General features: G+C 35.0%; 1 pseudogene; it reads left to right on the top strand.

Annotated features, from left to right (window-relative positions):
* Window positions 1-25,451: 25,451 nt before the first annotated feature.
* LOC130458126 (RWD domain-containing protein 4-like) lies at window positions 25,452-40,901 on the top strand (annotated as a pseudogene).
* The last annotated feature ends 31,188 nt before the right edge of the window (window positions 40,902-72,089 follow it).

The raw sequence follows: 72,089 nt of genomic DNA, 5'->3' as shown, positions 1-72,089 counted from the left end.
CACTCTGCATCACTTCCTGGAGGTCATTCCAGTTCACATGGAATTCCTCCAGTTTATTATTTCTTTGAGCACAACAGTATTCCATCACCAACAGATATCACAATTTGTTCAGTCATTCCCCAAATGAACAGCATCCCCTCATTTTCCAATTTTCTTGTCACCACAAAGAGCGCAGCTATGAATATTTTGGAACAGTTTTTTTTTTTCCTTATGGTCTCTTTAAGGTACAAACACAGTAGTGCTATGGCTGGATCAAAGGACAGGCAAAAACTAATTTATTATATATATATTTATTATATATTAATTTATTATAATTTATTAACTAATTTATTCTTGATGACTATAATGACATTGTTTCCTTTTTAATGCTCAGAGTAACTATTTGATTGTGGCAATGTAGATATTTTCTTGAAAGGAAATAAATTATAGTGTAAGTAGAGTGTAGTTCTCTCTGGAAACTGCTTGCCTATCAAGAATGGGATTTTAATACTTCACTACCTTTAATTAGGATCATTTTTGTAGAATTTCTCACTTATTTCATAAGAAGGAAGACAGAGCCATGGTGTTATTTGAAGGTTCATTTAATATTAAGTTTTTTTTTTCTATTCTTACACATTCTGGCTCTTAGTGTAAGTACATAATTGGAAAAAAGAAAAAGAAGCAGAAAAGAAAACCATGGCACATACTAAATCCCTATATTATATAAATTGTAGTGTTTTAGGCTTTGATTAATATAAAGTGTTACAAGATTTTATTATAATTAAATGGAAATGTTCATTTTCCCTCTGGTGTTTTACAAATACTGTTTGCTCATATCTTTTTTTTTTGTTGTTGTCAGGCAATTTCATTATTTGCACTTCTCCCCTTTAATTCGATTTGTGAAGATTAAAAATTTGATCTGATTTACAATTTGAAGGTAATCACAAATGGAGAAAAGAATATAAAACCTGATAGGATGAATTTGGAAATGTAATTTAAACATTTTCCTTAACTCCTTAATTAATAGTTGAAATCAATAAAGTCTTTAGAGAAATGATTCTTTAAAAAAATGTTTTAAGCATCAAGAACATATAGAGACAATATTTTAAATGATTCCGAGGTCCACCCATTAGAAACACATAACATGCTTTTTTGTTAAATTACTTTTTTTTAGGCAAATTCATTACTTTTTCATCATCCTTATAATCTATTACCACATATTGGCAGTCTCTGGGCCTTTGGTTCTTTCACAGAAACTTTCTGCTCAATACATTATTAATGATAATTTGAATATTTGAATTTTAAATATTCAAATATTTGAATAACAGGAACAACTAAAAACCTATGCTCACAATCAGCTGTTGTTCAGTCATTGTCATGTCCAGATCTTTGTAACCCAGTGGACAATAGCACTCCAGACCTTTCTATCTTCCACTGTCTCCTAAATCTATCCAGGCTTATATATTTGTTGCTTTCATGATACTATCTTATCCTCTGAGTTCCCCTTCTCCTTTTGCCTTCAATCTTTCCCAACACCAGAGTCTCTACCAATGACAGCTTCCTTTGTTCTGAATATATAGCCAAAATATTTAAGCCATAGCTTTAGTATTTGATCTTCCAGTGAATGGTCTGAGTTAATTTCTTTAAGTATTGATTGACTGGATCTCTTCATTGTCCTAGGTACTCTCGAAAGTCTTCTCCAGAACCACAATTCAAAAGTTATGATTCTGTGGCACTCAGCTTTCCTTATAGTCCATTCTATAGTCCAATTCTTTCAACTATACATTGGTACTGTAGAAAAAGGTATTGCTTTAACTATATAGAACTCTGTTGTCAAGGTTATGTCCAGATTTGCCAGTGCTTTCCTTCTAAGGAGTATCTTTTAATTTAATGTCCACAATCACTGTCTACAATGATATTTGAACATAAGAATATAAAATTTGACATAACTTCCATTTCTTCTTCCTATATTGGCCAGAAAGTGATGAAAGAAGTAGCCAAGATTTTAGGTTTTTTTATGGTAAGCTCCAAGACATCCTATAGAATGTCTTCTTTCACCCCGACATTAGAGGTTTCCTAATTGTTCTTCACTTTCTGTCATTAAAATGGTATTATCTGTATATCTTAGATTGTTCATATTTCCTCCAGAATCCTTAATACAGGTTTCTGATCCATGAAGCCTGTTATTTAAATGGCATATTGTGCAAATAACTTAAATATATGTGATAATATTCAGTCTTGTCATACTTCTTTTCCAATCTTAAACCAATGAATTGTTCCATGTTTAGTTCTCATCATTTCTTTTTGTCTCACATACAAGTTCTTCAGGAGACAAGTAATATAGTGGGAGCAACTACTGCAAATATGAGTAATATGGAAATAGGTTTTGAACAATCATACATGTAAAACCCAGTGGATTTGCTTGTCAGCTCTGAGAGGGGGGAGGGAGGAGCGATGGTAAAATCATGAATCATGTAACCATGGGAAAATGTTCTAAATTAATACATTTTTAAGTATATAGTGGTGGGGGCAGCTGGATGACTCAGTGGATTGAGAGCCAGGCCTATAGATGGGAGGTCCTGGGTTCAAATCTGGCCTCAGACGCTTCCCAGCCCAGACTTCCCTGAACATGTCACTTGACCCCCATTGCTTAGCCTTTACCACTGTTCTGCTTTGGAACCAATAAATAGTATTGATTCTAATATGCCTTCCATATTAATATATTCCATATTATATTCCATATTAATAAAATTCCATAATAAACCATAAGGGTTTATTAAAAAAATATGTAGTGGCAACAACACACTAAAATTTGAAGCAGGGTCTCTTTCCAAGAGTGATAGACTCAAACTCTCCATGAAATCCAGTAGTAAGTAAAAAAAAAAGTAAAAAAAAAATAATTTTATTTGAAGAAGATGTTTTCAAGATAATATAAGAGTTGTCAACCTTGAAAAACAGAACCACCAAAGTAGTTATAAAGAACAAATCTTTCATCAGAACAAGGGAGACAGAGTTCTTAGGGCCACCACATAGTCATAGTACATTTATACAACACACACAGACAAACTCTGGGGCTCTGGGAATACTATTTGGGAAAATGCACCTCAAAAAAGGATTTTCCAATGAGCTGAAGACCTTGTGGATCTATACACCTTCTAGGAATAAAGGACATCCCTTATGGGAACGGGGTGAGGCATGACACCTGGCCTCTAAAAGGTTCACCAGAAGTAGTCTTTGTTAGACCTTAGGGGCTGATGTTATTTGTGATATGCTTGAATGGCCTAATGCCTCTTGATTACTCTGGATCATTTCTTTTGATATTTACATTCTTGTTAATTAATACTTTTAGTTTTATAAGCATTCTTCATCTTATAAAGAATGTATTTTCAAATAAAAATGAGTGGCATTAAATTGATATTTATATAGTTGTTACTTCTATATGAGCCCAATATGACATTTAGGTTTCAGAGTCTATTTTTTGAAGAATATTTTTCCATTTTAAAAAGAGAAAATTTTTATAATTGGAAGAACATTATTTCATGTTTTTTTTTTGCTTTTTAGCAAATACATGATTAATTTTTTCCTTAAGGTGAGAAGTACTTATACTGAATTGTTTCTGTTTATATTTTAGGCAATTTGAATGGATATTTTCTGTGGGAAATAGTAAAATATAGAAGAACATAATACTATAATTTTATGTAAATTGCTCAAAGAAATTTAACTGAAACAATATTTATTTGAATGTAACTTAATTGGTCAAAATTAACACACTGATTCATAAGGTACTTTATTGTAGAACAAACTAATTATTTTACTTAAATAAATTTCATGAGATTGATTCATGTTTCTAACATTTTGATATATTTTCTGGGAAATTAAAAAAAATTGACTGTATCCAATCCCCAGGAGTGTGGCAAATATATATATCAAAATAATTAATGGATCAACAAATATGTAGTATAAACAACAAATGTAATAGAGATTTAGGAAAAGGTTGGGTTGGTGGGCACATAGATTAGATTGTGACAAATTGAAAGAAAAGGGAGCATTTTCCAGATAAGGTGAACAGTCTAAATAAAGGAATAAATATGAAAATAAGAAGGGAGTTGATATTCATGGGATGGTGAAGAGATTGATTTGGACAGTTGAGATTGCTTTTGGGAATGTTGAGACTTCAAAAGGTAAAAGTAAAGCATCTATTTCAAGGCCTGACTCTTTTTGTTGCTTTGGAACTCTATCAGAAAGTTTTGAATTTTATGCAGTACAGAATTGGAAGTAATTTTAGATTTTTAAGTAATCAGTGGTGCAATCTAAAAAAAATAATATTTCTATGCTCACTCACAAATGGTAAAATTTTTGAAAGATTTTTTGAAGTCCCATTAACTGAAATTTGCCCAATACCCCCTAAAGCTTTTACTCTGCTGTCTCTGAGAAGCATTATGTCTTGAGTTACAAACAAGGAACAGTGGATAGAGCACTAAACATTTCTGTGACTGTACCATAGGAACTAAATCATGTGAATTAAAATGTCTATCCAGATGTTTTGTCTCTGGAGACAAAACATCTGAATGAGTTATGTTTTTCTTCTCTTCTTGATTTTTTTTTTTGGCACCACTCAAACAAAGTTTAATAGGAATTTTCTATAGGCTAGATTTATAAAGGTGACATTCTCTTGCATGATAAAAAAGACTTGAGCTACTCTATCTCAGGCACTTAGAAATTTGAATGTAGTCCCTTTTAACATTATCTTATTGCTCCTAACATCTGCTAAAAAGAGATCTTGATGATTACATCACAGCTTATTTTCATTTAAAAACATGGTACAGAATGGTTATCAATTTAGACTGGAATAGAACTTTGTTAAAAAAAAAAAGAGTCAATTTTTCCCCCCAAATTCAAGAACTGTTTGCCACTACATGAAAGCACAAAATTAACCATGCAGAAATGTGCTTGTATAGAAATATTTCCTCTTCCATAGTCTGTCAGCTACATTCAATACCATTAGTCAGAGTGATTAATTTGTTACAAAGGATGTCTAAGTCTGTTTGAAGGATTCTAATTATTAAACATCCTTTAGGCTTATACTAATCTCAAAGAACATAGCCTTTGAAATACTTTTCTAGTTAAACTGTGGTGTAACTTAAATAATTATGTTTTAACATGGCAGAAATTTAATAATGACAACACACTATCCCAATAGCATTATTTATTTTCATACAGCATAGGAGCACTTTCATATTTTTCCTAAAAGCAATCAACATGCTGTGATCTCCAGAACCTCATAAACGCTTTTTTTCTGTCACTTATTTGATAATTTTTGACCCATTGTAGCAGTCCAGCCCATAGGTATTGTGGAGAGACAAGGATTGTGAGTGAGCACATGGCCATTCTGCACATGGCAAATAACTCGGCTGAAGTTAGGATGGGAAACCTTGCTTCCCTTTGTCTCACTCACCTGAGGATAATAACCCCACCTTCACCTTGTCATAATTTGCAATTATCCAATGGCAATACACTATGTAACTCATCTATATGTATTGAGGCATCATGTAACTTATCAATATGTATTGAGTTCATTTGCGTATCAAAGAGAATAAAAGGAAGGAACACAGCCAGCTCCGCCCACTTCCAGGACATCAACAGGTTTGCCCTACAGACAAACTTCTCCCCTTTATCTCTCCTCTTTTTCTTTCCTGAGGCCTGGCCCTTTGGTCAGGTCTCTCTCTCTGTCTCTCTCTCTTTTCCTATGCTAATACCTAGCATTTTCTAATCCTTTCAGTCTCTAATCTCTCTCCCTACTGAGCTAGTATTATCCTCTGACCAGTGCAGTGTTAAATTGGGATCACTGGATGGGAATAGCCTTAAAAGTAACGTCCAGTGGTTGGATCCTGGTTGTGGCTCCCAAATATTAATAATAATTGATTACTGACTCATTATTCATATCTCAAAGGTCGGCTCTTTCACGCCCTTCGCGGGATTCGAAAACTTCTATCCTGTTTCTATTTTCCTACCATAAAGCTTCTCGCTGGCCGGGAGGCTTTACCCATAAATATGTTATAGCTTTTAACATGCATCCCATCAATTTATACATGGGGGTTTAATGCATGTTATTTCAAGAAGAAGAATAGTAGTAGGTTAATGCTAAACTTCTAGGATTCCAAGAGTTGTCTGTGCCCAAATGGGTTGTTTTTCCATTGCCTGTTTAAGACAACAGCTATGGAGATGTTTTCTATGTATATCGAATATAGAAAAACTAATTGTAAAGCTTAGATTACACTGATAATAATGTTTATATTTGTATAATACTTGACTATCTACAAAACACTTTGTATATACCATATTTTTATCCATACAATAATCCTATGTGGTAGGAAGCATAAGTATTTACCTTCTCTTTTTACAGAAGAGGAAATTATATCTCAGTGAGATAAAATGATTTGTCAAAAGTGACAAATCTTATCAGTAGAAAAGCAAGGGCTTATATAGTAATATTGTATCTCCTCTAGTCAAATTTTATTCAAGACAAATAAACAAATGAAATATTTGATTCAAGAGTTTTTCATTTAAAGTTCCATTGAATATCCATATTGAAAAGAGAAAATTCAGCTAATGGTACTATAGAGGAAAAATAAACTTTACACTTGAAATTTAAAAATCTGAGTGAGTTCTAGTTTTAATACACATCAGCTTTATTTACATAGGCAAATTGTTTCACCTCTCTCAGTCTCAATTTCCTTTCTTTTAAATAAGAAATACTATTTATAATGACTACAAAGCATGTGTAGAAAATTAATATGTAGACAATAAATCTCATAGAAATATTGTCTTTTTCTTTTTTAATAGATTTTAGGGGTAAATTTGACCCTATGACACTACAATTTTTTTTTTCTTCAGTTGAGTTCATTGGTACTGTCTGCTTCTCATTCATCTTATGCTTTGGTTTAATCCTTTGTTTTCAGTTACTGAGAGGGGGCATAAATGATGCTTGTCAAAAGAGTCAGAAAATCTTCTCATATGGTAGAATCATTGAATATTAGAACAATAATTAAATAAACTTGGAAATTATTGAATCTAACATTCTTATTTTACAGAGGAGGTACCTGTGGTCCAGAGAAAAGAAGCAACTTACTCAAGTTTATGCAGCTAAATCAATGGCAAAGGAAGTATCATACAACAATAAATGTAGAATTGGAAGGGGCCTTAAAGTCCACAGTGTGTAAACTCCTCACATTCCAGTTAAAGAGGTTAAGATATAGATAAGACAAATTACTTGTGCAGGATCACACAGTTCATAAATATCTGAGGTGGTTTTCAGCCCAGGTCTTCTTAACTCTAAGTGAAGCACATTGTGTCAACAAGGATTGGGATTCACTTCTTGTCTTTCCTTATTTAGGAAGATTTCATTTGTACTATGCTTCAGAATATATTTTCTGTCTCTTCTAATGTTTTAGTGAGGAACTTTGCTTTTTACAATGGGTATTTAGTAAGTATTTATTGGACATGTTGAAGATTAACAGGAAAATATATGATATTGTTTTTTATTTACTAGTTACATCACTGCACTTTGCAAAATGGGAGAGAAGGTCCTAAGAATGTTTTCCCATGAATAACAAAAAAGTTTGTTTCTAGTTCAATAAAAAAGAAGGGAAAGAAATTTCACTGGAGAAGGAAAAACCAGAGGCAATGACACATCAGCATATGAAGAAATCTATACTAAGGACAAATCAATTATTATAAAATTGAGGGACTAATGTACAGGACATCTAAAGTTTAATAATATGACCTAAAAGAAGCTTCAGAATATTACCACAAAAAAAGTTGACAAAGAAAATATAAAAAAAAACATTGACATATGCCTAAAACTTCAATTTATACAAAATCTTTTTGAGGGTCATCTAAAGTTGAAAAATAAAGTACATCCTTAATGAAAATTTCAGTAAGGAATGAACAAGCTTTAAAAAGTAATAATAACAGAACATAGTTTTGACATTTCACAATTTGCTGAATAACATAGAGAGCATAGTATTCCATTGTGTTTCTTGTTTGTTTATCAATGAAAAGATTTTGTTTAATTAGAACAAATCTGAGAGGATGATTGAAAACAATACATCCCCAATGGATACATTAAGATCTTTTGAGTTACTTTGGTAGTTATATCAATAGAAAAAAATCTGTTCAATGATCATCTAGTGATTGAATAGGCATGGCATATAATATGTAGATGTATTCTCAGCAAAATTATTCACTAGTATGAACAAGAAGACCCAGTGTAGATTCCAAATTGAAGAGAGATTCTTTGTGGATGGTAACATTTCCATATGCTCCTCTTTATGGATGATATGATAATGATTTTATCAAGCAACAGAAAATTTCAAAATCTTCTCTTAAAAAAATTTGTCATCTCCATATGAAAGTGAAAAACTAGGTGGATGAAGAATATTTTTGGTCAAATTTCATCATGTACTTAGATGAAAATTATAGAGTTTGATCAATAATATTTATGCCTGAGATAGATGATGCAGCTGGACAATGAACTAGATTGTGTTGAAAAGGATGGGGACAGTGTGATGGATTGTATTTAGAAAATTCCAGAGCACTTTTATTGCCTCCAAGGTTTCCATAGAAACAAGGGCTTAACTTTTTTTTTTTTAATATATTTTATTTGATCATTTCCAAGCATTATTCGTTAAAGACATAGATCATTTTCTTTTCCTCCCCCCCACCCCCCATAGCTGACGCGTAAGTCCACTGGGCATTAGATGTTTTCTTGATTTGAACCCATTGCTTTGTTGATAGTATTTGCATTAGAGTGTTCATTTAGAGCCTCTCCTCTGTCATGTCCCCTCAACCTCTGTATTCAGGCAGTTGCTTTTTCTCGGTGTTTCCACTCCCATAGTTTATCCTTTGCTTATGAATGGTGCTTTTTTCTCCTGGATCCCTGCAAGTTGTTCAGGGACATTACACCGCCACCAATGGAGAAGTCCATTACGTTCGATTATACCACAGTGTATCAGTCTCTGTGTACAATGTTCTCCTGGTTCTGCTCCTCTCGCTCTGCATCACTTCCTGGAGGTTGTTCCAGTCTCCATGGAACTTCTCCACTTTATTATTCCTTTGAGCACAATAGTATTCCATCACCAACATATACCACAGTTTGTTCAGCCATTCCCCAATTGATGGGCATCCCCTCGTTTTCCAGTTTTGGGCCACCACAAAGAGCACAGCTATGAATATTTTTGTACAAGTCCTTGTGTCCATTATCTCTTTGGGGTACAGACCCAGCAGTGCTATGGCTGGGTCAAAGGGTAGATATTCTTTTGTCGCCCTTTGGGCATAGTTCCAAATTGCCCTCCAGAATGGTTGGATCAGTTCACAACTCCACCAGCAATGAATTAATGTCCCTACTTTGCCACATCCCCTCCAGCATTCATTACTTTCCTTTGCTGTTATGTTAGCCAATCTGCTAGGTGTGAGGTGATACCTCAGAGTTGTTTTGATTTGCATCTCTCTGATTATAAGAGATGTAGAACACTTCTTCATGTGCTTGTTAATAGTTTTGATTTCTTTATCTGAGAACTGCCTATCCATTTCCCTTGCCCATTTATCAATTGGAGAATGGCTTGATTTTTTGTACAATTGATTTAGCTCATTATAAATATGAGTAATTAAACCTTTGTCAGAGGATTCTATGAAGATTTTTTCCCAATTTGTTGTTTCCCTTCTGATTTTAGTTATATTGGTTTTGTTTGTACAAAAGCTTTTTAGTTTGATGTAGTCAAAATTATTTATTTTACATTTTGTGATTCTTTCTATATCTTGCTTGGTTTTAAAGCCTTTCCCCTCCCAAAGGTCTGACATGTATACTATTCTGTGTTTACCCAATTTACTTATGGTTTCCTTCTTTATGTTTAAGTCACTCACCCATTTTGAATTTATCTTGGTGTAGGGTGTGAGGTGTTGATCTATTCCTAGTCTCTCCCACACTGTCTTCCAATTTTCCCAGCAGTTTTTATCGAATAGTGGATTTTTGTCCCAAAAGCTGGGATCTTTGGGTTTATCGTATACTGTCTTGCTGAGGTCGTTTTCCCCCAGTCTATTCCACTGATCTTCCTTTCTGTTTCTTAGCCAGTACCAAATTGTTTTGATGACTGCTGCTTTGTAATATAGTTTGAGGTCTGGGACTGCAAGGCCCCCATCATATGTGTTTTTTTTCATTATTTCCCTGGATATCCTTGATCTTTTGTTCTTCCAAATGAACTTTGTTATGGTTTTTTCTAAATCAGTGAAGAAGTATTTTGGTAGTTCAATGGGTATGGCACTAAATAGATAAATAAGTTTGGGTAGGATGGTCATTTTTATTATATTGGCTCGTCCTATCCATGAGCAGTTAATGTTTTTCCAATTGTTCAAGTCTAGTTTTAGTTGTGTGGCGAGTGTTTTGTAGTTGTGTTCATATAGTTCCTGTGTTTGTCTTGGGAGATAGATTCCTAGGTATTTTATTTTGTCTAAGGTGATTTTGAATGGGATTTCTCTTTCTAGTTCTTGCTGCTGAGCTGTGTTGGAGATATATAGAAAAGCTGATGATTTATGTGGGTTTATTTTGTATCCTGCAACTTTGCTAAAGTTGTTGATTATTTCAATTAGCTTTTTGGTTGAATCTCTAGGATTCTTTAAGTAGACCATCATGTCATCCGCAAAGAGTGATAACTTGGTCTCCTCCTTGCCTATTCTGATGCCTTCAATTTCTTTATCTTCTCTAATTGCTACTGCTAGTGTTTCTAGTACAATGTCAAATAGTAGAGGTGATAATGGGCATCCTTGTTTCACTCCTGATCTTATTGGGAATGCATCTAGTTTATCCCCATTGCAGATGATATTAGCTGTTGGTTTTAGATATATACTGTTTTTTATTTTTAGGAATGACCCTTCTATTCCTATGCTTTCTAGTGTTTTTAATAGGAATGGGTGTTGTATTTTATCAAAGGCTTTTTCTGCATCTATTGAAATAATCATGTGGTTCTTGCTAGTTTGCTTGTTGATGTGGTCAATTATGTGGATGGTTTTCCTAATGTTGAACCAGCCCTGCATCCCTGGTATGAATCCTACTTGATCATGGTGAATGATCCTTCTGATCACTTGCTGGAGTCTTTTTGCTAGTATCCTATTTAAAATTTTTGCATCTATATTCATTAGGGAGATTGGTCTATAGTTTTCTTTCTCTGTTTTTGACCTGCCTGGTTTTGGAATCAGTACCATGTTTGTGTCGTAAAAGGAGTTTGGTAGAACTCCCTCTTTGCTTATTATGTCAAATAGTTTGTATAGTATTGGGGTTAACTGTTCTCTGAATGTTTGATAGAATTCACAGGTGAATCCATCAGGCCCTGGGGATTTTTTCTTAGGAAGTTCTTTGATGGCTTGATGGATTTCAATTTCTGATATGGGATTATTTAAGAATTCTATTTCCTCTTCTGTTAGTCTAGGCAGTTTGTATTTTTGTATATATTCATCCATTTCTCCTAAATTGGTGTATTTATTGCCATATAATTGGGCAAAGTAATTTCTAATGATTGCCTTAATTTCCTCCTCATTGGAGGTGCTGTCCCCCTTTTCATCTTTAATGCTGTGAATTTGCTTTTCTTCCTTCCTTTTTTTAATTAGATTGACCAGTAATTTGTCTATTTTGTTTGTTTTTTCAAAGTACCAGCTTCTTGTCTTATTTATTAAATCAATAGTTCTATCACTTTCGATTTTATTAATTTCTCCCTTAATTTTTAGGATTTCTAATTTGGTTTTCTGCTGGGGGTTTTTAATTTGATCGCTTTCGAGTTTTTTCAATTGCATTTCCAATTGATTGATCTCTGCTCTCCCTTGTTTGTTAATATGAGCTTTCAGGGATATGAATTTGCCTCTGATTACCGCTTTGGCTGCATCCCAAAAGGTTTGAAAGGATGTTTCGCCATTGTCATTTTCCTTGATGAAATTATTAATTGTTTCTATGATTTCTTCTTTAGCTAAACGGTTTTGGAGTATCATATTGTTTAATTTCCAATTGGTTTTAGATTTGGTTTTCCATGTACCATTACTAATCATTATTTTTATTGCCTTGTGATCTGAGAAGGCTGCATTCATTATTTCTGCTTTTTTGCATTTGTGTGCTATGTTTCTGTGACCTAATGTATGGTCAATTTTTGTGAATGTGCCATGTGGTGCTGAGAAGAAGGTGTATTCCTTTTTATCCCTATTTATTTTTCTCCATATGTCTATTAATTCTAATTTTTCTAAGATTTCATTCACTTCTTTTACCTCTTATTTATTTTTTGATTTGATTTATCTAAATTTGATAATGGTTGGTTTAAGTCTCCCACTAGTATGGTTTTATTGTCTATTTCTTCCTTCAATTCTCCTAGTTTCTCCATTAGAAATTTGGGTGCTATATTATTTGGTGCATACATGTTGATTAATGATATTTCCTCATTGTCTAGAGTCCCTTTTAACAAAATATAATTACCTTCCCTATCCCTTTTGATCAGGTCTATTTTTGCATTGGCTTTATCAGATATCATGATTACCATTCCTGCCTTCTTTCTATCAGTTGAGGCCCAGAAGGTCTTACTCCATCCTTTAATTCTGACCTTGTGGGTGTCAACCCGCCTCATGTGTGTTTCTTGAAGGCAACATATGGTAGGGTTTTGGATTCTAATCCATTCAGCTATTCGTCTACGTTTTATGGGTGAGTTCATCCCATTCACGTTCAAAGTTATGATTGTCATTTGTGGACTCCCTGGCATTTTGATTGCCTTCCCTAATTCTAACCTTTTCTTCTTCGGCTCTACCTTTTAGTCCAGTGATTTACTTTGAATCAGTCCCCCTTGTCCCCTCCCTTGATGTTTCCCTTTTTAGTCTCTCCCTTTTTGTTCCCTCCCCCTCCCCCCTCTCTTTCCCTCCCTTTTTGTTCTCCCTCTCCCCCTCCCCCCCTTGGTTTTCCCTTCTCCTTACCCTTGTTGGGTAAGATAGAATTCAAGATCCCAATGGATCTGGATGTTTTTCCCACTCAGAGTTGATTTCCCTGAGATTGAGGTTTAAGTAAACCCCCCCCTCTCTTCCTCTCCTTCTTATAGGAGTTTTCTTCCCCTCCCCTTCCCCTGTGAATCTTTGTGTGAGAACCATTATTCTATTTGGTCTTTCTTTACCCCCTATTTATACATTACATTTTCCCCACATATTAGTATACATAGGTTGATATAAATGTAGTCCTTATAGAAGAGAGTTTGAGTAAAAGAAGATAACATTTTTCCCCTTTCCTTAATATTTACCTTTTCAGGTATTCCTTGCTCTTTGATTTTCGGTATCAAACTTTCCACAGAGCTCTGGTCTTTTCTTTGCAAAAAGTTGGAAGTCTTCTATTTTGTTGAATGCCCATACTTTCCCTTGGAAGTATATAGTCAGTTTTGCTGGGTAGCTGATTCTTGGTTGAAGACCCAGCTCTCTGGCCTTTCTGAAGATCATGTTCCATGCCTTACGATCATTCAGAGTAGAACTTGCAAGGTCTTGTGTGACCCTGATTGGCATTCCTTTATATCTAAATTGTCTTTTTCTGGCTTCCTGTAGGATTTTTTCTTTTGTTTGATAGCTTTGGAATTTGGCAATTACATTCCTGGGAGTTGTCTTTTGGGGGTTTAGTGTAGAAGGTGTTCTGTGAGCTCTGTCAGTGGATGTATTGCCCCCTTGTTCTAGAATCTCTGGGCAATTTTCTTTGATTATATCTTGTATCACCATGTCCAGTTTGGTGTTTATTTCTGGCTTTTCTGGGAGTCCAATTATTCTTAAATTTTCTCTTCTCCCCCTGTTTTCCAGATCTATCACCTTGTCGGTGAGATATTTTATGTTCTCTTCTAATTTCTTGGTGTTTTGGCTTTGCTTTATTAGTTCTTGCTTTAAAGCCTGGTTTTCTTTTACAGTTTGGTCAAACTGGTTTTGTAGATGCGTGAATTTCTTTTGCATCATTTCCCACTTTTCCTCCCAGAGGGCTTCCATCTTTTTGGTCCTTTCTGATTCAAATTCTTCATGGGTTTGTGGAGAGTTTCTATTTCCTTTGGAAGATTTTGGAGAATTTTCTTGTATATCTTCTTCTATCTGCTCTGTATTTTGTATTTTGGCTCCATAGAATGTGTCCAGAGTCGCCCCTTTCTTCTTATTTTTCTTGGTATTTTGGGGCTTCTGTGCTTCTGTGGAGTTTGTCATCTCTGAACGTGGAGGATTGGCTTTTCTTGTCTTTGTCTGGTGATCAGAGGCTTTAGTCCTGGGCAGATGTTGGTTCTATGAGCGTTCCCTGGGTTAAACTGAATATGCCTCACTGGAACTGGAATGGAAGGGTCGGACCACGAGGCCACACTCTCCCCCTGGCTCGATTTCCAGGAAGTTGCCTTCAGAATCCCTGGCCGTGAGGCTGTTTCGTCGGCCTGCGGGGGGATGGGCTGCCGCTTCCCCAAGCTCCGAGAGCACAGACTTTCACTGAGACTTGTATAGCAGGATCCAGCCCATGAGGCTGTCTTGCCCGCCCTGAGGGTTGCTGTTGTTTTGACCAGCTCTCTGCAGCGGAGGCCCCAGGCAGTAACTTTCACCCGGACCGACCGGCTCTTTGACCGACCGGCTCTTTGACCGACCGGCTCTTTGCAGCGGAAGCCCCAGGCAGTAACTTTCACCCGGACTGGGACTTGGGTAGAAGACCCTGAGGGTTGTTGTTCCTCAGACCCTGCTCTCTGAGCCCGGCGGGAGCCTTGGACTCTGCGCTCCTACCCCTGAGGTCCGAGGGATCTCGGGTTCTGGCTTTTAAGGGGAGCCGTACCTTTTGAACCGGGTCCAGGTCCAGGAGGAGGGTTCCCAGGGTCTGTGCTGTTGATCGTTTTGAATTTCGGCGCCTTAGGAGCTTCTAGTTTGAGATCGGTCGGGAAGGGTTTTCCGGAGATCTGAACTTCAGCTTTCTCTAAGCCGCCATCTTAACCGGAAGTCCAAGGGCTTAACTTTTTATACCGAGCATTTTATTGGTATTGTTACATGACAATGAAACCTGAAATACCACTGCATCCAAAGGACTAAAGTTGAATATTACATAAAGTGCAGTAAACAGTCTCATCATGAATGTATGCAGGTGGCCACTGTTACAATTAAATTAGTGAAGCCATAAACTGTTATATGTAAAATATTTATGGTCATAAACTGTGGTAGATAAAATAGTGGAAGATAGATATAAGAGTGGGTGAGTAAATGTGACTGCAGAAAATATGTTTCACTACAGTGTCTTGGTTTTTAAATCAAATATAAGGTGGTCGCCAGGGAAATATTCCCAATTATGAATATACCCAAGTCAACTGGGTTTTATAGAGAATTTAATTAATAATACAATGAGTAATCAAAGAAAGAGAGAGAGAGAGAGAAAAGTATAAGTATGAAGGGTCTTAAGCCAACATGGCCTAGACCTGAGTCTTAAGAGAGAGAGAATTCACTCACCATAAGATTTGTCCAAGTAAGGGATTCAGAGGAACAAAGTCTCCCCAGAGGGAGTTCCAGCCAGAGTCAGCCTCCCTTGAGAAACCTCCTTAGAGAATTCAACCAAGAGGTCCTCTCAAGCAATCTCCAACAGAATCTCCTTCCAAAGGCCTCCAAAAGCCTCTCTCAAGAGCTTTCTCAAGCGATCCTCATAAGAGATTTCTCCAAAAGGATTCTTTCTTATATAGGGGGTTTCTCCTATGTCACCTCCCCTAAGTTCTTCCATCTACCAATCACAGTAGACTTTTTCCAAAGGACAACCCATTCTAAAAACACTGCTGGGTCAACTAATCCCTTTAGGAGAAAACCTCTGAGTAAGTCTGAACCAGAGAAAACACAGCTGAGTTGACTAATCCCCTCAAGAGAAAACCTCTGAGTAAGTTTTCACCTCTTTGCTCCTGGCTAGTTTACAAGTTGCCCGACCTTTATAGGTACCTAGTATCCCATTGTATCAATTCTAAAAACAGGCATGGCTCAAAGAACTCCTTGCTTCATTATAAGCATGGGTCCACGTACTTTCATTGTTTAGCAAGGAGTTTTCTCCCCTAAAGCAGTCTTAAGTTTGGGTGGAGTAAAGGTCCTCCCATTTCTGATCCTGGCAAGTTCTCAAAGTCCAAATGGGGAATGTTTCCAGTAGGGAATTGTTCCAATTGAGAATTCCCCAATTGGGAAATTTTTAACATTCACAAGTCTGAGAAATTTCAAGATTTACAATCCCACCGATGATCATTGGGAGACTAGTCTCCCCATTGATAATTTAACATAATCAATTTGTAATCCTAAATGCACTTCTAACTATGGATATACACAATATTCAAATTTCTAAGAGGAATTAGAATAGTTAGGGAGGAAATAGAAAAGAAAAGAAAGCAAAACCAATGTTTGCTAGGCACATTGACAGAAAGCCAAATTAGGGGCAGTCCCTTTTGGCATAAATGTGTACATTTACAATAAATGTTCAATCAAAGTTCAGTTCAATCAATCATATCCAAAGTTCATTCTTGATCTTCTTGATGAAGTGTAGGTTTTCCGGCATCTTTCTGCAACACTTCATTCTCTGGATTTAAAAGTTTCAAGCTTTTTTCTTGAAGATCTTTTCTCGAACAAAATCAAAATCTTGAATTTTTATAAAAGTACAATCTTAAACAAAAAATTAAAATTCTTGGATTTTTATAAAAATACAATCTCAAACAAAAAAATTTAAAAAATTCTTAGATTTTAAATTAAAATACAATCCCCCCTGAAGTAGGTGTTAAAAAACATCAAGTTTAGCTCAGAATGCAATGTTCAGTTATGGGGGTGTATGAGTCAATTATCAAAAGAAAAGAAAAAACAATCAAAAACATAAGGAAAAAAATTCAAGAAATAGAATTTTATTTTGATAGGAAGGTCATTCCCTTGTCTGAGTTTTTTCTTCATTCTCAGGGATATAGGGAGCCAGCATGATAGTCAAACTTTGTACTTGTATGAGTACTTCACAAAGAGTGTAGATACAAGGAAGTCCTACGACTTAACATATGTCAAGCATCGCAACCTCGAGTCTCACATTAGTATTTCCTGTGTGCTCTTTTTGGCACTATTCAGGTTAAGTCTGTGCTCCTTGTTTTTTATCCCTTTTTCTGGAATCAGATACAAAATATTAATAATAGTCCTATAATATTTTATCAATAAATGGCCGGTTCCCATAGTTTAAAGCTTTTAGGTATATATTAACATTATAACAAGAATATATATATATATATATTAAAATTGTATTACTGCAGAAAAGATATTAATATTAATTATGTGTACCTTCAGGACAAAAATGAGAAAAAATAAAATATTCTGATAAAAAATAAAGAAAAGAAATAATAAAAAATAAGGAAAAAATCAGTAATTCAATGTGTTCTCAAAAAATAGCATCCATTTGTCTATGGATTATTATCTCCAATTCATATGATAGGATACAGTCAATCAGTCTCAGCAGAAGATGCTTTCTTCACATGTGAGCAGTGAATCCAAGAGTCCTTTTCTCCAATCTTTATAGATGTTGGAGTAGTTAACAATATTTGGAATGATCTTTCCCATGAAGGCTGAGTTGCTCCAGTTCGCTTGAAATTCTTAATATAAACTTTATCTCCTGGGTTCAGGTCATGCAGAGAAAAGTCTAGTGGTCCGGCTTATACTGCAGCTCCAGATTCATGAAGTTCACGTAGTTTGTGTTGTAACTCCTGTATATAGGAAGCAATAGTAGTATCTCCCCCTAATAGTGAGGTATATGCAGGGGGAAAAGGCTTAGCCTGTATAGGCAGATGTCCAAAAAGCATCTCAAATGGTGAAATATGTAAGTCTCCTCTAGGCCTGCTTCTAAGATAAAATAGGGCCAGAGGTAGGATTTCAGGCCATTTTAAATGAGTCTCAGTGCATAATTTGCCAATCATAGTTTTAAGTTCTTTGTTCATCCTCTCTACTTGGCCTGAACTCTGGGGATGATATGGAACATGAAATTTGGGAGTTATTCCCAAGGTAGTATATATCTGATTTAGAACAGAATCAGTAAAATGACTCCCCCTATCTGAATCAATACGTGCTGGCAGGCCAAAGCGAGGAATAATTTCTTTTAAAATCACCTTAGCAACAAAAGTCACTGTGGCTCGGGCTGTAGGAAATGCTTCCAGCCATCTGGTCAGTTGGTCTACTATGACCAGAAAACATTTATATTGTCCAGCCTTTGGCATCATTATGAAATCTATCTGCAGGTGCTCAAAGGGTGTGTAAGCCAGAGGACACCCACCAAAGGCTTTTCCACAAAATGCATAATGGTTATATGCCTGGCAGGTAGAGCAGGCTAAACACACTTTAGAGGCTATGGTAGTTATACTGGGGGCTATCCATACTCTCTTGACAGAGTCCACGATGCCCTGGGTGCCAAAATGACCATTTTTATGAATAGATTGGCAAATTTGGTTATAGAAACTTCTAGAGAGCATGGGTTTTCCTTCAGATGACACCCATACTCCAATAATCTGTTTTGCTTTAAATTTTTGTTTCCATTTCCCACTTCCTTTTCATTATAGGAAAGTGGTAGATTTAAATCATTAGTGGTTGTTAATGTTAAAATTAATTCCGGTCCTTCTATGGCTGCTAGCTTTGCAGCGGCATCTGCTCGATCATTTCCTCTAGAGACAGGGTCAGTGCCACCTGTATGGGCAGAACAATGAACTACAGCTAGGGCTTCAGGAAGCTGGAGAGCAGAAAGAACTTCATTAATAATTTCTGCATTAGCTATAGATTTTCCAGCTGAGGTTAAAAATCCTCTCTGGAGCCATAACATTCCGACTGAGTGACAAATGCCAAAAGCATATCTAGAATTCGTATAAATTGTTGCCTTTTTATCCTTGGCAATTATACAAGCTTGCTTCAGAGCTATGAGTTCTGCTCCTTGAGCACTAATGTTAGAAGGTAGTGAAGCTGACCATTCAGTGGCAAATTCTGAGACTATGGCAGCTCCAGTGTAACGTGTGCCATTTCTCATAAAAGAGGAACCATCGGTAAATAAAATCAGCTCTACATTGTCTAAAGGAGTGTCCAAGAGATTATCTCAAGGTTTTTCTGCCATGGACACTAATGTTTCACAATTGTGTAATGGTTCTCCTGAAGTTGGTAAATCTGGAAGCAAGGTGGCAGGGTTAAGAGTAGTACAATGTTTTAAAGTAATGTTTTCACTATTTAATAATGTTATTTCATATCTTGTAATTCTCTGATCCGAGAATGCCTGTGTTCTATGTTTTATCAACAATGCTTCTACCTCGTGTGGGCACATTATTGTTAATGGACATCCCAATACTAAATCAACAGTATTTGTTACTAGTAAGGCTGTAGCACCTACTCCTGTAAGACATGGTGGTGCTCCTGATGCCACTGGGTCCAGTTGAGCAGAATAATAAGCAATTGGGCCCTGAAAAGGTCCCAAAGTCTGAGTTAACATGCCAGAAGCTACTCCTCTTCGCTCATGCACATACAAAGTAAATGGCTTGTTGTAATCTGGGATGCCTAGAGCAGGGGCAGACATAATAGCCTTTTTTAGATCTGATAGAGCTGACAAGTGTTCAGGCTCTAATTTGAGGGGTTCTGGAACTGAATCTTTTGTTAATGCTATAAGGGGTTGGAAGCATGAGCAGTGGGAGGAGTGGGTGGGTTTTCTGAGGCCGAGAGGGCAGGGGGAGGGGTGGGTTCATTAAGAGGATTATTGTCCAGAGCAGGGTGGGACAGAGATTCTGATAATGTTCTTAACTCTCTGTTAATAATTCTTATAAAAGTTACGATCTCTCCCTGACTTTCCTCTATAAGCTCCTGTCGAGTATTTAGTTCTTCAATTTGTTGAATATTAGAGGGAGCAATTGGTTGGTTTGACTGAGAAGTGAGTTCTTCAAGGAAATACAATATTAAAATTACAATAATCAAAAACTCAAAGGAAAGTAGTATGTCAATTAGATTTTGCCATAAGTTCCATGGGATGAGCCCTTTCAGAGAGTCAAGGAATTCTGCATTTATAAGATTGGTCATAGGGCTGATGAGCCAGCTGTTAAGTAAGCTGCAGACCAATGCTTGTACTAAGAAAAGAACAAAGTATTTACTGAAACACCAGTTGTTAACTAAGTTCTGAACTGTCTGTGACTCCATATTTCTAAAGTAAACATGTGGGGAGAAGGACAAGGCCAGAACTTTCCCCAGGTTTGTCTTAATCTTAATTTAGGCAGTTGCTCCCTAAAGGAAAGGATTTAGAAAAAGTTCTCCTAGCCAGAACATTAGGGCCCAGTTGCTAAGATCTAAAACAGCTTAAATTAAGGAGAATCAAAAAGGTTTTTTACTCACCCTTTCTTGCAGCTGTAATTTTGAAGCCTAGTTAAAACAGAAAACAAAACTGACTGATAGGCAAGTAATAAAGCAAAGAGATAAAGGAAAGAGATTTCACAGAAGTCTTTTGAGGGTTTTTTCACCAATTTCATGGTCAGCCATAAACTGTTACAAATAAATTAGTGAATCCATAAACTGTTATATGTAAAATATTTATGGTCATAAACTGTGGTAGATAAAATAGTGGAAGATAGATATAAGAGTGGGTGAGTAAATTTGACCACAGAAAATATGTTTCACTACAGTGTCTTGGTTTTTCAACCAAATATAAGGTGGTATCCAGGGAAATATTCCCAATTATGAATATACCCAAGTCAACTGAGTTTTATAGAGAATTTAATTAATAATACAATGAGTAATCAAAGAAAGAGAGAGAGAGAGAGAAAAGTATAAGTATGAAGGGCCTTAAGCTAACATGGCCTAAACCTGAGTCTTAAGAGAGAGAGAATCAGTCAGTCTTTTATCACTCACCATAAGATTTGTCCAAGTAAGGGATTCAGAGGGACAGAGTCTCCCCAGAGGGAGTTCCAGCCAGAGTCAGCCTCCCTTGAGAGACCTCCTTAGAGAATTCAACCAAGAGGTCCTCTCAAGCAATCTCCAACAGAATCTCCTTCCAAAGGCCTCCAAAAGCCTCTCTCAAGAGCTTTCTCAAGCGATCCTCATAAGAGATTTCTCCAAAAGGATTCTTTCTTATATAGGGGGTTTCTCCTATGTCACCTCCCCTAAGTTCTTCCATCTACCAATCACAGTAGACTTTTTCCAAAGGACAACCCATTCTAAAAACACAGCTGAGTTGACTAATCCCCTCAAGAGAAAACCTCTGAGTAAGTTTTCACCTCTTTGCTCCTGGCTAGTTTACAAGTTGCCCGACCTTTATAGGTACCTAGTATCCCATTGTATCAATTCTAAAAACAGGCATGGCTCAAAGAACTCCTTGCTTCATTATAAGCATGGGTCCAAGTACTTTCATTGTTTAGCAAGGAGTTTTCTCCCCTAAAGCAGTCTTAAGTATGGATGGAGTAAAGGTCCTCCCATTTCTGATCCTGGTGAGTTCTCACAGTGAAAATGGGGAATGTTTCCAGTAGGGAATTGTTTCAATTGAGAATTCCCCGATGGGGAAATTTTTAATATTCACAAGTCTGAGGAATTTCAAGATTTACACCACTGTGAGCGAGAAAAATGGGCAAAGACAGAAGAAAATAGATGAGATGCAAATAAAATGGGCTCAGGAGGAATATGATGGAACTTTCCAAACCCATCGGGAGAGGGAAGAATTTCATAGAAGGTTCAAGAGGAGCAGTCAGCCAGAACTGTGGTCTGGTCTGGTCACTTAACCACTTGACTTCTGTTCTTTCTGGCCAACCCCTATGAAGGAGGAAGGCTGAAGAAGTGCTTGGCTTTAACCTCCTTTAACTGGCTGAAGTGAAAAGAATTTTGCCCAGTGAAGATACCAGCTGATATATAACTGTTTTTTCCCTCAGGGAATGTCAACCTTATTTTCTTTGAAGAGGCTTTGAATTAAGGCCTTCAACTAGAAATAGGGGTTATAGCTAGGGAAATTCCTCTCCCTCTCTCCTTTTATTTCCTTATTCCCTTTTCCCAAAAGAAAATACATTAGATCTTCAACTATAGGAAACTGTCTTCAAACTTTGTATTAAGAGGGAGAATTTAAAATATTCAAAGAAGAGGAAGATTTGGGGAGGGGTGACTCACCATTTGTTAGGTCAGACTCCACCATTAGGGCTGTCCAGCAGAGAGAAACAAGAAGGAAGTTGTAACCTTGAACTCACTCCTTTACCTCATCTGTTTCCTGTGGCATCATCTTATCAGTCCTCCTCTCTCAGTGTATCACTCTCCATTACACCACATATAACCAATGAGAAATTCTGAAGAGTAAGAGTCAAAAATGTTGCAGTCGATAACATGCTAGGAAGAAAAAAAAGAATTAGTTATTAACCCACAAAGAGGAATGGCAGTTAGTTCAGCAGAGTGCTTCACAAGTGTCCTTATTAGAGTAAAGCAAGTAAAAAAGTTTAATCATTGGGGGACATATCCCCCTCCTACCATGATGGCCTTTTGAGTAGAATGGACAAGAGTCTCATAGGTAAGCAGACAAATATGGATTGTGATTTGATATATTGAAGGAATTGTAAATTGAGGAAAAGACAAATATATTTGAGCTTGATGGGTGTGTGATTACTAAGGTTTAGAGACCACCATTCTACATTTAAACCCTATCTAAGGATCAAATTGGAGTCCTTTTCTATATACTCTCTTTCTTGGTAACATCATCTAATCTTATTGGTTGAATTATCAACTTTACCCAAATAATTGTTAGGTCTATATTATCTCTGTGTTGTACAATGGTCACATATTTACAGATGACTATTAGGCATATCTATCTGGAGACACTGTTGTCACCTGAAATTCAATGTGCCCAGAATGAACTCATCATTTGTCCATCTAAGTTTAACTTTCTTTTAAAATTCTGTATTTCTGTTGAGCAAAACTTTTCTCTTCTATTAAATATTTTGAAAGAATTTAAACATTAACAGTTCACACCTTTTTGAACTTCATCATTTTAATTTGTTGACAAATCTGTTGATTCTCCATATCTTTTGTATTCATCTCTGCTATAATGATTCTGCCTCTAACAAGTTGGACTACCTAAAAATAGAAAATAGGATCAAGTGTGTATTCAAGAGAAATGGTAAAAAATCAGAGAAAATATGAAAGGTAATGAAAATGGACCAAAAAGAAGGAGATGGAACCATAATGAGCCAGCAAAGGAAGAATTCCATGGAATTCTAAAGAAGATTCAAAAGGTGAAAAACTGTTGGCCAGAGGGAGGTCTGGTAATTTTACTCATTTCTACTCACTTCTCTTCTGACTCTCTCACTAGAGACTGTTCAGAGCTAGGGAGAAAAGTTATGTTTTCATAAACCTTTTCCTACCTGGATTGTGCTGAAGAAGTGTTACTGCTTTATTTTGAAGATCATCTTATACCTACATTTCATTCTTGAAAAGACATTTTGATCTCCCATCAAATACAGATGTAGCAGTATGGTCTAACCAATCCCTCTGTCCTACCTTTTCCCCTTTTTTATCTCTTTGCCATAGAAATAAATTAGCCACTTAAGTATATCAAGACTGTCTCTGAAGTTTGTAATATGAGGGAAGATTTAAAAGTCAGCTAGAAGCAGAGTTTGGAGGGATTTGACTCACTCTGGGTCAGGTCCAGACTCCATTAGGCTCTGTGGAGAAAGAGGAAGTGTTACACTTTAACAAGCCCCTCCAGCAGCTGGCTTCCTGTTCCTAGTATTGGGAAGGACCCCTCTCTCAGTCCCACCATTACAAGTGTCACCTGGCAACTCTTTTGCTCATTGCAGTTCCAGGTCACAGATCCAGTACTGACTGAAGAAGAGACTAGATCCTAAGGGATAGTGGAGAGAAGCAGTAAGGTGACAGCACAAGGGATCTTGTTGTACACTGAGAAATAAGTTCAGAAACCATTAGTAGTCATATGACTCAGTTGCCAACAAAGAATAAGTATTTTTAAAGAATTTAAACATTAACATTTTATTACATGCCTTTAATGCTGTATTAGTCTACATTTTACTCTACCTTTATTGTGCCTTTCTTTTATCATCCATACATTCAAAGTATGATTAGAAAAATAAATTTCACAAGGCATACTTCTGAGTATGTCATCTCCCTATTCAAAACTTGTTACTGGTTCCCATTGTCTCTAGATTCAGATACAAACTCTTTAGCATGGAATCAATTATGTTGTAGTGCAACATAATTTTCTTACCTCATTTCACATTGCTTCTTCTTCAAACCATCTATTACATTCCAACTGTAATACTACCCATTTTCTGAACCTGCTAAGTCATCTTCTCTCTCCCTGAATCAGCACAGAACCCAGATTCTGGAAAGTTTTCTTTTCTCATTAAAACTTGCCCAATTCCTTATATATTTTTCTCAAAGCATTCCTTACATAATGCCTTATCCATTTAACCTTGAGATAAATTTGTAAAGTACTTAGCAAAATCTCTGTCATGTATTAATCACTATAAAAATGCTTATTCTCTTCCCCCTTCTTCTAATTCCCCTTTGATAAATCTCATGTGATCTTGACTGTGGTTTGTCCATACTTGAATTCAATTGATTTCATCATATTATACTACATAATATCATATTCTATGTATTTATTATGGGTATCATTTGATCAGAAACTTTATGTTTCCTTAGGCTAGGTATTTAGTCTAATCATACATAATTTTGTAACTGTCTCAGTCATATTGTGGTTGAGTCAGAATAAAAGATCCTCAAAACAAATAAGAAAACATTTAACCAAGAAATAATAGCAAGTTAAATAAAAAAGGGGAAATAAAATAGAACCATTATCAATCACTTCTATTCATAGAGCAAAATTGTCATTTCCTTCTCCCCAGCTACCTCTTTCACAACTTATTTAACATGCCAGACATCATGCTCTGCTGGAACTTTTGTCTTGAGAACTTGATTTCCTAATTCAAACTCAAATACTATACTAGAAACATTATCACCAGGTTTCACTTCATTACCTCCTCTACAACCTCTTCTATTACAGAACTATGACTCATGATCAAATAAATTCTGCTATTCTTTCTTGATTAGATACTTTGTTCTGCTCACCACAATCTCACCTTTGCTGAAACATTCTGCACTAAAGTCCCCGTCTCTGGACACTGGAGTCTCACAGGTATTTTATTTCACTTTATAATATAAACTCCTAAAGGGTAGAAATTGATTTTGCTTTTGTACTTTTATTCCCAGTGCTTAACCTACTGTGTATCTTGGAATGATTAACAAATATCTCTTCATTTGTACATTTATTTAACCTCTCACAGATTCCCATATTGGTGAGTTGAAGTGAGGTGGGCCCTCCAGATGCCATGTGGTGATCCTCACCTTGACTTTATCCTCTTCCTTTCTGCAGCCACCAGCCTTCCCATTGGAGGAAGGAAGACCTACGTGCCAGAGTGATGAATGCCAACAATGACCAGGAGATGAATCTAGAAGCACTACATTCCAGTTATGAAGGTAATGAAAGTTTTTGAAAACTAAAACCAGTTTCAATATGTAGTGAAATTGGTTTCCCCAAAGCTGCCTTTTTTTAAAAGCTTGATTGTTCCTTTATTTTTTATAATTTATTTATTTATTTAGAATATTTTTCCATGGTTACATGATTCATAATTTTTCCCATCCATCTTTCCTCCCCTGACTAAGAGCTGACAAGCAATTACACTGGGTTATACATTGTATCATTGTTCAAAACTTGTTTCCATGTTATTCATATTTGCAGTAGAGTGATCCTTTAACAACAGAATCCTAATTATATCCACATCAAACTAGGTGATTGATCATATGTTTTTCTTCTGCGTTTCTGCTCCCACAGATCTTTTTCTGAATGTGGATAGCATTCTTTCTTCTAAATTCCTCTGGATTGTCCTAATCACTGCATTGCTGCTTCTGGAAAAGTCTATTACATTCAATCTTGCCACAATGTATCAGTCTCTGTGTACAAGGTACTCCTGGTTCTGCTCTTTTTGTTTCCCATCAATTCCTAGAGGTCATTTCAGTTCACATGGAATTCCTCCAGTTCTTTATTCCTCTCAATACAATAGTATTCCATCACCATCAGGTAACACAATTTTTCCTGCATTCCCCATCATTTTCCAAATTTTTGCCAACACAAAAGGCGTGGCTATAAATATTTTTTGTTCAAGTATTTTTTCTTATTTTCCTCTTGGGGTACAGACCCAGAAGTGTTATGGCCAGATCAAATGGCAGGCAATCTTTTAAAGTCCTTTGGGCATAGTTCCAAATTGGGCTCTAGAATGGTTGGATTAATTCAGAACTCTATCAGCAGTGTATTAGTCTCCCAATTTTGCCATATCCCCTCCAAAATTTATCACTTTCCCTTGCTGCCACATTGAACAGTCAGCTGGGTATAATGTGGCATCTCAGAGTTATTTTTATTTGCATTTCTCTAATCAGTAGGGATTTAGAACACTTTTTCATATGATTATTGATAGTTTTTTGATTTCTACATCTGGAAACTGCCTATTCATATTCCTTGACCATTTTTTGATTGAGGAATGGTTTAATTTTTTGTAAATTTGACTTAGGTCCTTAAATATTTTGGAAATTAAACTTTGTCAGAGAGTTTTGTTATGAGGATTTTTCCCCCAGTTTGTTGTTTTCCTTCCAATTTTGGTTACATTGGTTTTGTTTGTACAAAAGCATTTTAATATTATATAATAAAAATCATTCATTTTATATTTTGTAATGTTCTCTCTCTTGTTTGGTCTTTAATTCCTTCCTTTCCCACATATCTGACAGGTATACAATTCTATGTTCACCTAATTTTTTATGATTTCACTCTTTATATTTAAGTCATTTACACATTTTGAATTTATCTTGGTATAGGGTGTGAGATGTTGATCTAGATCTGATTTACCCCATACTGTTTTCCAATTTTCCCAGCAGTTTTTGTCAAATAAAATTCTTGTCCCAAAAGCTGGGATCTTTGGGTTTATCAAACACTAATTTGCTGAGGTAATTTACTCATAGTCTATTCCATTGATACACCCTTCTGTCTCTTAGCCAGTACCATATTGTTTTGATGGACACTGCTTTATAGTACAGTTTAAGATCTGGTACTGCTAGGCCCATATCCTTCACATTTTTTTTCATTATTTCCCTTGATATTCTTGATCTTCTGTTCTTCCACATGTACTTTGTTATAACTTTTTCTATTTCTATAATTTGGGTAGGATTATAATTTTTATTATATTAGGTTGTCCTACCCATGAGCAATTAATATTTTTCCAATTATTTAGATAGAGTTTTAATTGTATGACAAGTGTTTTGTAGTTGCATTCATATAATTCCTGTGTTTATGTTGGCTTATAGACTCTTAAATATTTTCGATTGCCTTAGAGTGATTTTAAATGGAGTTTCTCCTTCTAACTCTTGCTGTCTTGCTGCTGAGTTTTGTTGGAAATATATAGAAATGATGATGATTTATGTGGGTTACTTTTTCTTCTGCACCTTTGCTAAAGTTGTTGATTATTTCCACTAGATTTTAAGTTGATTTTCTAGGATTCTTTAATTTGATACATCATATCATCTGCAAAGAGTTATAGTTTACTTTCCTCATTACCTGATTTAATCCTTTCAATTTCTTTTTCTTCTCTAATTGCTACCTTTTGTATTTCTAGTACAATATTAAACAATATAGGTGATAATGGGCATCTTTGCTTCACTCCTGATCTTATTTGGAAGGCTTCTAACTTTTCCCCATTGCAGATGATATTTGCTGATGGTTTTAGATATATGCTGTTTATTATTTTGAGGAATGGCCCTTCTATTCCTATACTCTCTAGTGTTTTCAATAGGAATGGGTGTTATATTTTGACAAAGGCTTTTTCTGTATTTATTTAGATAATCATGTGATTTCTGTTGGTTTGATTATTGTTGTGATCAATTATGTGGATGGTTTTCCTAATGTTAAACCAGTCTTGCATTCTGGATATAAATCTCACCTGGTCATAATAAATAATACTTGTGATAACTTACTGAAGTCTTTTTTTTTTAAACTCTTACCTTCTGTCTTGGAATCAACACTGTGTATTGGTTCCAATGCAGAAGAGTGGTAAGGGCTAGGCAATGGGGGTCAAGTGACTTGCCCAGGATTACATGGCTGCTAAGTTTCTGAGGCCAGATTTGAACCTAGGACCTCCCATCTCTAAGCCTGGCTCTCAATCCACTTAGCTAATCAGCTGCCCCCTGCAGTCTTTTGCTAGTACTTTTATTTATGATTTTTGCATTCATGTTCATTAAGGATGTTGGTCTGTCTTATTCCTTCTCTGGCTTTGGAATCAGTACCATATTTGTATCATAAAATGAATTTGGTAAGATTTCTTGTTTGCTTATTTTGTCAAATTATCTGTATTGTATTTGGATTAGTTGTTTTTTAAATGTTTGATAGAATTTACTTGTTAATCATTCTGGTGCTTGGGATTTTTTCTTAGGAAGTTCCTTGATAACTTGTTCAATTTCTTTTTCTGATATAGGATTATTTAAGTATTCTATTTCATATTTTGTTAATCTGGGCAATTCATATTTTTGTAAAGATTCCTCCATTTCCTCTAGATTGTTATATTTATCATTATATAATTGAACAAAGTAGTTCTTAATAATTATGTTAGTTTCCTCTCCATTAGAGGTAAGATCCCCTTGATCGTTAATTTGATTCTCTTCTTTCTTTTTTGTTAGATTGTCTAGCACTTTATTTTATTTTTTTCCAAGTATCCACTCCTACTCCTATTTATTAGTTCAATAGTTCTTTTACATTCAATTTTATTAATTTCTCCTTAAATTTTAGGATTTCCAATCAAGTTTTCCTCTGCAGATTTTTAATTTGTTCTTTTTTCTAATTTTTAAATTGAAAGCCCACTTTATTGATGTCCTCCCTCTCCATTTTGTTGATATAAGTACTCAGAGATATAAATTTTCTCTTGAGCACTGCTTTGGCTGTCTCCTCATTATCTCCTCATTGTCATTCTCTTTAATGAAGTCTGAAAAAGTTTGAAATCTATGATTTCTGTTTTGACCCACCAGTTTTGAAAATTAGATTATTTAGTTTCAAATTAATTTAAAATTTGCCTGTCTATGGATCCCTGTTAATCATAATTTTTATTGCATTATGATCTGAAATAGTTGCACTTATTATTTCTACTTTTCTGCATTTGTTTGCAATACTTATATACCGTAGTTTATGGTTGATCTTTGTATATGTGCCATATACTGCTGAGAAAAAGGCATATTCCTTTTGATCCCTGTTCAATTTTCTCCAGATGTCTATTAACTCTACTTTTTCTAACATTTCATTCACTTCCCTTACTTCTTTCTTATTTATCTTTTGGTTTGATTTATCTAGTTCTCAATGGGGAAGGTTGAGATCCCCCACTAGTATGGTCTTACTGTCTATTTCTTCTTAAGCTCCTTTAATTTCTCTTTTACAAATCTAGATGCTATACCATTTAGTGCATAAATGTTTAGCTATGATATCACTACATTGTTTGTAGTACCTTTTTGTAAAATGTAATTTCCTTCTTTATCTCTTTTAATCAGTTCAATTTCTACTTTGGCTTTGTCTGGTATCATGATTGCTACTCCTGATTTCTTTTACTTAAGATGATGCATAATAAATTCAGCTCCAGTCACCATGACTCAAATGTGTTTCTTGTAAACAACATATAGTAGGATTCTAGTTTTTAATCCACTCTGTTATCTGTTTTTAATGGATGAGTTCATCCCATTCACATTCAGTGTTATGATTACTACCTGTGTATACCCCTTCATCCAGTTTCCCCCTTTATATACTACTCTATTCCCTTTCTTTTGTTCCTTCTCACCAGTGTTTTGCTTTTTGTCACTACTGCCTCACTTCCAATTACCCTCCCTCCAATTATCTCCCCCTCCCTTGCCTTATTCCCCTTCTACTTCTCTGTAGGGTAAAATAGAATTCTATACCCTACTGAGTACACTTGTTTTTCCCTCTCTGAGACAGTTAAGATGAGAGTAAAGTTTAAATATTTCCCATCACCAACCTTATACTCCTCCCTCTATGATGATTTTTCACGCCTCTTTAGGTTACATAATTTACTCCATTCTAGCTCTTCCTTCCTTTTTCTCTCAGTGCAACCTTTTCTTTCAGCTCTTGATTGATTTTTTTACATAACTTTCATAAGCATACATGTCATATCATATATACAGATCATTACATATCATCACATTTACATACACATCATATCATCAAATCATCATAATTAACTTACTTCACCCTCTTTTGGAGTAAATTCTTTCTATCTTCTCTACTACTAAGAGGAATTGTTGAAACTTACAGAAATACTCTTTCCATGTAGACATATAAACATTTTGACCTTAATGAGCTCCTTAAATTTTCTTTCTTATATATATTTTTGGCCTCCTCTTGTGTCTTGTGTTTGGACTTCAAATTTTTTGTTTGGGTCTGGCTTATTCTTTGGGAATGCTTGAAAAACTTCTATCTTATCAAATGCCCATTTCCCCTCCACCCCTGAAAGAATATATTCAGTTTTGCTGGAAATATTGTTGTAAAACCAAAGTTGTAAAACCAAATCTTTTGCCTTCCTGAATATCATAATCTATGGCTTTTGATCCTTTAATGTAGAAGCTGCTGGATCCTATGTGATCCTGATTATAGCTCCATGGTATTTGAATAGTTTCTTTTTGTCTGCTTGAAGAATGTTCCCCTTAGCCTGGTGGCTCTTGAATTTAGGTATTACATTTCTGGAATTTGTCATTTGAAGATTTCTTTCTGGAGGTGATCTGTGAATTCTTTCAATTTCAATTTTTATTTTCTTGTTCCAGGATCTTTGTGTAGGTTAATTTGTTAATTTCTTGTAATATGACATCCAACGCTTTTCTTGATCATGACTTTTAGATAGTCCAATAATTCTAAGATTGTCCTTCATAGATCAATTTTCTAGATCAGTTATTTTTTCAATAAATTATTTCATATTTTCCCCTGTAGCAAGGGAATTGTGCAAGGCTGACTGACAACCTTCAAACCAAGATTCCAAAGAAATGGCTGGGTCATCATTCTAAGTCAGTCAGAAAACTGGCAACTGTCTCTTTCAATCTGGGATGCAGACAGAGAGGCTATGTGGAAGAGTCTCCACAAAGGAAACCAAGTTTGGAGCTACCAGAGACTTGGATCATCTTTAAGGAAAGGTTAAGTGAGTATTCGCTCTCACACTGGTGGACAGTGTGAAGAAGTGTGAAGAAGAAGTGTGAAGTGTGAAGGTAAAGGCTAGGCAATGAGGGTTAAGTGACTTGCCCAGGATCATACAGCTGAGAAGTGTCTGAGGCCAGATCTAAACCTAGGACTTCCCATCTCTAAGCCTGGCTCTCAATCCACTGAGCTACCCAGCTTCCCCATTTTTGTTGATTTTTTAAATTGATTATTTTAGTTCTGTCCTTCAGTGTTTATAAATATGAATCAAAGTGGATAATAATACAACATATCCATCATCATATAGTGGCTTTATGTTTAATGTAAACATGTCAGAGTACATGACAAATGATGTATTGTACCTTTTGTGGGATTGTGCTTTACACATCCTTTATATAATTAAAAAAAAATTGTTTCCTCAATGTTGTTATGTTATGTTGGGATATCAGTGGATGTAACCATTTATGTGTTTAACTATGCAATATGTGTTGTCATATGTGCCTTTGATGTGTATATGTTTATTTATATTTGTGTAATTTTGTGTGTAAATTTGTGGTGTTTGGTATTGGTTATAGATGGACAGCTATTATGATGTGGATTACTAAAGACTCTGAGAAAAAGCACATGATTATAATTATGAAGGACAAGATAGAGGCACTGGAGTCTTGTATGAAAGAAAGAATGATTGTTAAAAATAATTTTGAAAATGATTTAAAGTATAATAATGAGACTATTAAGAATTTGATTAGATTACAATGGGAAGAGGAAGAATGTAATAAAAGTCAGGCATCACTATTTCATTTAAGGGATATCCCTGTTGTAATTTATGATGAAATATACAAAGTCAAAATACACAAATTGTTTACACCAGAGCATTTGGAATCGAGTAAAGGTAGTACTCCATCTTTTACAGAAGAACCTAATGAGGTTGTAATGGAATTTCAAAGGGCTTTAGATATCTTTGACTATGCTTATGGTGATTTTAATTTATTGATGAAAAAATTATTAACATAAGAGAAAGAAATAAGTTTGATGAGACAAGAAATGATCCATTATTTAACCCATGGCCAGAAACTTTCCAAGGTGTGGATATGAATAATAAATCTAATTATGAATTGATGAAAGAGGCCAGAAAGTTAATTATGGATGTGATGAAGAGGCACACTAAAAGACCTAATACCTGTTCTAAATTTGAGAATATCAAACAAAAAATAAAACACCAACAAATTTTTTGGAAAGAATTACAGATGCAGCAGAAATCTTTTTAGACCTCAGTGTTTTAGAAGAAGGAACAATTGCTCATATTAAGAGAATATTTGTGAGAAATACAAACCCTAAAACTAAATTATTCTTCAGGAATAATTGCTCTGATTGGGAAGAAATGGGATCAGAGGAATGAGAATAAAGGTAACATATTTGTGTATTGATGATGAGGATATATAATGACAAAAGGGGCACTGCAATAGAGGATTAAAAAAAAGAAATGAAGGGATGCAGAAAATAAAGCTAGGAGCAGTGAAATAAAGGAAGTGAAGACTGTGATCGCTCTAAGATCTATACAAACAAGCAACCAATACAAGCTTAGAGAAAGGAGATTTGAACCCCAGAGATCTTTCTTGTGTAATCGTATTGGACATTTTGTCAGGGACTGTATGTTCAGAGAGAAATTTTCCAGACAATTAAATAGAAATGGAAGGTACATGGACAAAATAATTGGAATAATAAAAATAATGATTGGAACAAATACCATAGAAGAAATAATGGTGTACCCAGACTTCATCTGCATTTGAACAATCAAGGGGAAATGGTGATAAGGTTAATGAAGTTATAAATAATGTTAATGAAAAAAAGGATAATGTAATTAGTGTTAATAATTGTGAGGAAAAAGGAAATTGTAATTTAAACTAGTGGAAAATTCTAATGATTGTGAAATAATGGAAAAGAGCGAAGAATGTAAATTGGATAAAGGTAATGTGGATATAAATGAGAGCAATGATACCAAGGTAGAGAATATAAAGACCAATGAGAGTAGTGAAAAAGCTGATGATGGTGGTAAAAATCCTGGGAATATCGTGCAATTCACGCAGATGTAAATTTGGATGGACAGGAAATGACTGAGTGTTTTACTGATGTTACTGTGCTTGTACCAGTGTTGGAAATATTCCAACCGCCAAAAATGTACAGAATCATATGTGTCTGTAATTATTGGATAGCAGATTTATGATCTTCTGGTTGATACTGGAGCTACTAAATAAGCTTTGCAAAGTCTTTCTAAGAATTGTAGAGCTGTTGGTACAATGGAAGTTATAGGAGCTACTGGTAAACCACAAAGAGTAGCAAAATTACAACCAAAAATGATTAATTTATGTCCCTTATCTGTGGAACAAGCATTTATGTATATGCCAGACTTTCCAATGAATTTTTTTGGTTAGAGATTTATTATGTAAATCAAGAGCAACAATCTAATGTACTGATACTGGTGATATCTCATATCTACCAGAAGAAACTCTGAAAGCTTTTCCATTGCTGTTCTTAGATTCAGTCAATTCAGAGGGTGACTTAGATTCAATCTATCCTATACCTGAGGATATTCATGAAGTTCTTTGGTCAAAGTCTTCCACAGATGTAGGTCTATTGAAATCAGCTACTCCAGTAAGGGTGAGGACTAAGGAAGGAACAGTTCCTTGTGTACCTCAATATCTCCTCAACTAAAGAAGCAATTGAGGATGTAAGGTAGATCATTGAATCCCTAATCCAACAAGGGATCATAATACCTTGTTTCTCAGAATTTAATACCCTATTCTTTCAATCAAAAAGCCAAAATTATATCAGAATGGCAAAGTTGTATATTGTTTTATATAGGGCTTAAGAGCAGTCAGTGATTATGAAATCAAGACTCATCCTGTTGTACCAATTCCAGCTGCTATACTTTATTCCATACCATGTCAGGCAGATATTTCACCATGGTAGATTTATGCTCAGCTTTTTTCTCAATTCCAACTCAGGAGGATTCTCAAAAGAGCTTTGCTTTTACATGGTAATAAAACCCAGTAGAGATGGACCCTTTGCTACAGTGATTCACCAATTTGCTGAGCCAATTTTCCCAAATTCTGAAGAGATTTTAAAACTATAACATTCAAAGAAAGTAAATTGTTGAATTTTGTGGATGATATTCTTCTTGAATCCCCAAATGCTAAAGTGTGTCTGAGAGATAGCAAGATTCTTTTGTTAGAATGATATAAGAATGGGCATAAAATCTCCAAGGCAAAATTATAGTGGGTTTTCCCTTGAATGAAATATCTTGGTTTTGTATTAACAGAGGGTTCTGGAAGTATCACACAGAAAACAATAGCAGATATCCAGAAATTGAGTGCTCCTAAGACCAAAAACAACTCCAAGCTGTTCGCGGAACAACTGGTTTCTGTAGACATTGGATAACTGGATATAGTCAATTTACAAAATACCTAACAGATTTAACCAGGAATCCAGAACCAGAACCTCTGAAACTAAAGCCTGAACATCTGTAAGCCTTAAGTAAGCTCAAAGAAGTCATTTTATGTGCTACAACTTTGGGTATCCCAGACTATACAAAAACATTCCAACTATTTGTCAATGAAATGAAATATGTTGCTTCTGGAGTGATAACACAGACTTTAGGACAAAGTTATCATCCAATTGGATATTATAATTGTCAACCTGATCCAATAACTGCTGGTTCAGATCCTTGTCTAAGGGGTGTAGCAGCTGCTGTAGTGTTGGTCCAGAAGTCAGCAGATTTAGTTTTGGGATATCCATTAACTGTATATTGTTCACATCAAATAGAAGCTCTAATGAGGAAAGTTCTTACTCAAGCTTATTCAGATCAACAAATTTCTATGTATGAAATTATTCTCCTGGGTAGTGAGAACATCCAATTGAGGAAGTATAGTGTATTAAACCTAGCTACACTTCTTGATTTGCCAAGTCTTGAATGTGTAGAAGTAGTAGATCTAGTGGATATGCCTAGGATGGATTTGAAAGATATTTGTATTGAAAAATCCAGACTTGGTGTTATTCACAGATGGTTCTTCATACTTGTGTGATGGAATTTGATGTACAGGTGCTGCAGTGGTCACAGTATTTGAGACACTGTGGTATAGCTCATTACCTAGTAACCTTAGTGCTCAAGGGGAAGTTAGTAGCATTGAAGCAAGCGTGTCTTCTGGCTGATGGTAAAAGTGTAAATATTTTTTACAGACTCTCATTATGCATTTTTTGAATGTCATACTAAAGGGAAGATCTGGAAACAAAGAGGTTGTATTACTGCACTGGGAAAACCAATTGGTCATGCAGAAATAATAACTGAGTTGTTGTATGCTGTCAAAAAAACCTAAACAGCTAGCAGTGATCCATTGTAGAAGTCATACTTGTGGCAGAGATTCATTCTCTGAAGGAAATCATAGAGTCTGTATCACTGTAAGATTTGCAGCCAGTAATGCTTCAGTGTATATAATGACTTTGTCAACTATCGAGTCTGATGATTTAGAAAGAGCTTATGTAGACTCAGAAATTCAGAAGTGGAAGGAGAAATTTGGAGCAAAGAAAGAACATGGAATATGGTTTGCAGACACTGGAAAACCACTGTTACCAAAATATTTCGATAGGTATTTGTGTGTCAAGCCATTTACACAAAAGGTCATTTTGGTATTCAATTTGTAGTAGACTCTGTAAAAAGACAATGGGTAGCACTGGGAATAAGTACTGTTGCAAATAAGATCTGTACAAGTTGTTCTGTTTGCCAAAAATTCAATCAAGGTACATTCAGAAACAAAGCTCTGGGTATTGTCCATTTGAGAGTTTGCAAATTAATTACACCGGCATGTCAAAAGCTGGAAGATACAAGTTTTGTCTTGTAACTGTTGACAGATTAACAAAATGGCCTGAAGCTTTTCCATCTAATACTAGTATAGCTAGCCTTGTGGTGAAAGTATTGCTTAAGAAAATTGTTCCTAGATTTGGTGTACCACTCACAATAGTTTCTGATAAAGGATTTCATTTTACACAAGATATCCTGAAAAGAGTCTATGAGAATCTAGGATTAACACCTAAATATCATGGTCCTTATCATCCACAAAGTTCAGGTCAAGTAGAGCATTTGAATAATGAACTCAAAATTATGGTGGAAAAAAATTGTGTTGAAACTCATCTATAAAGGCCAGGTGTTCTTCCCATAGCTTTGTTTTACCTATGTACAAGTCCAAGAGCAGATTTACACATATCATCTTATGAAATGCTCTTTGGACATGTTCCATTACAGGCAAAAACTTGTAGGACAGTTTATACATATCTCTTAGGAAGAGATTGTCAAATTGCTTCATATTTAATTGTATTAAAACAACAGCTTAGAGAACTGCATGATATGGGATTATTGATTCAATATGGTCCATTGAATTATTTTCTTCATAATTTTCAACCAGTTGATATGGTATATGTGAAATCTTTTGCAAAAACATCAGCGACTCAAGAGAGTCAAATAGGTCCTTATACAATTGTATTAGTTTCACCTTCTTCAGTAAAATTATTAGAAAGAGATTTATGGTATCATTGTTCATATATTAAATTAGCCCATGGAATTAATAATGGAAGTGTACAAATTGTTGAAGAAGAAAATGAAAAGGAAGAGATTGTGGAAAGTTGAAATTCATCAGTCAAATGGAGTCTCTAGTCAGAAAGATCAATAAGGAGAGGACCATTCCAGTGGAAGAGGACATTTTGATAGAAGAGGATGTTGCAGATGAAGAGGAGGATTCAGAAAAATAGATGGAGGGGGTAGCTGGGTGGCTCAGTGGATTGAGAGTCAGGTACAGAGAATTGAGATCCTGTGTTCAAATCTGACCTAAGACCCTCCCAGTTGTGTGACCCTGGGTAAGTCACTTAACCCCCATTGCCTACCCCTTATCACTTTTCTGTCTTTGAACCAGTACCCAGTGTTGATTCTAAGACAGAAGGTAAGGCTTTATTTAAAAAAAAAGAAAGAAAAAGAAAAATTTGTGGACATTGTCAAAAGACTGAAAGACATAAATATTAAGCAGATAAAGACTTTGAAGGGAATTTTCAATGAAGAGGATCAAGTGATTAAAGGACTGATGGTTTTAAGGAATTTGGTTAAAGTAATATAACACAAAATAACATAATTTTACAAGCATTCATTCATACATTTTACTATCATAAATTCTGGAGAGGGAGAATTCTTCAAACAATTTGAGAAGAAAAGGAATAATCTGAAGTTTTGTAAGTATATTGCATGCAACAATAACACAACAATAACACAACAGTAACACTGACATAACACTAACAAAACAACATAACATAGCATGAATAACAACATAAAAAAAACATATACACAAAAACATAAACATGATTAGGTTACATTAATTCACTAGTTGAATGAGTTAAACAATGTATAGTTAGCTACTAACAATATTTTAATTAGCTATAAAGTAGTTAGTTACTAAAAAATGGCTACTTAGTTTGGTATAGGAATATATGTATAAAAAAGAATTTATTAAGAAAGGGCTTTAGATAGATTAGAGTTTAAGATAGATAAGATAAAGTCAGGTACTGAACTACACTACAAAATATATGTAACATACATAACAACATACATTACATAGCACATATGACTTATAACATCACATTGCACAAAATGTAAAAAGATGCATAAATATATGTAAATGCTGTGTATTATAGGTAGGATTGTAAAATTATTAGTATTATATTGTATACATATGTATACATGTTACATATGTGTAAATGTGAAGGATATATGTATAGCATACATGTATATAATGTATTATATGTATATATGTAAAACTTATATGGATTGCTTATGTTTGATTCTATCTATTGTTAAATGTATTTTGCATAAGTGATTTTGATGATTTGGTTTACTTTTTTTTGTTAAACTCATGCAATGTTTGTTTATTGTATTTTCCAAATTTTTTTCTCTAATGTTGATGTTTATGCATTGCAATACTAGTAGAATTTTCTCTATTAGTTGATAATAGTAGCATTTTATTATTTTACTGTTTGGCATGTATTTGTATATGCATTTTGATTTTGATGTTATTTGCTTATTGTGCTTTTGCATATGTTTGGTCTGTATTTTGAACTTTGTAATTGTTTATTGTATACTTTCCCCTTTTTCAAGTTTCCTTGATTACATCTCAAGAATATGATGGTATTAGATAGGATAAAATAGTTGAGGGTAGGTTGTTTGTTATTTTAGGTAGAAATTTTAGTTTAAAGAATATGTAAGTACATTAAGTGAACAAATGCTAAAATTGTGTTTTCAACACAATTTCAGCTTTGTGCAAAGGAGGGACTGTAGCAAGGGAATTGTGCAAGGCTGACTGACAGCCTTCAGATCAAGATTCCACAGAGCTGGTTGGATCAGCATTCTAAGGCAGTTGGAAAATTGGCAACTGTCTCTCTCAATCTTGGATGCAGACAGAGAGGCTATGTGGAAGTGTCTCCAGGAAGGAAACCAACTTTGGAGCTGCAAATACTTGGATCATCTTTAAGGAAAGATCGAGTGAGTATTCCCCCTCACAGAGGGTGTGAATCTCCTCCCTTCCTGAACCTTGTGAAAATTACTCATCTTGATACTTCAGTTTGACCTAACCAAGGACTCTGGAGTTGTGAGAATCTGGGCCCTGTGGACTTTACTAACCACTTTCTTTTATTACCCTTTTTATTTAGTTGGGTTAAGGTTATTTAGAAAGGCTAAGATTTGAATATCTGTTTGGGTTAGAAGTCACTCACTGATTCCCCTTCCAAATCCCTTGTCCCTTTAGCTAATAAACTTGTTTATATATATATATATTTGTCAGTGATCCCTTCTGTTTAACCTTCTTTACAAACTTCCATATAACACCCCTCTTTTTTCTCATTATTTTTTGATTCTGCTTTATTATTTCTTGGTTTCTCATGAAATCATTAGTTTCTAGATAGTTAATTCTGATTTATAAGGCCTGACTTTCCTCCATTAATGTTTGGTTCTCCTTTTTCAATTGGACCACTTCTTCTTGCATCATTTTCATATCTCTTCTCTGCATTTCCTCTGCCTTTCTTCATGGATTTTTGAAGTCTTTTTTGAGCTCTTCCAGAATCTGTGTCCAATCCATATTTTTATTTTGGACTTTGCATAGATTTCCCTTGCCTTCACTGTCCCCTTCTGTGTCTGTACCTTGTTCTTTGACTTCATAAAAATTCTTTAGAATTGGGTGCTTTTTTTGTTTGCTCATTTTTAATTTCATTTCATTTCATAGGTAGGCTCTGTTTTCTGGGAATCTGAGGTACCCTCTTAAATTTCAATTGTTGCTTGATGTTATTTTTAGCTTTTTTTGTGTGTCTGAGGACTGAGTGCTTTGGCAACCCAATATCCCTGCTGATTCAATTGACCTGTGACAAGCTGATGGCATAAGGACTTGTCTCCGATTTGGGTGTAAGCTTTTTATTTCACTCTGATCTTAATGAGGTAAGGGGCTGATCAAATTCTACCCCCATGCTTAGGCTCAAGTTTCTGGCTACTTGATGCAATCATGCACACCCTTGACTGCCCTGTCTTGGAGCTCTACCCTGAACATTAGGCAGAAATGTCAGTACTTAGTACTTAGTACTTACTACTATCAACCCCAAACTGTGTATTATGTTCTTCTCTGAAGCCCAGACTGGAAATCCTGTCTTTGCTCTGGGGCCACACAGATCAGCCCACTTCAGCTCAGACTGCCTTGTGCTGAGACTGTAGACTACTCCACAGGTTTGAAATTTCAAGGGGTGTGGTTTGGCTTGTACCAGTGTTTTCCCAGGTAGGATATCAGAGTCTGAATGTTACCTTGGACTTAGGTTCTGAACCTGAGACAGCAGATGTACATTATGGATGGGGGAGAGAGGATGATTTGCTCTTGGCTTTTATTCCCTCCTTGCTGCAGCCTTTTGCTGACTTTGCTTTTCTCTCACCCTAATTCCCCAGATGATCTCTACCTACCTTTTGGAATTTTCATTTCTTGAAAGTTGTTTCATTCTGTCTCCTTATTGGTTCTTTCATTCCTGCATTCATTTTGTGACACTATTTTAATCTTGGTCTGAGACGATTCTCGTGGTGATATGGAACAGCCCTGGTTCACTCCTCCATCTTGGCTCTGCACTCAGAACTTCAAAAACTTTCTTAATAGAAATTTAATGTACTGAAATGTATCTATAAACAGCTCCAATAATATCCACGAATGCTTTTTTTCTTTTTCCTTTGAAAACACTACATTATTATCCTTAAAGCAAACTATTCTGGCTAAATTAAAGGAAGAAGTTAAAATTAATATTGGAATTGCTATGACATATACATTATTTGTATAGGACAGGAGCAATAAAGAGTAGATGATGGAGAATGATCATCTTATTCATTCTGTGATTTCAATAAGCTATATTATTTTTGTCAAAACTTCTAATATAGCTCCCTCAGGTAAGGAAAATGATAAAAAAAGAACAGCTTTCAACACCCAGAAATGGAAGTTGGCAGATGAGAGATCGCAAAGGTGAACTTACATGAGACTGAAACTGGATCAAAGTAGTTAAGCATTTAAGCAAAAATGGTTCTAAAGATAATGAATAGTGACAGAAACTTATTTTTTAAATAATATTGTATTTGATAATTTCCAAGCATTATTCATTAGAGACAAAGATCATTTCCTTTTCCTCCCCCCACCCTCATAGCCAACGCATGATTCCACTGGGTATCACATGTGTTCTTGATTCGAACCTATTGCCATGTTGTTGTTAGTATTTGCATTAGAGTGTTCGTTTAGAGTCTCTCCTCTGACATGTCCCCTCAACAGCTGTAGTCAGGCAGTTACTTTTCCTCGGTGTTTCTACTCCCACAGTTTGTCCCCTGCTTATGGATAGTGTTTTTTTCCTGGATGCCTGAAGATTGTTCAGGGACATTACACCGCCACTAATGGAGAAGTCCATTATGTTCGATTATACCACAGTGTATCAGTCTCTGTGTGCAATGTTCTCTTGTTTCTGCTCCTTTCACTCTGCATCACTTCCTGGAGGTCGTTCCAGGCTCCATGGAATTCCTCCACTTTATTATTCCTTTTTACACAATAGTATTCCATCACCAACATATACCACAATTTGTTCAGTCATTCCCCAACTTAAAGGCATCCCCTCGTTTTCCAATTTTTGGCCACCATAAAGAGCGGAGCTATGAATATTCATGTACAAGTCTTTTTCCTTATTATATCTTTGGGGTACAAACCCAGCAGTGCTATGGCTGATCAAAGGGGAAACATTCTTTTATCGCCCTTTGGACATAGTTCCAAATTGCCCTCCAGAATGGTTGGATCAGTTCACAACTCCACCAGCAATGAATTAATGTCCCTACTTTGCCACATCCCCTCCAGCATTGATTGCTTTCCTCTGCTGTCATGTTGGCCAATCTGATAGGTGTGAGGTGATACCTCAGAGTTGTTTTGATTGCATCTCTCTGATTATAAGAGATTTAGAACACTTCTTCATGTGCTTATTAATAGTTTTGATTTCTTTATCTGAAAACTGCCTATTCATGTCCTTTGCCCATTTATCAATTGGAGAATGGCTTTATTTTTTGTACAATTGATTTAGCTCTTTATAGATTTGAGTAATTAAACATTTGTCAGAGGTTTCTATGAAGATTTTTCCCCAATTTGTTGCTTCCCTTCTGATTTTAGTTACATTGGTTTTGTTTGTACAAAAGCTTTTTAATTTGATGTAGTCGAAATTATTTATTTTACCTTTTGTGATCCTTTCTATATCTTGCTTGGTTTTAAAGTCTTTCCCCTCCCAAAGGTCTGTCATGTAACTATTCTGTGTTTACCCAAATTACTTATAGTTTCCTTCTTTATGTTTAAGTCACTCACCCATTTTGAATTTATCTTGGTGTAGGGTGTGAGGTGTTGATCTATTCCTAGTCTCTCCCACATTGTCTTCCAATTTTCCCAGCAGTTTTTATCGAATAGTGGATTTTTGTCCCAAAAGCTGGGAACTTTGGGTTTATCGTATACTGTCTTGCTGAGGTCGATTGCCCCCAGTCTATTCCACTGATCCTCCTTTCTGTTTCTTAGCCAGTACCAAATTGTTTTGATGACTGCTGCTTTGTGATATAGTTTAAGGTCTGGGACTGCAAGGCCCCATCATATGTGTTTTTTTTTTCCATCATTTCCCTGGATATCCTTGATCTTTTGTTATTCCAAGTGAATTTTGTTATGGATTTTTCTAAATCAGTAAAGAAATATTTTGGGAGTTCAATGGGTAATGTGCTCTTTGTTTTTTGATATCAAACTTTCCACAGAGCTCTGGTCTTTTCTTTGCAAAAACTTGGAAATCTTCTATTTTGTTAAATGCCCATACTTTCCTTTGGAAGTACATAGTCAGTTCTGATGGATAGCTGACTCTTGGTTGAAGGCCCAACTCTCTTGCTTTTCTAAAATCATGTTCCATGCCTTACGGTCATTCAGAGTGGAACTTGTAAGGTCTTGTGTGACCCTGATTGGCATTCCATTATATCTAAATTGTCTTTTTCTGGCTTCTTGTAAGATTTTTTCTTTTGCTTGAAAGCTTTGGAATTTGGCAATTACATTCCTGGGAGTTGTCTTTTGGGGATTTAGTGTAGAGGGTGTTCTGTGAACTCTTTCAGTGTCTGTATTGCCCTCTTGTTCTAGGATCTCTGGGCAATTTTCTTTGATTATATCTTGTATTACAATGTCAAATTTGCTTTTTATTTCTGGCTTTTCTGGTAGTCCAATTATTCTTAAATTGTCTCTTCTCCCTCAATTTTCCAAGTCTATGACCTTGTCAGTGAGATATTATATGTTCTCTTCTAATTTCTTGGTATTTTGGCTTTGCTTTATTAATTCTTGCTCGTCTTCTAGTTGCCTAATTTTGACCTTTAAAGCCTGGTTTTCCTTTTCAGTTTGATCAAACTGGTTTTGTAGATGCGTGAATTTCTTTTGCATTATTTCCCACTTTTCCTCCCAGAAGGCTTCCATCTTTTTGATCATTTCGATTCAAATTCTTCATGGGATTGTGGAGAGTTTCCATTTCCTTTGGGAGGTTTCGGAGCATTTGCTTGTGTTTCATATTCTATTTCCTCTGTATTTTGTATTTCTGCTCCATAAAATGTGTCCAAATTCGCTCCCTTCTTCTTGTTTTTCTTGGAGTTTTGAAGCTTTTGTGCTTTTGTGGAGTTTGCCATCTCTATCTGAGTGGGGAGGTCTAGCTTTTCTTATCTCTGTCTGGTGTTCAGAGGCTTTAGCCCTAGGCAAATTTTCCGTTCTATGAATTTGTGGTTCTGTCTTCCTGGGGAAGCCAGGAAATGCTGGTGTTTTGGTGTTTCTGCCCTCCTCAGTTCCCTCCTGATGCTTCTCCATTGCTTTACTTCCACTCTCTGAGGCTGGCTTGGTACTCTCCGTGAGGTGTTTTTATGCCTTTGCCGGCCAGAAGACCCTGCCCTCTGAGGGGGTAGGGGGGTCTCGGCTTCCCTGAGCTCCAAGGGCTCCTGATAGGATTAACTTCCGCTGGGTTGAACTGAGTATGCCCTGAGGCAGGGATCTTCCGTGAGACTTGGATGGAAGGATTCAGCCAGGGGGCTACAGGCTCCCCCCGTCTCTCTCTGTTTCCCTGCTGTCTGTGTTGGGTGCCCCCACGACTGAGTCAGGTTGTTTTCAGGAAGCAGCTTTCAGAATAGCTGGCCCTGAGGCTCTGAGGTTTCCTCTGCTGCCTCGGACTTAGAGCTCTGGGTTGGGGGGGATGGGTCCTGGGACTTTCCTTCTGCCTACCCCTTAGATTTGTGTGATCTCAGGTTCTGGCTTTTGGGGGGCCATACCTTTTGATCCAGGTCCAGGTCCAGGAAGAGGTAGGTTCCCGGGGTCTATTCTGTTTTTTGTTTTGAATTTTGGTGCCCTAGGAGCATTCAATTTGAGATAGGTAAGGAAGGGTTTCTGTAGTTCTGAACTTTAGCTTTCTCTAAGCTGCCATCTTGACCGGAAGTCACAGAAACTTATTATAAGAAAAAAAAACTTCTTTTAATACCATAAATTGGGTCCAACATGCTTCTTTTAGTACTCTTTTCTTCTATTGAAGTGGCATTTTATAAAAATGAGTTTTTAATGTTTCCTAAGTAATTAGATCACAAGTTCATGCAGAGATTTGTTGATATTTCATTATTCTCACAAATTTGCCTTAAAGGAAGGTAAAACTTGCTACCAGGAATGTTCACTGTCCTTTCAGTAGCCTATTAAGATTTATAAATGATCAAATATCAAGAAGAGTAATATTTAAAAGTGTGATTTTTAGGGACTGTAAAGTCAATTGGAATAAAGCTACTCATCAAGCATACCCTTTTCTAGTTATCATCTCAGTGTAGTAAATAGTAAGTATGATTGTTTTGGGCAGCATGATCTATATTAATTGGTTCATCACTTTATTTAAGATCTTCATCTGTACATTCTCTTTAATTACTGATGTTTAAAAGAAAACTAGTGATGGAATTCTCTTTGATCTTTTCCCTATAGTTTACATCTGTATGTAGTTTTCATGCTTTATTTATTTATTTATTTATTTGTTCATTCATTTATTTATTTATTTTTGTAGAGAACTGCTATCTTCTCACAGATAAATATAAATTGTATTTTCTCAGTTTTGATGTATTGAGAGGTTTAAACAAAATAGATAGGTTTTTCAAAATACATAGTTTAAGAAAAAATAAAACAATTCTGCCAAATGCATTGGACTTTTGTGTAGATAAGCTCTCTTGTATTAAAAAAATACTTACTGAATATGGAAGTAATGAAATAAAAGATGCCTTAATTTCACTTGTTATTGTTGAGGACATTGATTTTAACAAATTCTTATTTGTCTGCCCCTGAAAGGAAAAAAAAAAACTTCTAGGACCTTATTTCCCAGCAACTGGTTATGTTCCCAGTAAATCATTATGTTTTTTTGGATTTTCACTTCACATCTCCCATGAAATGGTTCTGGAGTTTTCCATGCCATTACTATTCTTATTGGAATCTGAATCTGTTAAAAATACTTTCAATCTCTTAATACCCAAATCCAAGAGTCTAAACTATGTAATTGGCAATTTACTCTATAGTATTGTTGAGTATTGCTTTCTGTTTGGTATCTATTTTATTTTAAACTTGATTTCAGAGTCAATATTTTGTCTATCTCTTCTGGTTCCTACTACAATGGTCTGAAGGTAATCGATGCTTAAATGTGTTTATTAGCTGTTGAGTTGTTTATTGTTAACACTGGAATATACTCTGTAACAACCAGGAGATTGTACTTTATAGCAGCTGTCTCCCTTTTTCATCTCTTCATTTTTCTTAAGTCTCAATTCTTCCTTACTGCGATTGTTTTAACTATTACAAATTGAAGAATACTATTCTTATTAGAAAAGACGGAAACAAAACAAGAGTTGAATAGTTTTGGTTTCTCTCTGCTTTCTATTCATATTATAACATTTTACTCAAGCAGTGGGGCAAGGCAGAGAATTATTTGGATTTAGAACTTGAAGGCATACTAAAGATAACTAAGTATAACTCCCTGATTTTACAGATGAAGAAAGCAAGATGCAGAGAATAAAAATGATATTCACATAATCACAGTTATTTTATGTTCAAAATGACAGAATACAAATCTTTTAGTTCCCAATATAGTGCTCTTTTTACTACATTGTGCTACTTCCTAAACTGAGTGAAACTTTATCCCTGTCTTAAAAATCTTGGAGGATAATTATTTTTTTTTCATTTGTTATAGAACTATATATACATGTGTTTTTAATAGAATATAATTTGACACAGTTAAGGGCAAAATTTGCTTCATTTATGTCTTTCTGTCTCTATGGTCTAGCTTAGTGTTTGGCCCATAGGAAACACTGTAGATGTTTGTTGAATAAATAATTGCTTATATATATTTCAACATTAAAATGGAACCCACAATTATAGCTTAACTCAATTAAACATTTACCATGTTACCCTCACTATGTACTTATTTTAAAATTATTATGTACTTGTGAACAAAATGTTTTGTTCTTCTGGGAAAATGACATCCCATTTAAGATATTGTTTCTAGGAACACAGTGTAATGGACAGAAGTGATAATCTATATTATAATTTCTCCATTTGGTCCAATGGTTTGCTCTGGGAATGGACCATGAATGCCATTCTTTATATAGCATTATATTTTATTTCATTTTCTTCTCACCAGAAAGTTAAAGGAAATGGAATATTTATTTTCTCATTTTGAGCATAACTAGTCTACTCCTTACATTTTTACAAATCTAGTTCATTCTGAATTTTAAACTTCCTGATATTATTTATACATGTCCTTACTATATCTGTATATTTATTCTTCATTTTGTAACCCATATTATATTTCTTTTATGCACCCCTTTTAAGATACAAATTTACAAGAAAGTTGCCTTTGCTACTGCATTTTTTACTTATTACCACCTTTTCTTTGTTTCCACATAAGTTTGATTCCTAATTGCAAACGAACTTTTACTTTGGAAAACTTTTCATCTCTTTTGACACTTTTGAAGATAATCTTTTCCCCCAATATTGCATATATCTTTTCCAAAAGTTTAAGAGGCACAAAGAACTCTGAGACCACCTCCTTATTAAAATAATCACCAGTTGAGACTTCCCAGGAAGTTCTAAATAATGCACTGTCAAGTCAATCAGAAAGAAGACAAATTCAGGTATAAAAGCCACAGTCAGGCTCTTTCTCTGGGTTTTTTATGCTGATTTTTCCAAATAAGACTTCTCTTATCCTCTAGCTGGAAATTAACCCTCCCCACATTTTCTATTTTGTCTACATCTTTATCCTTTTCTCTTTCTACTTTAAATTCAAGTTATTTGTGTATGATTTATCACTTCCTCTAAATTCTGAACTACTTGAGAGCAGAGATTTGGCCATTTTTATCTTTATTTTTATATGGAATAATAATCAGACTTTGGTCAAAGTGAAGAGGAGAGAGAGTTTGTTTTTTTTATCAATCAAGATACACAACTTTGCAAAGAATCAAAGGAATACACAGTTTGCTATCATAAAATTTGTACTGACAGATCCTAAAATTCTATTTTTTTAACCAGTTGCGAGATTTAGACTGAATTTTATGGGAACTTTTACATGACTCTACAACTAACTCAAACTTCACAAGACAGAAAATGATTCTCACTAATCAAAACTACCTATTCATTGATTTATAAACACCACTAAAATCAACAATTTACACTACTTATATATTTATCAGAAAGATTAGAATACATGTATTCACTAACTAATACATACACTTTCCAGGAATGAAATACATGAGAAACTTCATCATGAATCATAACATTGTGTGATTGATGTAGGAAGATGCATTAAATAAATTTATCTTTTTTTTTCCCCAACCAGTTTATAGCAGCTTTATGGGAATAGTTAGGTGGTATATTGGATAGAATGAGGGACTGAGAGTAAAAAATACTAATCTTCCTTGGTTCAAATATGACCTTACATACTTAGTATCTATGAGACCCTGAATAACTCACCTAATGATTTTTAACCTCAGTTTTTTAATTTGTAAAATGACCTGGAGAAGGCAATGGCAAACTACTTCCTTTATTTCACAAATTGGGTCACAAAGAGTTGGACACAACTGAAAATAGTGAAATTACAATAAAAGCAGCTTTTTTCATTATAAAAATACTTGCCACAAACACAATATTACTCCCTTTTGTTAGGTGTTCACAATCTGGCTCCCCATCCCTGATTTTACATAATTCTGAATATATTTTACTAGGTTCAATTCTAAAGACACTTTGCTACTTTTTTATTTGTAAGGTTTCCTTTCCCTATATTCTGAGGATCATCACTTCTGTTAGCTATCTTTATTCTTCATTTAATACTTCCTAATTTCAACTCCTTATAATAGATTATAATTCAAGTTTCAGTTTATTTTTCACTGATAACATCTTACATTGACTACTTCCTGATCATATTTAGGATGACATTTTAATTTAATAAAAATATTTCTCAAAATTGCATTATAGTCAGAGGCCCCAGGATAATGACTTATTATAGACTCTTGCATGAAATTAATTTTTTATGCTTATCATAGAAGTGGGCATCTTTTAAAATTGACCCTAGGTTATAGGAACTATAGAACCTATAGGAGCTAAGGTGACCTTTTGTTCTATTAGTTCTCAAAATAGACTTTCCAAAAAAAGAGAGATTAAAGAAATATATGAAAAGTGGAAAGACTAGATAGTTTAGTGCCAAGGACTTTAGACTTTATTTGTATGTACTTTTCATTCCTTATTTATTTCTTAAGTAAAAGAAGGAAATATCACAGATATCTTGTAAAATATTTACTCTCCCCAGATTTTAACCTCTCCTTTGGACTTAAAAATTGAATTAATTCTGCAAAACAATTGATTTATATTTGCTTGCTTGAGTAAAACAGATAAGTATTTGCATTTCTTTGATCGTAAATTTTGAAGAAATATGACTCATCTATTGACTCTCAACTCATTTGTTTAGTAATGAAATTTGTTTGGCACTATTTGCTTGTGCATGGACTTAATCATGTTATCTGTTAAGATATATCTCTATATTTATAGCATATCCAAAACAATCATACAGTTTCCCCTTGTTTCTCTGGTGTGCACTATTTTTTTTTGTCTTTAGCAATTTATAAACATAAATGATGATACTCTCAGGTTCAGTAGGAAATGTAGTTTCAATGTATATTAATCTAGGCTACAGGCATTAAGATAGCTTATAAATATTAACAGTTTATTCTGACTTTGTAAGTTTCAACAGTTTATTGTGATTTTTAAACTACTTGTGACTTATAAATTATATATCCATCCAATCTCATGCTGTGTAATAGTTTGAAAGTTTCAAAAATGAAATATGCTTCCTAAGGGGCATCTGTTACAAGAAAATGAGTATAACAGAGTTATTATCCTTTGGAATTTTTTAAAAAACATACTGCCCCATCCTTGTGATTATTCATCATGATTCCAAAGGAGTAAAATGAAGTTTAAATCACTTTATTTTTCTCTGAAAAAGTGGGAAAAATGGGCATTCAGCAAATAGAGAGAGGAAGAAATTACAGTGCTGAGTATTAATTCTTTCTACCTGTCAGAAAGAGAACAAGATACTTTTATCCTACCAGCCATTTAAGTTCTTAGTGTAGAAGAGAGACGAATCTCCCATGTATAAGACCAAATCATAAAGAGAAAAAATGCACTATAGGATGAGTCATATTTACTGGAGGGATATTCAATTTAAATTTGAGTCAGCTGCATTTTCATTAAGTCAATGGCACTTAGAAGTGGGCTATGAGAATCTATGTAAAGACCCAGATTTTGTTTCCAAGATCTAGCACTGTTGTTGTATTGGATAATTTAGAGTAGTTTAGGATAAGTTCCAACAAGATCTATATCATATCACCATTTAAACTTAAGTAGGAAAAGAACAGGCAGTAAATTTATCCAAACCATATGTTCTAAATTGGTTAGTTTTTGTTGCTAATCTTCATGAAAATCTTGGTGTTTGGGATCTAAGAATTTATGGTTAGGTAGTCAGATAGAATTTATTTTGAAAACTTCAATCTCTGATTCAAACACATTCTTGAAGAAATTGGATTGTTCTCTACTTTTAATTGTTTGTCTAAACAATAGAAATATCTCCCCAATTAAATGGAAAAAAGAAAAAGAGAAAATCAGAACCATGGAGTTTTTTCTAAACAATGAAAGAGAAGATAAGAAGAGGTTAATCATTAAGCTAAGCATAATATTTTGATGATGCTTCATATTTTAAGAGACCAAGAGAAAAAATGGGAAGAGATGACACAACAGATAAGGAACAAGATTGCATAAATAAAATTAACCCTCCAAAAGAAAATCAATATTTGTAAAATCTGATTTTATAAAATAAATTAATTGATGTGGAGCAATTACTTTAATCACAAAAGGATTGACACAACTATTCATGTCCTTTTTATAATTTATCCATATTAAAACCCATTAGCAACCTACATCAGAAAATATAAGGTACAGAGACACTTAAAACTATAGTACCAATGGCTCATAAATAAAATGATGAAATTATCTTTTGTCTAATTTAATGCATTAATATTGTAGAATCTTGAAGAGAATCAGGATGCAAAGCTAACTTTGGATTGAGGAAGATCTGAATTTGATTTTTGCTTTTAAAACATAATGGTTTTATTACTCTCAGCAAATCATTTGATGTCTTAGTGAATCAGACAATTCTCAGAGGCTAAAAATGTCAGAAGTGGCCCACACTGGCATTTGCAGAGGGAATTTCCTCAGCAAGATTTTTAAAAAAGTTATGTCATACATCTGGTCTCATAATTGAATTTATATTGGAAGATATGTTATAAATCATATAATATAATCTTTCACTTCATGAAGAATGAATCCATGTTTTAATCAGTTGCCTTAAAATATTAAAAAAATTGACCTTTTGTGACCACAAAAAATTAAGATGATAGTTCCTGTAGTAATAATTTCCAGGATCATATAGGATGGATGGAAACTGAGGAGAACAACCCAACTCAAAATGTTTTGAAGTCAGAATAAAGTCAGTCTGGAATTGGTAAGTTGGCATAAAGGGTGAAATTGTTTTTAACAAGAACAGCAATCAATAGTCATTTACCTAGGAAAACAAAATAAACAAAAAAAATACTCAGAAGGAGCTTACATTCTAATAGGAAATATAGCACACAAAAGAAAGCTGGAAAAGTGAGAGGGAATGAAGGAAAAGAGCACATTCTAAGAGAAAGCAAATAGGAAACTTGCCTAGCTAGCATTCTCAAATGACAGTTCTGGACAGAGCCTGCCAATTGAAGAGAGAAGCCCCAGGTGTGTGTGTGTGTGTATGTGTGTGTACATGTGTTAATTTTTGGCAACTGAATTCAGGCAGCTTTTAAAAAATTTAGAATATTTTTCCATGGTTATTTGACTCATGATTTTTCCCATCCCTTTTCCATCTCCCTCCCTGCTCCTGGGCTGACAAGCAATTCCAATGGGTATCATTGTTCAAAATCCATTTCCATGTTAATCATATTTCTATTAGAACATCAAAATGCTAATCATATCCCCATCAAACTATGTGATTGATAATATCTTTTTCCTCTGTGATTCTGTTCCCACAGTTCTTTCTCTGTATGTGGATAGAGTTCTTTCTCCTTAGTTACTCTGGATTGTCCTAATCATTTCATTGCTGCTAATAGAAAAGTCTATTACATTCAATTGTGCCACAATGTTTCAGTCTCTGTGTACAATGTTTCTGCTGGTTCTGCTCCTTTTGCTCTCCATCTATTCCGGGAGGTCTTTCCAGTTCACATAGAAATCCTCTCATTCATCATTGCTTTCAGCACAATAGTATTCCATCACCATCAGATACCACGATTTTTTTAGCCATTCCCCAATCAATGGATACCTCCACATTTTCCAATTTTTTGTCACCACAAAGAGCTCTGCTATTAATATTTTTGTGCGAAGGGCAAACATTCATTTAAAGCCTTTTGCACAAATTCCAAAATGCTCTCCAGAATGGTTGGATTAATTCACAACTCTACCAGAAGTGTATTAATGTCTCAATTTTGCCACATCCCCTCCAACATTTATCACTTTCTTTTGCTGTCATATTGGCCAGTCAGTTAGGTATAATGTGATATCTCAGAGTTGTTTTGATTTGCATTTCTGTAATCAAGAACTTTTTCATGTGATTATTGAGAGTTGTTATTATTTCAGGTGAAAACTGTCTATTTATGTCCCTTGATCATTTGTTGACTGGGGAATGGCTTGATTTTAAAAAAAATTTGACTTAGTTCCTTATATATTTGGGAAATTATACCTTTTGTCAGAGAATTTTGTTATAAATTTTTCCCCAGTTTGTTGCTTTCCTTCTAATTTTGATTGCATTGGTTTTATTTGTACAAAACCTTTCAAATTTGATATAATCAAAGTCATTCCTTTTACATTTTGTAATGTTTTCTATCTCTTGCTTGGTCTTAAATTCCTTCCTTTCTCACAGTTCTGACAGGTATACTATTCTTTGTTCACCTAATTTATTTGTGATTTCACTCTTTATATTTAAGTCATTTATTCATTTTGAATTTATCTTGGTATAGGGTATAAGATGTGGTTCTAAACCTACTTTTTCCCAAACTGTTTTCCAATTTTCTGAGCAGTTTTTGTCAAATAATGATATTTTTGTCCTAAAAGTTGGGATCTTGAGTTTATCAAATACTAGTTTCCTGAGGTAATTTACCCCTAGTCTATTCATTGATCTATCCTTCAGTCTCTTAGCCAGTATGATATTGTTTTGAAGACTGCTACTTTATAATACAATTTAAGATGTGGTTCCTCTAGGTCCAGATCCTTCATATTTTTTCATTATTTTACTTGATGTATTTGATCTTTTGTTCTTCCAAATGAACTTTGTTTTAATTTTTTCTAATTCAGTAAAACAGTTTTTTGATAGTTTGATAGGTATGGCACTGAATAAATAAATTAAATTGGGTAGGATTGTCATTTTTATTGTGTTAACTCATCTTACCCATGAGCAATTAATGTTTTTCAAATTGTTTAGGTCTAGTTTTACTTGTGTGGAAAGTGTTTTGTAGTTGTGTTCATATAGTTCCTGTATTTGTCTTGGCAGATAGATTCCTAAATATTTTATATTGTCTAGTGTATCCGAGGGGTTATTTATTTGTATTAGATGGGTTAAGACTTTCAGTCTATATATAGAGAGAAAGAGTGAAGACCTCCCTTCTCAAAGCAGGGTTCAGTCTGTCGGCATAGAGCAAAAGAGAGTGGAGAACCTCCCTTCTCAAAGCGGGGTTCAAGGGAGATAGCAGATGTAATGGGTTGACTCAGAGAGAGGAGAGGGGGTTTGAAGATCCCCCCCTTCTGCCTTCCCTTCTTAGTTATGGCTGCTCTCTCAAATTTGCTCTTGCCTCTCTTGTCCCCCCCTTCACTCCACAAGACCAAAGGGTCTCCCCTTGATCTGTTCACTCACACTTGATTCACAGCTTAGGGAAAAGATAACTATTTAATGTCAACTTAACTCAATCATGGTAATACAAAGGAAAACCTGACATGGAAATAATGGGAGAGGAAAGTGCAGAAAATGGGATCCCTGTCTCTATCTAAACCCTTTCCCTTCCCTCCTTGAGTTTGGGGGGAACTCAGGCCTTGGCAGCCTGAGCCCCCTGAGAAAAAGTCAGATCAAAACACCCTGGGTTTGGCCCCTTGGCCACAATTCAGACTCAGGGCAACAGGAGTTGAAGTAAAGTATGACAGAGATTCAAAATGCCTTTTCTCAGGTTTCCTCTTCAATAGTCTTTTCAATTGGGAAATGTTGGGGGGAAAGATTTCCAGTCACAATCAGGAAAAAGTGGGTAACCCTCAGGAGAAGGTCTTTTTCAACTTTCTCTCTTCAGCTTCTCTTGACTAAGAGACCAACTGCTCTTCCAGCTAGAAACTTCTCCTCAAGATTCCAATCTCCTGGGGCCCCTCTGCCATCAAGGTGATCAGTTCCACACACTCTTCAGCCTGGCAGTTTTCTTATGTGCCAGCCTCTGTCACACTAGGATTATTTTAAATGGAATTTCTCTAACTCTTGCTTCTGAGATGTGTTGGAAATATATAGAAATACTGATGATTTATGTGGGTTTATTTTGTCTTCTATAACCTTGCTAAAGTTGTTGCTTATTTCCACTATCCTTTTAGTTGATTTTCTGGGGTTCTTTAAATATACCATCATATCATCTGCAAAGAGTGATAGTTTAGTTTCTTCATGCAATAGATCAATCCTGACATGAGTAATAGTGACATATAGGGCATGGACAGGTTAAAACATTTTTGACTAGGACTTCTTTACAGGTCATTCTTTCATCACAGCCCTCATGAACACTCTAAAGAGCCTCTAAGGCTTTATCCCTCTAAGGTGATTTTTTAAAATTATGAACAAGAAGTTTATTTAAATAACAAGATGCTTGACTTGAAGGGAAAACTATCTAGGATCATTTTCTTTATAGCAATTTATCCCTACTGAGAGAGAGAGATTGTCCTATACTTAACAGCTACATACAAAAAAAGTTACAAAACTGTACTTGGTTTTACAATGATAAAAGAAATGTACTGAAATTATCTAATCAATTTTTTTCTGTTTTTTTGTTGTTGTTGTTGTTGTAGTTGTTGTTAAACAGTGAGATCAAGGTACTTTCCTGGAATATAAAGGTAAAAGTTAAATGCACATGTCACTAATGGAGAAAAAGGGAAATTTTGACAGAACCAGTTTTGTTTTTCCCCCTCTCCTCATCTTCATTTGATGTTGCTCAAAACATACCATTGATCACTTAGTTAAAAATATGCATTATGCCTGTGAACATATACCAGTTACTTAATGTACAATAAAGGAATGGAGGAATGGAATCAAAGAAGACTGAAAACTATACCGCAATAGTCAGGATGTGGAGGAAACAAATCTTGGTTTTCTAATTGTGAATTAGAATGAGAAAATTGGGGGAGGGGAAGCAGCAGTGGAAGGAGCAGGAGCAAAAGGAGGATGAGAAGGAAGAAGATGGTCAAGGTGATGATATGGATTAAGAGGAGAAGAAGAAGATGGAGGAGAATGTCTAAGGCTGTGTTGGAGAACACATGGCATGCATGCTTCTTTGTGCAGAAGAGAATTTGCTCCCCTACCCCTCTCCATAGAACCGGACGATATTTTTACATACCCCACCCCTGTGCCCATCAGCCCAATGAGAAAACTTCCTCCATTCCCTGTTTGTGTTCATAGGCAGCTTGAAGGTTTAGTTTGGGCATGTAATCTCCAAAAGGTTCACCAACACTGCTTTAAGCGTTCTGGTCCTCCTTGACCTTTGGGTGAGAGAGGTCTCTGTAGCCTCTTACATGAATTGGATATGAAGTACATTATAAAATAGATTCACAAACCTAGGATTAACATAGTAACTCATTTATGATTAGGGATGATTCCACACTGATAGAAAAGGTCTGTATTTCATTTTCTCATCTCTTCATTCCAACCCAGTTTTAATCATGTAGAGATAAGGCTAACATAATACTAAATTATCTTTCATATATGAATATGTTAAAACAATTATTTATAAATTCTATCATACATTTATTTAGTAAAATACATTTATTTAGTATGTAAAAGGGAGTTTAGAAAACCTAAGCTGCTCATTAACTCAGTAGTACCTATAGACATAAGCAGTTATAGGTTTACATATGAATATTTAAAATATCCCTATTACAGTATAACATGCTGAAAAAAATATATTTTTTATGTTTCCTATACTGAAGATTTTGAAATACCATTCTTTTGGCATGGTAAGAATTGTGAAAATAAATACATAGAGAATTTGATGCTAAGGGAAGCTTTTATCCTGTTTCACAGAGAGTAGTCAATGGAATTCAATGGCAGAATCTCAATAAAAACAACAATATCATAATATTTATCATCTATTATAGATCTTCAAAATTATCAAATTGCTTTATAAATGTTAAACTTATTTGATTCTCATAACATCCTTGTTGTGATACAGTATTATTATTACTCCTGAGAGAGAATTAAAACATCTCTTCCAATACATTCACAATGACACTGTGGAACCCAAGCTTTGATTGATTCAGTGAGATGATTTTGGACTGCACAAGGAATATCCTCATATGCCATAAGAGTTTCTCAAAAATGTAAAATTTGTATGCAGTTCAATCAGAGAGTTTATAAGACCAAAGGGTTAGGGGGTCTTCCCTTAGCATGTACTCCATTTGAATGCATACAGAGAGATTTTATCAATACGCCAAAAGACAAAGGGTTTAAGTATTGCCTTGTCATCATAGACAGACTGACTAGATGGCCAGAAGTTTTTCCTGCAAAAAAGAACAACATAACATTTGTGGTCAAAATCCTATTAAAATAAATCATACTTAAATTTGAGATTCCCTCAAAATTGTACTCAGACCATGGAAGTCACTTTACTCAGTCAATATTAAATGAAATTTATAAAAATCTAGGAATAAAAGCTACATACCACACACCATATCATCCCCAAAGTTCAGGGCAAGTGGAGAGATTAAATAAAGACATTAAAACATTGATAGGAAAATTTTGTGCAGAAACACACCAAAAATGGACAATCATACTGCCATTAGTTCTGTTCCATCTTAGAACATGACCCAGTGGAGATTTGCACATCTCTCCATTTGAGATGCTATATGGACATGCAATTTGGCAAGAAAGGACGTTTAAACCAGCTTATGTTGCAATGATAGGTGGAGACTGTCAATTAACAAAATATATACAAGCTTTACAGACAAGAATAACAGAGTTGCATGAAATGGGCTTGATACAACAAACAGTACTCCTGGATTACAATTTGCACAACATCAAACCAAGAGATATAGTATACTTAAAAAATGTCAATAGAAAATTGGCTACAGACATAAAATGGACTGGACCACATAAAGTATTGCTTACTACCCCAACAGCTATAAAAGTTGCAGGTAAAGACTCAAGGTTCCATTGTTCCCATGTAAAACCAGAAAAAAATCAGCATCACTGTAACAGACATAGAAGATAATTAGACAACAGATAGTGCTGAGAAATGAAAACAAAAACTGATTAACATAAAAATACAACACAAAGAAATAATAGTGACACATAATGTTTGAGACAACTTTCCAGCCCAAAGGTAAAGCAACCCAGAGAAAAAGCAACCCAGAGGAAAAGCATCCCAGAGGAAAAGCAACCCAGAGGAAAAGATTTTATACCAGTCCAGATGAAAAGCATCAAGAAGAGATGCTAGAGATAAGAAACAAAGAGGAAAAGCTGAAATGTACTGCTAAGACTTTGAACTTTGTAAATGTGTTTATATAAAAAGAGGACAGATCAAAAACGAGACTTATATGTAAGACCGAGTGTGATGAAATAATAAAACAAAAGTAATTTCACATATTAGGGAAATAGCATGCATCACTACATAACATGGAAGAAAGAAGAGATCCATTAGTCAACATGAGAAGTGGACATCTGAAGAAACTTGATAAGTATTAATTCAACACAACACTATTAGACCCAAAACACAAAAATCACAAACTGACATATTGAGAGACTGTTTATATAAACAAGTGTCTGAAATTGTATTTATGCAAAATATAAATATGTATATAGTTAGTTCCATAAGGTCTTAGGCAAATAGAAATATCAATAGACAATCGTGATGTCAGTCAAATATCAATAGATATTTCTATTTGACTGACATCATGATGTGGAACAATGTGTATTGTTGTATTATATGTAAATAATTTCTGTAAATAATATATTAGTTTTAGTTAACGTAGACTAAGAAGTATTAGCACTAAGATTCAAATTTCTTGTAATAGTTTTGTTCAACATTTATTGTACTGAATTTATTGTAAAACCCAAAACTACCCTTACCCAAACATTCCTGAAAAAGTATTCCTTAGAGTAGATTTAGTAAATTGGTAACTATAATATAAATAACTGACCTTGGGAAGGTCACAACAAAAAAAGGGGATGATTGTGGAAAGGAAACAAGACTGACAGTTTGTGGGGGAAGGGGCATCTGGGAGTGGCAGTTGGTTCTTGTGACTAGCACTTCCTTCCTGCTGGGAGTGGCAGTTGGGTCTTGGGACTAGCACTTCCTTCCTGCTGGGTTGGTCTTCCTTCCTGGTGTTGGAGGAGAAAGGAGCTTGTTCAGCCCATGGTAGTGTGGTGTGCCTCTTCTTGGTTCAGCCCAAACACACAGGCTTCTGAAGGTTAGAACTGTTCTTGTTTGCTTTCTGTCTACTGCTAAGATTCTGAATTAGACAAAGCAGGACTGATATAGAGTAGACGGGAGTGGGAGAAACCCTCAGCCAGCCTCTGGGGCCTGGCCTCAACTCTGAAGCTGAGGAAAACTTCAATCCCAACTGGTTATTAAACTTTATATTATTTGAATTCGCAGTCAGATAAGTGGACTATCTTTTCTGGGCATAGAAGAAGCTTTACAACAGTTCAGTCATTCAATGACAAACAGTCCTTATCGGACCCCTGCTGCTTCCTCTCAGCAGGGGGCATCTCTCTCCTTTGCCTCTCCAAGTAATATTCCTTCTCTCCCCTCAACTCCTACATACCCTGCTACAGACCTCCCATTTGTCCCCCATTTTCATATCCTCCCCATCATCTTTCCCAATAAATATAACACAAAAGACCAAGTTCTATACTTTCCATTCCACTACCTAGTTATCACTAAAAGAAATGCTCTTCCCCTTTGTGGATGAAACAGATAATCTTCAAATGTACTCATAAACCTAAGGAAAAATAAAATAATACTAAAAAATCAGAGTGTCATTGTTATAGCACAAAACAAACAAAAACCCTTTCTTTCATGACACAGATGATGTAGTTAGTTGATCCTGAATTCCCTGACCTTCTTCCTGAAATCTTACCCTTTCATATTAGAGCTCATATAACTCTCTAATGTGCACAAATATGCTCCCCAATGGATTAAATTGCCTTGATGCATCTTTACTTAGGGCAAACTTAATGCCTAAATAAATAAAACACCTACATTCAAGGTTATTTACTCACAGCCTGGAAAGAGATTGAGATCTGATGTTTGTCTAGTAGCTTCATCAAGATATTCTGTTGGCCTGACTAAATCAAGGCCAAGTTCATTTTTTTTTGTCATGTTATTGGGCTAATTTTATTGATTAACTGAAGAATTACAGGACTCATACTTTACCTCAAATATTTATTTTTATTTTATTATAAAGATTTTTTTAAATAAAGCTATTACATGTGATTAAGTTTTCTAAAGTTATATGATCCAAACTGTCTCCCTCTCTCCCTTCCTTCCCTGCTCCTAGAGCTAGGAAGAACATTGATCTGGGTTATATGTGTATTATCATGCAAAGCATATTTCCATATTGATTACGTTTGTAAAATAATAATTATATAAAACCAAAACCCCCAAATAAAACCCTAAATAAACTAATGTGAAAATAGCATCCTTAGATCTGCATTCTGAATCGAACAATTCTTTCTCTGGAAGTGGATACCATACTTTGTCATAAATCCATCAGACGTGTCCTAGATCATTATATTTTACTAAGTCTACCACAGCTGAGCATCATAAAATATTGATGTTACTGTGTACATTGTTATCCTGGTTGTGTTTATTTCATTCTGCATCAGATCATATAAATCTTTCCAGCTCTTTCTGAAATCATCTTGTTCATAATTTCATATAGTACAAGTTGGAATACTATTGTATTCCAACACCATCACATAATGCAGTTTGTTCAGTCATTGCCAAATTGATGGACATCCCTTCAATTTCCAATTCTTTGGCACCACAAGAAGAGCAGCTATGAATATTTTTGTACAAGTAGATACTTCTCCCACTTTTTTATTTCTTTGGGATACAGATCTAGTTCTGGTATTATTAGATCAAAGAGCATACATTGTTTTATAACAATTTGGGTATAGTTCCAAATTGCCCTCCACAATGATTGGATGAGTTCACAATTCCACCAGCAATGTGATAGTATTCACATCCACTGTGACTTTTATCATTTTCCTTTACTGTCATGTAGGCCAATCTGATAGGTGTGAATTAGTATCTAAGAGTTATTTTCATCTGCATTTCTCTAATCAAGAAGGACCTAGAACATTTTTGTATGATTATTGATAGCTTTTATTTCTTCATATCTTTTGACTATTTGTCAATTGGAGAATAACTTGTAATCTTATAAATTTGAATTGTTTACATGTTTTTTTTGATAAATGAGACATCTATTAGAGAAATTTGCTCTAAAATTTCTCCCATTTTGTTGTTTCTCTTCTAATCTTGGTTCTATTATTTTTTTATAAAAACATTTAAATTTGATATAGTCCAAATTATACATTTAACATATTACATTATCTCTTGTTTGGTCATAAATTCTTCCCTTTTCCATAGATCTGATGTAAATTATTCTGTTTCCCTAATTTATATATATATATATATATCCATACATATATATATATATATAATCACCATTTCTGTTTAAATCATATGCCCATTTTTACTTTATCTTAGTATATGGTATGAGATATTGATCAATAACTAGTTTCTGTCATACTGTTTTCCAGGTTTTACAGCAGTTTTTGTCAAATAATGAATTCTTATCCACAAACTGAGATTGTTGGGTTGATCAAACACTAAATTTCTACAGTATTTATCCCTAATCCATTCATCCACCATTCTATTTCCTATCCAGGACCAGATTGTTTAGAAGTTACTGATTTAGAGTACAGTTTAAGATCTGGTACTGCCAGTCAACCATCCTTCATGTGTTTTTTCATTAATTTCTTTGCAATTCTAAATCTTTTGTTCTTTAGATGAATTTTATTGTTTTTCCTATTTCTATAAAATAGTTTTTTTGGTGGTTTGATTGGTATGGAAAAGAAAAAGTAGATTAATTTAAGTAGGATTGTCATTTTTATTATATTATCTTGGCCTACTTATGAGCAATTAATATTTTTCTAGTTGTTTAGATCTAATGTTTTTAAAATGAAAAGTAATTTGTAATTGTGTTCATATAATTTCTGTATTTGTCCTAGCAAATAGATTCACATGTATTTTATATTGTCTAGAGTTATTATAAATGGAATTTCTCTTTCTAACATGCCAGTGGGCTTTGTTGGAAATATATAGAAATGCTGATGATTTATGTGAGTTTTTTTGAGTCCTGCAACTTTACTAAAATAATTAATTATTTCAAATAATTTTAATTGATTCTCTAAGTATATCATCATATCATCTACAAAGATTTATTTAACTTCCTCCTTGTTTACTTTAACTCTTTTAATTTCCTTTTCTTCTCTTACTGCTAAAGCTAACATTTCTATCATAATATTAAATAATAGTGGTGATAACGGGAATCCTTGATTCACTTCTTATTTTATTGGGAAAGTTCCTAATTTATCCCCATTGCAGATAATACTTGCTGATGGTTTTAGATAGATACTACATATTATTTTAAGGAAAAACTCAATTATTTATTTGCTTTCTAGTGTTTTTCATTGGAATGCGTATTGTATTTTGTTGAAAGCTTTTTTGTCATCCACTGAGATAATTATGTGATTTGTTGGTTTGGTTATTGATATGTTCAATTATGCCAATAAATTTCCTAATATTAAAGCAGAATTGCATGCCTGGAATGAATCCCAACTGTTGATATTGATTAATCATTGTGATATATTGCTAAGCTTTTGCTAGCATTTTATTTAAAATTTTTGCATCACTATACATTAATGAATTTAGTCTGTAATTTTCTTTCTCTGTTTTCCATCTTCCTGGTTTAGATATCAGCATTATATTTGTGCCTTGAAAGGAATTCAGTAGGACTCTTTCTTTGCTTATTTTGCCAAATACTTTATATAGTATCGGATTAATTGTTCTTTAAGTGTATGATGGAATTCTCTTGTGAATGCATCTGGCTCTGGGGATTATAAGAGCTGGGAAATTGTCATTCTTATGGAATAATTTGATATTTTTCCTTTGATTTTATTTTATTTTTTTGGTTAAAACACTCACTTTATTTCCCTCCCTCCCCTCCACCCATCCTTCCCTCAGCAGATGTGCAATTTCATTGGGAATTACTTGTGTCCTTTTGATCTTTCAAATAAGAATTGCCATTTAATGTTCTTTCTAATTGACCAAAAAGGTGGTCTAATTTGGAGTGCTTGCTTGTGACTTTCATTTAGATTCTTAGTTTTTGTTTCATGCTTAAAAATTATTCATTGAGACCATAACTGGAAATAATATAACAAATTTGTCCACAAAGCTTCCCTTTTGCAATTGTAGAAATCAAGGTGAAGGACACATCCTCATAAACCAGTTTAAAAATCTCTCATTTGTGAAGAGTATTTGAATAATTTGTGTCACTACCAGTGACAAATTATTTTAATGTATTAATGTTTTAATGTCTAATGTATTATTCTTTCACTCTCAAAATTACTCTTAACCAAAAGACAACATTTATACTTCATTTACTCTGGTTCCCAGATATGAACTACTTTTTAAAATTTCTTCCAAAGTCCTGAATTAAAGAAGAAAAGTTTGCATCTAGGAGACAAATTAATTCTTTTTAAAAAATCCTTACCTTCTATCTCAGAATCAATGTTTTGTATTGGTTCTATGGTACAAGAGTGGTAAGAGCTAGGCAATAGGGGTTAAGTGATTTTCCCAGAGATACACAGCTAGGAAGTGTCTGAAGTCTGATTTGAACCTAGAACCTCTCATCTTTAGACCTGTCTCTCCATCTGCTGAGACACTTAGCTGATCCCAACAAATCAATTCTTAGTCTCTTTAAATCACAATAATTCTAATAAAATCTAGCATTTAAATGTATTTTCTTAATTGCGCCTATGTACTGCACTGTTTTTGCTGCTTAGGTTTCTTTAGGTTTTTTTTCCCTTTATTTTTTCCTGCCTATATAGACCTGCTTCTTTCTTTTCCCTTTTTATTTTTGGGTTTGTTTACCCAAAAATGATGAATGAATGTGCACAGCACCACATTATCTCTGTTATACTTATCAGCATTAGGGATGGATCCATTATCATTTCCATCACTAAAAACAAGTTTATTACCTGATAAGAAAATATTTCTCTGTACAAGCAGTCTAAGGTATTAAATTTTTCTTGTTGGTATTCTCAGTTAGGCATCTCTTCCCAGGGAAGAAAATTTGTCTTCCCTCAGCCAATTGTCATTCTGCTCATTATCCTGGTCTGATTATAATGTCTTAATCTCTGCAGCACAAGATGCCTATACATGGTATGTTTTGCTGTGTTTATCCTGATTTTGGTACAGAGTTGTACTCTGAGCAGCCAGGGGATGACACCCCTGGAGAATATGTCTTTCTTGTGAGATGAGTGATCTCTTTACACTTCTCAGGCAAAGATTTTACCATCTGTGTCTCTATTTGGACAAGTCTTTGTTTCAGATAGTTAGTCAACAGCATCTACAAAATACCCACTGAATATAAAGAACTTTACAAAATGCTGATAATAGTCAAAGGAAAAGGGGAGGGAAACTCTTTTTCATTCTTTATGTGAGTAAACTGAGACTCAAAGAACTCAAATGACTTACATAGGGTGACTAGTAACCAATAACAGCTAGTAAATAAAATCATGGTTTGTACCACTTGTCTTCTATTGGAAAACTGAAAGGCACTCCAAAACTATATAAGATCATTATCATTTTTATCAACAGGTATTATTTAAGCACTTATTTCAGACAATGTGTTAAGTTCTGGGATACACAGAAAATCATTTTTCAAAAATGACACCTGCTGTCAAGGAACTCATGCAGAGATAAAAACAATTATTTAAAATCAAGACATATAATGGTAATTTTCAAGAACAGACATTAGCAGTTTATATGTTTGGGGAGAGAGGAGCTAGAAATGAGGAAGAAGGCCTTTCTAGTCACTGTGGAAAGCTTGTTAAAAGTAGAGTTAGGAGACTGGCCAAAGAAGAGAAAAGAATAGGTCAAGTTTATTAATCATTCTACTTCCTCCTCTGGTACTGTACTGTCCAACCAAATTGTCCTTGTGTTCCTTCCTGAAAAACTCTAGCTTTTGCTCCATCTATTATGCAGGTTATGTAGTCTGCGCCTAGAATGAAGTCCTCCAGTTCTGTATTCTAAGGTTGAGAGATCATAATTACATTATATTTATTTTGTGGATATGTATCTACACAAATATGTATGGGGTGTTCAGGGAGGGGTAGTATCCCTGGTATGGAGGGCTTGTCATGCCCTCCTACTAGGGCAGCTCTCCAGCCTCTGACTCCCACCTGACACCCAGCTCTCACTTGTGGCTCCCAGTAGCTGCTAGCATGTGGCAGCGGCCACACCCCAGTCAATGGCTTCGACAGGCCGGCTAAACCTTGTGAGGGTAGCCATCAGTCGTCAACCCCTGGTGAACCAGGGCTTTGCTCACTTAGCATGTGAAGACTGCTTCGGCGGAACAGGTGGAAGAAACCAATAAGAAGGTTCAATGGCTGAGATGGTGACACAGCAAAGCACTGTGGAGTGCTTAGGGCATGTTGGAGCACAAAAGACAACATGGCCATCCAATGCAGCTGAGGAAGTCTCCAGGTGTAACGACTTTTCATGCCACTGGACCCAGGCTTCCAACGCCAAAAGAGTGTGACTGTCTCTGTGCATTGGCTTTTCCACTTAAATCTCCTTCACACACAAGTATCTTTGTGCACACTCATCTATCCTAACCCCGTCCAACCTCTTCAAGACCTGCGGTGATGGGGGAGTGGCGACGCAACAGGTGGAGGTGAGCACTGGCAGTTGTAGTCAGGATCCTGCAGGTAGGCAGCCCACGGACCAGTGGTTGCTTGGCCCTGTGGGCAGCAGGGACGTTGAGCAGCATCCTGGGCGACTCAGTAGCCCTCTCTAGGATAGCCCTGCTCACCCTAATCAAGGGAGCGGACTAGAAAAGGTGTCCCAAACATTGCCTGCCCCACAAACACCCGGTCAGCACACCGCGGCTGGCGGGTCATCCCTTAAGCAGTCTAAATCAAAGAAAAAATACAAAGAAACTCCTACTAGGAGCATGGAACATCAGGACATTACTTGACAGAGAGAATACCCCAAGACCTGAGAGAAGAACAGCTCTAATCGGTAAAGAACTGGCGCGATATAACATCGACATCGAAGCCCTAAGCGAAACACGCCTACCAGAAGAGGGATCACTCAGCGAACCCACCAATGGATACACCTTCTTCTGGAAAGGTAGAGCCTCAAATGAAGACAGAATCCATGGTGTTGGCCTGGCTATCAAGACCAGTTTGCTCAAACAGCTTCCAGACTTGCCTGTGGGCATCAGCGAGAGGCTCATAAAGATCCGTTTGCCTTGCAGCAAAGACCGGTATGTCACAATCATCAGTGCATATGCCCCTACACTGACCAGCACAGAGGAGACCATCGAGCAGTTCTACTCTGACCTCGTGCTGTCCTGCACTCAGTGCCCACAAATGACAAACTGATACTACTGGGAGACTTCAACGCCGCATTGGCCAGGACCATGAAAGATGGAAAGGAGTGCTCAGCAAACACGGAGTGGGCAAAATGAACAACAATAGCTTACTGCTACTCAGCAAATGCTCAGAGTTCGAACTCACCATCATGAACACTGTGTTCAGAATGGTGAACAAATATAAAACAACATGGATGCACCCACGATCAAAACAGTGGCATCTCATTGACTACATCATTGTACGCCAGCGAGACATCCAGGACGTACAGATCACCAGAGCCGTGAGAAGAGCTGAATGCTGGACAGACCACAGATTGGTTAGAGTGACTCTTCAAATGTGCATTGTGCCTCGCCATCCAACACACTCCCAGACAGTTCGCACATTTTACAACGTGAGTCATCTTAGAGATCTATCTTATTTGCAAACATTCCAGTCCTGCCTGGATGACAAGCTGTCTGTCAAGGGACCACTCACTGGAAGCTCAACCGAGAAATGGAACCAGTTCAGAGACACAGTGAAGGAAACATCAAAGGCAGTCCTAGGCCCCAAACAATGCAACCACCAGGACTGGTTCCACGAGAACAACACTGCTATTGAAGACCTATTGAGCAAAAAGGACAAAGCCTTTATGGAGTGGCAAAATAACCCAAACTCTGCTCCTAAAAAGGACAGATTCAAGTCTCTCCAAGCCACGGCACAGTGTGAGATCAGGAAGATGCAAGACCGATGGTGGGAAAAAAAAAGGCAGAAGAAATCCAGTGCTTTGCTGATACAAAAAAACTACAAACAATTTTTCAATGCCCTTAAGACTGTCTATGGGCCATTAAAACCCACCTATGCTATCCTCTGATGGTGACACTCTCATAAAAGATAAAAAAGGCATCAGCAACAGGTGGAAAGAACACTTCAGTCAGCTGAAGTTGCCGACACCAGGCCACAACCGCAGCTCCCATAACAACTGGAGTCCCATGTCCCATGTGCCACAAACTTTGCGCTTCAACCTTTGCACTTCAAAGCCACATGAGGGTACATCAATAGATGATAATGCACAAAGACAATTGTCATTCTTTGTCACAGAGAGACTACCACTACTATCTACACAAATATGTATACACATATAAACAAAAGAAAATAAGATATAAATACAAACAATATAATATTCATGTATCATGTACATGCATTCACACAATCATTTTGAGAATGTTTATATATGAATGGTTTGTGTGCATGTGTACAATATAAGCCTATATACATGTACATATCCATCACTCAACACACTTCTTGGCACATAGTAAGTACTTAATGAATATAAATTGACTTACTATGTTATATGTATAAATATATACATACATATTTAATTACTTTTATGTGTATACATGCATATTTGTGTATGTATAATATAACCACAGATATTGTATTTCCTGAGAGAAAGTAAACTATTTACAAGTGAGTTACCAGGAAGCTATGTCAATAAGAAAAGAGGATTCTAAAAAGTGAGTTTAAAGGAGGTACTATTTGAGCCTTGGTCAAAGGGTATGGGTCAGTATTGTCACCTTTCAGTGAAAGACAAAGACAAAAAAAAACCATAACAAAAAAAAAACTATGTAAACAATTGTGGAAGAGGGAATCTTGTAGAGTGTGATCTATCACACAGTTACCATTTTTGATTGATTCTGTTTGTACCTCATTATCTAGTTCATCTTTGCCTTCACACTACAATGAATTCAGAAAGTTCCAGGAAGATTTGTGGGTTTTTAAAGACTATTTCAGGGAAGTGTCCATTATTTTTTATTATAATGGATGATATGTATATATTATCATATTTACATTCATTTTCTTAAATTGAACCAAAATTTTTCAATATTTATGAACAAAAAGTCAGGTTTTCATACACTTTTCTGTTTTTCTTTTTCTTCTTCCCCCTTCTTCCTTCTATCACAATGTACTTACCAATTATGAAGAAAGAAAAGTGGAGTAAGAGGAAACTTAAAGGACATGTATAAGTGTCACATGATGGTCAGACATGGGAAGATTAGAATCTGCATGGTTGGAGAGAATAGATAATAATTTCATTTGTGATTCTGAGTGCTAGATATCACAATCCAGAGTGATGTATTCATCCAAAACAAGAAATCTTCCCAAATTTTCTTTACATATTCCCTCTTCTACTTTAAATACACTACTTTTTGACTAGTTCTCAGTTGAAAGAGGACAAATTCCACCAAGACCCTCATAGAAGGGTCTTCTACCTTTTCATATAATCCAATGTTATTTGATTCTAGCTCAAACTTTTGTTTTCTTGGTTAAGTAAACCCAGCTCTACTTGATTTTCAGAATTTTAGTTTTAACAGGTTAAGATTCTGTTCTTTCTATAAGCATTTTCTTAATCCTATTATCCAGTATATTACTTATTAGTTTAAGATTTATATCATCTGAAAAAAACTGATAAATATAAAGTCTTTAATATTTTACAAATAACTTGAATAAAGAGATCAGGACAGAGTACAAAGAGAAATCTTAGCCCCTCCCCCAATACTTGCATATGCACAGAGTTGACTTTTTCTTCTTGGAATCTAACTTTTTTACACTTTTTGAAAAATAGATTTCCCTGTCTTTAATCATCTGAACACACTTCCATTTACTAGGGTTCTACAAAGACAATGAAGACTGTTTTCATGATCACACATCTCAGTATTCTGTAACATAATTTGTTTGGATTCGATCTTCTTTATTGGGGATGTTTGCTGTCTTATCCTTTTCTATTTAATTTAGAGTATTTTTCCAGGATTACAAAAATCATGTTTTTTCCTTCCCTTCCCCCAACCCCCTCCCATATCCGACACACAATTCCACTGGGTTTTACATGTGTCTTTGGTCAAGACCTATTTCCATATAATTGATATGTGCACTAGGGTGATCATTTAGGGTTTATAACCCCAATCATATCCTCATTGACACATATGATCAAGCAGTTATTTTTCTTCTGTGTTTCTACTCCCACAGTTTTTTTCTCTGGATGTGGTCAGTGCTCTTTCTCATAAGACCTTCAGAAATGTCCTGGATCATTGCACTGCTGCTAGTAGAGAAATCCATTACATGTGATTGTACCACAGTGTATTAGTCTCTGTGTACAATGTTCTGCTCTTTCTGCTCCTTTCATTCTGCATCAATTCCTGGAGGTCATTCCAGTTCACATGAAATTCCTCCAGTTCATTGTTTCTTTGAGCACAATAGTAGTCCATCACTAAAAGATACCACAATTTGTTCAGCCATTTCCCAATTGGGGAATTTTCCAATTTTTTGTCACCCCAAAGAGTGCAGCTATGAATATTCTTGTACATGTCTTTTTCCTTATTATCTCTTTGGGTAAAAAATATGTTAACAAAACTTAAGTAAGTTTTGCTTTTTCTGTCATGTCTTAGCATTTTATTAAGTGGTGGATTTATTCTTTCCTTGTAGCTCCTATTTCAAATATATTTCAGGAAGGCCTTAGATTTTCTTTTACCAGTGAAACCAAAATTCTAGTCTCTAGCCTGTTTTTATCCAGTTCATCCTAGGCTTTAACTTTCCTGTCATTATTATTGCAAGTCTTTGCACTATTTTGAGTTCCTCTGTGCTCATGTAACTGTAGTGGACTATGCCTAGGCTTTGGTTTCACCAAATCACATAAATTTCCTAGGGAATCTAGTTCCTCAGAACTAGAGTTTAGTTACTCTTGAGTTAAACTAAACTCTAGAGTTTAGTTACTCTAGGATTCAGGGCTTTTCTCTTCTACTATTTTTAAAACTGTCAGTGATCAATGAAAGTCAATTCACATCATTTTCCTTGGTCTTGAGTATGCTTGGATTTGTGAACACTGAGTTTCTAAGTTAATTTCATTTTTTTCTCTCTATTGCCTCTGTTATCAGTGCCTGCTACCTTTTCCTTTTACCTTGTCTGCAAAGACTTAGCCTGCATGAGTATTTTCTTGTATTTATTTACAAGAGAAAAGAAAACACAAAAAGTCAGAACAAAAACTGTAAGGTAAATTAATTAGGAGTATAAAAATATTAAATTGCCGGACATCAAATTAAATCATATGTTAAATTCCTAAAGTGTTCCATGTAGCTAAAGTTTTCTAGGATTAATTTGACCCCAAGTGATTGCTCTTAGTCCCTGATAAAATGGGTTTTACCTTACAGAAAATTCCCCAAACAGTTTTATGATTTGCCCATCTAGGTATGCTGGATTGATTTCATTATCCAATTCTATGATCCCTGGATCATTGCCAGGTAATTAGGAAGTATCCTGATTATATGGATGGTTTTTAATAATTTATTTATTACTATATAATAATTTGTCTAAGTAGAGGTCCCTATCCCATTAATCAATGAAAAGTAAGTAAATTCAAATTATATAGTGTTCTGGTTTATACAAAATTCAGAAAATGTCAAGGCACACAGATCTTCCTCAACAATCATAAAAGACAATTCCACTCCTTACTGTAACGCTATTTATAAATTTAGCACAAACCTTTAAAAATAAGTTCCCCAAAATGTTTTCTATAAAGCTAGTTTTATTTCTTTGGAATTGTCACCTTTCCCCCTCATCAATTTCAGTTACTTCATTTCATCAGAATTTTGTTTATGCATTCTTCCTGTGTTCTTTTTAAAATTAAAAAAAAGGTATCCATTTATTTTGAATCCTTACCTTTCATCTTAGAATCAATGCTGTGTATTGGTTCCAAGGCAATAGAGTAGTAAGAGCTAGGCAATGTGGGTTAAGTTACTTGCCCAGGGTCACACAGCTAGGAAATATCTGAGGCCAGATTTGAACCCAGGACATCCCATCTCTGGACCTGGCTCTCAATCCACTGAGTCACCTAGATGCACCCTTCTCCCATGTTCTTGAGCCTTCTCTTTGTGCACAGAGTTGTGTGTGTGTGTTGTGTATACCTTGTCTAGTCTTTTAAGGACATAAATTAATAGGAAAAAAGATTTATAGATCATGTAATAAAAATGAGGAACCACAGAAGTAACATAAATTCATTATTTATACACATTATTATATAAACTAATTTACATAAATATATGTGATTTGTATGCATATACATGTATACACACATGTATGAATACAAAAATATCTGTAGTCTTTGATTTATCCTTTAAGAAGGATTCATGACAAAATAGTTAAGAATCATTTTTATTGTGAGCATACTTCTCTATGATTTCCCTTTCTCGATGACAATAATCAGAGGGTCTTTGAATAAAATTATCTCCATTTTTATATCTTCGCTACAAGATGTATTCTTTTCATATATATGGAAGATAATAGTGCTGGAGGTAAGTCATCAAAATAATCATTTCCTTTCCCTAATCAAATGATTTTATGTGAACAACAATTAGTATAATATGATCTTGTATTCCCTACACCAGTAGTTCAATCATGTGACTTTAAGGATATGGATTGCTAGAATATCTTACTCTTCAGAATAGGAATATATGCATATATTTTATTCTCATAATGATTTTATAAAGAAGTGAAGTTATTGATGTTATTGGTTGTTATGGATATTTTCTTGATCATCTTCTTTGGCAATAAGAAGATCCATGATTATTTCTAAGAATTTGGAATTCTTTCTTTCAGACATCTCGATAATCTTTTGTTATTGTTCAGTTATTTTTAGTCTGTCTGCCTCTATGTGATCATATTTGGAGTTTTCTTGGCAGAGACATAGAAGTGGTTTACCATTACCTTCTTCACCTCATTTTATAGATGAGGAAATTGAGAAGAACAAGGTTTATGGCTTCCTCAGGGTTATACAGCTAATAAGTGTGTGAGGGAAGATGGATTTGTCTGACACCAGGCCTGGTACCCTATCTAGTGCTCCATTTAGTAGGTTTTTGATAACTTATTAATATCATCCAAATTACATCACTTCTAGTGAAATAGCTATTATAGTTCTACTTTTCTTTCATCTAGATTATTTCATGTAATTGGATGAACCATCAATAGAGTCAATTGTTCAGTACATATGTTTCTGATAGATAGTATGGACAATGAACTGAGATCTTCATTGACCAGTAGAAGAAGAATGGATTACATTATCTTTGGGATACTGGAAAGTATTTTTAAAGATTTAAAGATTTTTTTTTCTCAAATAAAGACTTTTCCTTTCCTCCTACAAAATACTATTAAAGTATATCACATCATGCTTTATTGCTATGAGTCACATAAAGGAACTAAATTTGTGGATCTTAATAAGTATATGTGGTCACAAAGAGGCTAGACTATATTATCAATAAAAATAATATAGGATGGATCTGATGAGGTCAATAAACAAGACATTATAGATGGAATAATGAAGTGAGCTCTGGATAGGACCTTAGGAGAAAACCATGGTTGGCACACATGACCTAGATGAAAATTCAGTGAGGAGAAAAAAAAAGAAACAGGAAAACTAAGAGAAATTAAAGTTATAAAAACCTAGGGAAGAGAGAGTATCATGGATAAGAGAGTGATCAACAGTGTCAAAGGCTGCAAAGGGATCAAGAAGGATGAAGCTTGCAAAAAGACTGCTAGATTTGACAACTGAGATCATTAATGGTTTTAAAGAGAGTGGTTTCAGCTAAATGACAAAATTGAATGGCAACCTACAGAGAGTTTCAAAGAAAGAGAAAAG

This window comes from Monodelphis domestica, chromosome 3, assembly GCF_027887165.1.
Source record: "Monodelphis domestica isolate mMonDom1 chromosome 3, mMonDom1.pri, whole genome shotgun sequence".
Lineage (NCBI taxonomy): Eukaryota > Metazoa > Chordata > Mammalia > Didelphimorphia > Didelphidae > Monodelphis > Monodelphis domestica.
This window is presented reverse-complemented; position numbering and strand designations above follow the sequence as displayed.